The sequence below is a fragment of the Protopterus annectens genome, chromosome 2.part1, assembly GCF_019279795.1.
Source record: "Protopterus annectens isolate FY-2018-M chromosome 2.part1, PAN1.0, whole genome shotgun sequence".
In the NCBI taxonomy this organism is placed as follows: Eukaryota; Metazoa; Chordata; order Ceratodontiformes; family Protopteridae; genus Protopterus; species Protopterus annectens.
In genome coordinates, this window is record NC_056729.1 from 1,286,196,424 (window position 1) to 1,286,268,512 (window position 72,089).

The following is a 72,089-nucleotide window of genomic DNA, read 5'->3' on the forward strand; positions in this document are numbered from 1 at the left end:
CTCTTTCATTTCCCGCTTATAAAACCCGCATTTGCAAGGTTTTTGTGCTTGGATACAGCTCAGCAAGCTCATGCCTGGTGCCCTGCAGAGTTCTACAGCAGCAGAGAAACAAAAGAGAGACTTTGGAGTGATTATCATTTTTCTGCATTTTCTTGCTACCTCAAGCTAATTCCGCCTAAAACGCAGATTTTTTTTAGAGTGTCTGTGATGTAAAAAGCTTGTTTCAACTACATATTATACTTATTTTACTGCTTGCACTTTAACAAAGTAGTTTTTTTGTTTAAATTACCTGTTTAACTGTTGTAGGATACACACTCAAGTGATAGCCATTTCTGTGCATTTAAAGTGTTTTTTTACAGTATCTGCGTTAATTTCTAAAAAAAAAAAAAAAATAAAAATATACTTGTTTTCCCACCTTTCTAAGTAAGTATAGTCCAGTTCTCAGGTTAGTGCAGAATTCAGCTCCAAGTTACATGTTTCTGTGTTTGCCCATACCTTACTTGGAAAGAAGGAAGTTTCTCTGTTCACCTGTGAGAGAGGGAAGCTTTGAGCAGCCTATATGTCCCTGGAGGAGTGGTTTCGGCCCAGAAATCAGTAGTTTATTGTCCATTTGGTGCTAATTTCTATCTCTTTCATTTCCCCTGCTATAAAACCCGCATTTGCACATTTTCTTTTTCTTGTATACAGCTCAGAAAGCTCCTGCCTGGTGCCCCGAAGAGTTCTACGGCAGCAGAAAGACAAAAGAGAGACTTTGGAGTGATTAAGTATCATTTTTCTGCATTTTCTTGCTGCCTTTTGCTAATTTTGCCTAAATCACAGACTTTTTTAGAGTTTTGGTCATTTAAAAAGCTTTTTTCATCTACATATTGTACTTATTTACTGCCTGCACTTTAACAAAGTTGTTTTCATGTTTAAATTTCCTTTTTAACTGTTGTAAGCTACACACTCAAGTGTGATAGCCATTTCTGTGCATTTAAAGTGTTTTTTGATTGTATCTGCTTTATTTTCTGAAAAACACAAAAATATTTGTTTTCCCACCTTTCTAAGCTATTATAGTCCAGTTTTCAGGTTAGTGCTGAATTCAGGGCTGTGTTACAAATTTCTGTGTTTGCCCATACCTTACTTAGATAGACGGACGATTCTCTGTTCACCTGTGAGAGAGGGAAGCTTTGAGCAGCCAATCTGTCGCTGGTGGACTGGTTTCAGCCTAGAAATTAGTAGTTTATTGGCCATTTTGGGCTAATTTCTATCTCTTTCATTTCCCGCCTATAAAACCCGCATTTGCAAGGTTTTTGTGCTTGGATACAGCGCAGCAAGCTCATGACTGGTGCCCTGCAGAGTTCTACAGCAGCAGAGAAACAAAAGAGAGACTTTGGAGTGATTATCATTTTTCTGCATTTTCTTGCTACCTCAAGCTAATTCCGCCTAAAACGCAGATTTTTTTTAGAGTGTCTGTGATGTAAAAAGCTTGTTTCAACTACATATTATACTTATTTTACTGCTTGCACTTTAACAAAGTAGTTTTTTTGTTTAAATTACCTGTTTAACTGTTGTAGGATACACACTCATGTGATAGCCATTTCTGTGCATTTAAAGTGTTTTTTTACTGTATCTGCGTTAATTTCTAAAAAAAAAAAAAAAAATAAAAATATACTTGTTTTCCCACCTTTCTAAGTAAGTATAGTCCAGTTCTCAGGTTAGTGCAGAATTCAGGGCCAAGTTACATGTTTCTGTGTTTGCCCATACCTTACTTGGAAAGAAGGAAGTTTCTCTGTTCACCTGTGAGAGGGAAGCTTTGAGCAGCCTATATGTCCCTGGAGGAGTGGTTTCGGCCCAGAAATCAGTAGTTTATTGTCCATTTGGTGCTAATTTCTATCTCTTTCATTTCCCCTGCTATAAAACCCGCATTTGCACATTTTCTTTTTGCTTGTATACAGCTCAGAAAGCTCCTGCCTGGTGCCCTGAAGAGTTCTATGGCAGCAGAAAGACAAAAGAGATATTTTGGAGTGATTAACTATAATGGTTCTGCATTTTCCTGCTGCCTTTAGCTAATTCAGCCTAAAACACAGATTTTTAAGACTTTATGTGATTTAAAAAGCTTGTTTAAGCTACATATTATACTTATTTTACTGCTTGCACTTTAGCAAAGTTGTTTTTGTGTTTAAATTACCTGTTTAATTGTTGTAGGCTACACACTCAAGTGTGATAGCCATTTATGTGCATTTAAAGTGTTTTTGTGATTATATCTGCTTTATTTTCTGAAAATAATACTTGTTTTCCCAGCTTTCTAAGCTAGCATAGTCCAGTTTTCAGTTTAGTGCTGAATTCAGGCCTGTGTTACATGTTTCTGTGCTTGCCCATACCTTATTTGGATAGAAGGAAGATTCTCTGTTCACCTGTGAGAGAGAGAAGCTTTGAGCAGCCAATCTGTCTCGGGAGGAGTGGTTTCAGCCTAGAAATTAGTAGTTTATTGGCCATTTTGGGATAATTTCTACCTCTTTTATTTCCCGCCTATAAAACCCGCATTTGCAAGGTTTTTGTGCTTGGATACAGCTCAGCAAGCTCCTGCCTGGTGCCCTGCAGAGTTCTACAGCAGCAGAGAAAGAAAAGAGAGACCTCGGAGTGCATTTTTTTGCTACCTTAAGCTAATTCCGCCTAAAACGCAGATTTTTTAAGAGTGTCTGTGATTTAAAAAGCTGGTTTCAGCTACATATTATACTTATTTTACTGCTTGCACTTTAACAAAGTAGTTTTTTTGTTTAAATTACCTGTTTAACTGTTGTAGGATACCCACTCATGTGATAGCCATTTCTGTGCATTTAAAGTGTTTTTTTACTGTATCTGCATTAATTTCTAAAAAAAACAAAAAAAAAAAAAATATACTTGTTTTCCCACCTTTCTAAGTAAGTATAGTCCAGTTCTCAGGTTAGTGCAGAATTCAGGGCTGAGTTACATATTTCTGTGTTTGCCCATACCTTACTTGGAAAGAAGGAAGTTTCTCTGTTCACCTGTGAGAGATGGAAGCTTTGAGCAGCCTATATGTCCCTGGAGGAGTGGTTTCAGCCCAGAAATCAGTAGTTTATTGTCCATTTGGTGCTAATTTCTATCTCTTTCATTTCCCCTGCTATAAAACCCGCATTTGCACATTTTCTTTTTGCTTGTATACAGCTCAGAAAGCTCCTGCCTGGTGCCCCGAAGAGTTCTACGGCAGCAGAAAGACAAAAGAGAGACTTTGGATTGATTAAGTATATTTTTTATGCATTTTCCTGCTGCCTTTAGCTAATTCAGCCTAAAACACAGATTTTTTTAGAGTTTCTGTGATTTATAAAGCTTGTTTCATCTTCATATTATACTTATTCTACTGCTTGCACTTTAAAAAAGTTGTTTTTGTGTTTAAATTGCCTGTTTAATTGTTGTAGGCTACACACTCAAGTGTGATAGCCATTTCTGTGCATTTTAAGAATTTTTTGGTTATATCTGCTTTATTTTCTGAGAAAAAAATACTTGTTTTCCCAGCTTTCTAAGCTAGTATAGTCCAGTTTTCAGTTTAGTGCTGAATTCAGGCCTGTGTTACAAGTTTATGTGTTTGCCCATACCTTACTTGGATACAAGGAAGATTCTCTGTTCACGTGTGAGAGAGGGAAGCTTTGAGCAGCCAATTTGTCTCTGGAGGAGTGGTTTCAGCCCAGAAATTAGTAGGTTATTGGCCATTTGGGTCTAATTTCTACCTCTTTCATTTCCCTGCAATAAAACCTGCATTTGCAAGGTTTTTGTGCTTGTATACAGCTCAGAAAGCTCCTGCCTGGTGCCCCGAAGAGTTCTACAGCAGCAGAAAGACAAAAGAGAGACTTTGGAGTGATTAAGTATAATTTTTCTGCATTTTCTTGCTGCCTTTAGCTAATTCTGCCTAAAACACATATTCTTTAGAGTTTCTGTGATTTAAAAAGATTGTTTCAGCTACATATTAAACTTATTTTACTGCTTGCACTTTAACAAAGTCGTTTTTGTGTTTAAATTACCTGTTTAACTGTTGTAGGCTTCACACTCAAGTGTGATAGCCATTTCTGTGCATTTAAAGTGTTTTTTGATTGTATCTGCTTTATTTTCTAAAAAAAAAAAAAGAAACAAATATACTTGTTTTCCCACCTTTCTAAGCTAGTATAGTCTAGTTTTCAGGTTAGTGCTGAATTCAGGGCTGTGTTACAAGTTTCTGTGTTTGCCCATACCTTACTTGGATAGAAGGAAGATTCTCTGTTCACCTGTGAGAGAGAGGAGCTTTGAGCAGCCAATCTGCCTCTGGAAGAGTGGTGTCAACCCAGAAATTAGTAGTTTATTGGCCATTTGGGGCTAATGTCTATGTCTTTCATTTCCCTGCTATAAAACCCGCATTAGCAAGTTTTTTTTTTGCTTGTAAACAGCTCAGAAAGCTCCTGCCTGGTGCCCTGAAGAGTTCTATGGCAGCAGAAAGACAAAAGAGAGACTTTGGAGTGATTAAGTATAATCGTTCTACATTTTCCTGCTGCCTATAGCTAATTCAGCCTAAAACAGTTTTTTAGAGTTTCTGTGATTCAAAAAGCTTGTTTCAGCTACATATTACACGTATTTTACTGCTTGCACTTTAAAAAAAAATGTTTTTGTGTTTAAATTACCTGTTTAATTGTTGTAGGCTACACACTCAAGTGAGATGGCCATTTCTGTGTATTTAAAGTGTTTTTTTGATTATATCTGCTTTATGTTCTGAAAAAAATACTTGTTTTCTCACCTTTCTAAGCTATTATAGTCCAGTTTTCAGGTTAGTGCAGAATTCAGGGCCAAGTTACATGTTTCTGTGTTTGCCCATACCTTACTTGGAAAGAAGGAAGTTTCTCTGTTCACCTGTGAGAGAGGGAAGCTTTGAGCAGCCTATATGTCCCTGGAGGAGTGGTTTCGGCCCAGAAATCAGTAGTTTATTGTCCATTTGGTGCTAATTTCTATCTCTTTCATTTCCCCTGCTATAAAACCCGCATTTGCACATTTTCTTTTTGCTTGTATACAGCTCAGAAAGCTCCTGCCTGGTGCCCCGAAGAGTTCTACGGCAGCAGAAAGACAAAAGAGAGACTTTGGAGTGATTAAGTATAATTTTTCTGCATTTTCTTGCTGCCTTTTGCTAATTTTGCCTAAATCACAGACTTTTTTAGAGTTTTGGTCATTTAAAAAGCTTTTTTCATCTACATATTGTACTTATTTACTGCCTGCACTTTAACAAAGTTGTTTTCATGTTTAAATTTCCTTTTTAACTGTTGTAAGCTACACACTCAAGTGTGATAGCCATTTCTGTGCATTTAAAGTGTTTTTTGATTGTATCTGCTTTATTTTCTGAAAAACACAAAAATATTTGTTTTCCCACCTTTCTAAGCTATTATAGTCCAGTTTTCAGGTTAGTGCTGAATTCAGGGCTGTGTTACAAATTTCTGTGTTTGCCCATACCTTACTTAGATAGACGGACGATTCTCTGTTCACCTGTGAGAGAGGGAAGCTTTGAGCAGCCAATCTGTCGCTGGTGGACTGGTTTCAGCCTAGAAATTAGTAGTTTATTGGCCCTTTTGGGCTAATTTCTATCTCTTTCATTTCCCACCTATAAAACCCGCATTTGCAAGGTTTTTGTGCTTGGATACAGCTCAGCAAGCTCATGCCTGGTGCCCTGCAGAGTTCTACAGCAGCAGAGAAACAAAAGAGAGACTTTGGAGTGATTATCATTTTTCTGCATTTTCTTGCTACCTCAAGCTTATTCCTCCTAAAACGCAGATTTTTTTTAGAGTGTCTGTGATGTAAAAAGCTTGTTTCAACTACATATTATACTTATTTTACTGCTTGCACTTTAACAAAGTAGTTTTTTTGTTTAAATTACCTGTTTAACTGTTGTAGGATACACACTCATGTGATAGCCATTTCTGTGCATTTAAAGTGTTTTTTTACTGTATCTGCGTTAATTTCTAAAAAAAAAAAAAACAAAAAAAAAAAAAATATACTTGTTTTCCCACCTTTCTAAGTAAGTATAGTCCAGTTCTCAGGTTAGTGCAGAATTCAGGGCCAAGTTACATGTTTCTGTGTTTGCCCATACCTTACTTGGAAAGAAGGAAGTTTCTCTGTTCACCTGTGAGAGAGGGAAGCTTTGAGCAGCCTATATGTCCCTGGAGGAGTGGTTTCGGCCCAGAAATCAGTAGTTTATTGTCCATTTGGTGCTAATTTCTATCTCTTTCATTTCCCCTGCTATAAAACCCGCATTTGCACATTTTCTTTTTGCTTGTATACAGCTCAGAAAGCTCCTGCCTGGTGCCCTGAAGAGTTCTATGGCAGCAGAAAGACAAAAGAGATATTTTGGAGTGATTAACTATAATGGTTCTGCATTTTCCTGCTGCCTTTAGCTAATTCAGCCTAAAACACAGATTTTTAAGACTTTATGTGATTTAAAGAGCTTGTTTAAGCTACATATTATACTTATTTTACTGCTTGCAGTTTAACAAAGTTGTTTTTGTGTTTAAATTACCTGTTTAATTGTTGTAGGCTACACACTCAAGTGTGATAGCCATTTATGTGCATTTAAAGTGTTTTTGTGATTATATCTGCTTTATTTTCTGAAAATAATACTTGTTTTCCCAGCTTTCTAAGCTAGCATAGTCCAGTTTTCAGTTTAGTGCTGAATTCAGGCCTGTGTTACATGTTTCTGTGCTTGCCCATACCTTATTTGGATAGAAGGAAGATTCTCTGTTCACCTGTGAGAGAGAGAAGCTTTGAGCAGCCAATCTGTCTCGGGAGGAGTGGTTTCAGCCTAGAAATTAGTAGTTTATTGGCCATTTTGGGATAATTTCTACCTCTTTTATTTCCCGCCTATAAAACCCGCATTTGCAAGGTTTTTGTGCTTGGATACAGCTCAGCAAGCTCCTGCCTGGTGCCCTGCAGAGTTCTACAGCAGCAGAGAAAGAAAAGAGAGACCTCGGAGTGCATTTTTTGCTACCTTAAGCTAATTCCGCCTAAAACGCAGATTTTTTAAGAGTGTCTGTGATTTAAAAAGCTGGTTTCAGCTACATATTATACTTATTTTACTGCTTGCACTTTAACAAAGTAGTTTTTTTGTTTAAATTACCTGTTTAACTGTTGTAGGATACCCACTCATGTGATAGCCATTTCTGTGCATTTAAAGTGTTTTTTTGATTGTATCTGCTTTATTTTCTAAAAAAAAAAAAAAAAAAAAAAAGAAACAAATATACTTGTTTTCCCACCTTTCTAAGCTAGTATAGTCTAGTTTTCAGGTTAGTGCTGAATTCAGTGCTGTGTTACAAGTTTCTGTGTTGCCCATACCTTACTTGGATAGAAGGAAGATTCTCTGTTCACCTGTGAGAGAGGGAAGCTTTGAGCAGCCTATATGTCCCTGGAGGAGTGGTTTCATCCCAGAAATCAGTAGTTTATTGTCCATTTGTTGCTAATTTCTATCTCTTTCATTTCCCCTGCTATAAAACCCGCATTTGCACATTTTCTTTTTGCTTGTATACAGCTCAGAAAGCTCCTGCCTGGTGCCCCGAAGAGTTCTACGGCAGCAGAAAGACAAAAGAGAGACTTTGGATTGATTAAGTATATTTTTTATGCATTTTCCTGCTGCCTTTAGCTAATTCAGCCTAAAACACAGATTTTTTTAGAGTTTCTGTGATTTATAAAGCTTGTTTCATCTTCATATTATACTTATTCTACTGCTTGCACTTTAAAAAAGTTGTTTTTGTGTTTAAATTGCCTGTTTAATTGTTGTAGGCTACACACTCAAGTGTGATAGCCATTTCTGTGCATTTTAAGAATTTTTTGGTTATATCTGCTTTATTTTCTGAGAAAAAAATACTTGTTTTCCCAGCTTTCTAAGCTAGTATAGTCCAGTTTTCAGTTTAGTGCTGAATTCAGGCCTGTGTTACAAATTTCTGTGTTTGCCCATACCTTACTTAGATACAAGGAAGATTCTCTGTTCACGTGTGAGAGAGGGAAGCTTTGAGCAGCCAATTTGTCTCTGGAGGAGTGGTTTCAGCCCAGAAATTAGTAGGTTATTGGCCATTTGGGGCTAATTTCTACCTCTTTCATTTCCCTGCAATAAAACCTGCATTTGCAAGGTTTTTGAGCTTGTATACAGCTCAGTAAGCTCATGCCTGGTGCCCTGCAGAGTTGAACAGCAGCAGAAAGACAAAAGGGAGACTTTGGAGTAATTATCATTTTTCTGCATTTTCTTGCTACCTCAAGCTAATTCTGCCTAAAACACATATTCTTTAGAGTGTCTGTGATGTAAAAGCTTGTTTCAGCTACATATTGTACTTATTTTACTGCCTGCACTTTAACAAAGTAGTTTTTGTGTTTGAATTACCTGTTTAACTGGTGTAGGATACACACTCAAGTGTGATAGCCATTTATGTGCATTTAAAGTGTATTTTTAATTGTATCTGCTTTATTTTCTAAAAAAAAAACAAAAAAAATATACTTGTTTTCCCACCTTTCTAAGCTAGTATAGTCCAGTTTTCAGGTTAGTGCAGAATTCAGGGCTGTGTTACATGTTTCTGTGTTTGCCCATACCTTACTTGGATAGAAGGAAGTTTCTCTGTTCACTTGCGAGTGAGAGGAGCTTTGAGCAGCCTATATGTCCCTGGAGCAGTGGTTTCAGCCCAGAAATTAGTAGTTTATTGGCCATTTGGGGCTAATTTCTATGTCTTTCATTTCCCTGCTATTAAACCCGCATTTGCAAGTTTTTTTTTTTTGCTTGTAAACAGCTCAGAAAGCTCCTGCCTGGTGCCCTGAAGAGTTCTATGGCAGCAGAAAGACAAAAGAGAGACTTTGGAGTGATTAAGTATAATCGTTCTACGTTTTCCTGCTGCCTATAGCTAATTCAGCCTAAAACAGTTTTTTAGAGTTTCTGTGATTCAAAAAGCTTGTTTCAGCTACATATTACACATATTGTACTGCTTGCACTTAAAAAAAATTGTTTTTGTGTTTAAATTACCTGTTTAATTGTTGTAGGCTACACACTCAAGTGAGATGGCCATTTCTGTGTATTTAAAGTGGTTTTTTGATTATATCTGCTTTATGTTCTGAAAAAAATACTTGTTTTCCCACCTTTCTAAGCTATTATAGTCCAGTTTTCAGGTTAATGCTGAATTCAGGGCTGTGTTACAAATTTCTGTGTTTGCCCATACCTTACTTGGATAGAAGGAAGATTCTTTGTTCACCTGTGAGAGAGGGAAGCTTTGAGCAGCCAATCTGTCTCTGGAGGAGTGGTTTCAGCCCAGAAATTAGGAGTTTATTGGCCTTTTGGGGCTAATTTCTACCTCTTTTATTTCCCTGCTATAAAACCTGCATTTGCAAGGTTTTTGTGCTTGTATACAGCTCAGAAAGCTCCTGCCTGGTGCCCTGAAGAGTTCTACGGCAGCAAAAAGACAAAAGAGAGACTTTGGAGTGATTAAGTATAATTTTTCTGCATTTTCCTGCTGCCTTTTGCTAATTTTGCCTACAACACAGATTTGTTTAGAGTTTTGGTGATTTAAAAAGCTTTTTTCATCTACATATTGTACTTATTTTACTGCCTGCACTTTAACAAAGTTGTTTTGTGTTCAAATTTCCATTTTAGCTGTTGTAGGCTGCACACTCAAATGTGATAGCCATTTCTGCACATTTAAAGTGTTGTTTGATTGCATCTGCTTTATTTTCTGAAAAGAAACAAAAAAAAATACTTGTTTACCCACCTTTCTAAGCTAGTATAGTCCAGTTTTCAGGTTAGTGTGAATTTAGGGCTGTGTTACAAGTTTCTGTGTTTACCCATACCTTACTTGGATAGAATGAAGTTTCTCTCTTCACCTGTGAGAGAGGGAAGCTTTGAGCAGCATATCTGTCCCTAGAGGAGTGGTTTCAGCCCAGAAATTAGTAGTGTATTGGCCATCTTGGTATAATTTCTATCTCTTTCATTTCCCTGCTATAAAACCTGCATTTGCAAGGTTTTTGTGCTTGTATACAGCTTATCAAGCTCCTGCCTGGTGCCCTGCAGAGTTCTACAGCAGCAAAGAGGCAAAAGAGAGACTTTGGAGTGATTAAGTATCATTTTTCTGCATTTTCTTGCTGCCTTTTGCTAATTTTGCCCAAAACACCAATTTTCTAGTGTTTCTGTGATTTAAAAAGCTTGTTTCCGCTACATATTGTGCTTATTATACTGCCTGCCCTTTAACAAAGTCATTTTTGTGTTTAAATGTCCTTTTTAATTGTTATAGGCTACACACTCAATTGTGATAGCCATTTTGTGCATTTAAAGTGTTTTTTGATTGCATCTGCTTTATTGTCTGAAACATACAAAAAAATACTTGTTTTCCCACCTTTCTAAGCTATTATAGTCCAGTTTTCAGGTTAGTGCTGAATTCAGGGCTGTGTTACAGATTTCTGTGTTTGCCCATACCTTATTTGGATAGAAGGAAAATTCTCTGTTCACCTGTGAGAGAGGGAAGCTTTGAGCAGCCAATCTGTCTCTGGAGGAGTGGTTTCAGCCCAGAAATTAGGAGTTTATTGGCCTTTTGGGGCTAATTTCTACCTCTTTTATTTCCCTGCTATAAAACCTGCATTTGCAGGGTTTTTGTGCTTGTATACAGCTCAGAAAGCTCCTGCCTGGTGCCCTGAAGAGTTCTACGGCAGCAGAAAGACAAAAGAGAGGCTTTGGAGTGATTAAGTATAATTTTTCTGCATTTTCTTGCTGCCTTTTGCTAATTCTGCCTAAAACACAGATTTTTTAGAGTTTATGTGATTTAAAAAGCTTGTTTCATCTACATATTAAACTTATTTTACTGCTTGCACTTTAACAAAGTAATTTGTGTGTTTAAATTACTGTTTAACTGTTTTATGCTACACACTCAAGTGTAATAGCCATTTAGGTGCATTTAAAGTGTTTTTTGATTGCATCTGCTTTATTTTCTAAAAACAAAAACAAAAATGAAAAAATACTTGTTTTTCCAGCATTCTAAGCTAGTATAGTCCAGTTTTGAGTTTAGTGCTGAATTCAGGGCTGTGTTACAAGTTTATGTGTTTGCCCATACCTTACCTGGATAGAAGGAAATTGTTCTGTTCACCTGAACGATAGCGAAGCTTTGAGCAGCCTATATGTCTTTGGAGGAGTGGTTTCAGCCCAGAAGTTATTAGTGTATTGGCCATCTTGGTATAATTTCTATCTCTTTCATTTCCCTGCTATAAAACCCACATTTGCAAGGTTTTGTGCTTGTATACAGCTTATCAAGATCCTGTCTGGTGCACTGCAGAGTTCTACAGCAGCAGAGAACCAAAAGAGAGACCTTGGAGTGATTAAGTATAATTTTCTGCATTTTCTTGCTGCCTTTTGCTAATTTTGCCTAAAACACCACTTTTTTTAGTGTTTCTGTGATTTAAAACACTTTTTTCAGCTACATAGTATACTTATTCTACTGCCAGCACTTTAACAAAGTAGCCTTTTTGTTTAAATTACCTGTTTAACTGTTGTAGGCTACACACTCAAGTGTGATAGCCATTTCAGTGCATTTAAAGTGTTTTTTTGATTGCATCTGCTTTTTTTTCTGAAAAAAAAACAAAACAAAAAATTTGTTTACCCACCTTTCTAAGCTGGTATAGTCCAGTTTTCAGGATAGTGTGAATTCAGGGCTGTGTTACAAGTTTCTGTTTTTGCTCATACCTTACTTGGATAGAAGGAAGTTTCTCTGTTCACCTGTGAAAGAGGAGAGCTTTGAGCAGCCTATCTGTCCCTGGAGGAGTGGTTTCAGCCCAGAAATTAGTAGTTTATTGGCCATTTTGGGCTAATTTCAATGTCTTTCATTTCCCTGCTATAAAACCTGCATTGCAAGGTTTTTGTGCTTGTATATAGCTCAGCAAGCTCCTGCCTGGTGACCTGCAAAGTTCTACAGCAGCAGATAGACAAAAGATTGACTTTGGAGTGATTAAGTATCATTTTTCTGCATTTTCTTGCTGCCTTTAGCTAATTCTGCCTAAAACACCAATTTTTTTTTTTTTTAGAAATTATGTGATTTAAAAAGTTTGTTTCAGCTATATATTATACTTATTTTACTGCCTGTAATTTAACAAAATAATTTTTAGGTTTAAATTACCTGTTTAACTGTTGTAGGTTACACACTCAAGTGTGATAGCCATTTCATTTTATTTATTTATTTATTTTATTTTACATTTGTTGACCGGGCTTGTCTAGATGGATATATGTCCATTTTCAGTAGAGGCCTGGGGAGATAAGCTCCAAAGTTTAAAATGAATTTACAATAAGAAATACATGAAAATAACAGAGTAAAAGAAAGCATTATAACTGGAGACTTAGTTATAAAGTGGAAAAATACAGTAATTATAACATAAATGGTAAAAATATTGTGACAAAAATATTGTTACAAGTGACATTCTGAAAGAATACTAGCATAATGTATAGTAATAGAGGATAAAGGAAATTAAGAGGAACATAATATATAACGATAGTAGGAAGGAGAAATAGGTCAGTGGATGTAAATAAGAAGTAGATTTTGGGCTTTAAGGTATAACTTTTAGTCAGGTGTCAAGAGCTAGAGTTAGTCGGGATTAGTACAGGGGTACAGCCATTGTGATTTGAGGTAGAGCTTAAGTCTCTTTTTAAAGAGAGATTTTGAGGGAATAGTAGAAAGCTCAGAAGGAAGCAGGTTCCAGTGTTTTCCAGCAGTGTAAAAAAAAGGGAATTTCCAGCCTTGTTGTTTGCTTTGTCAATATTTGCAAAAAGTTTGTGTGCGGATCTAAGGGACATTAGGTTATGGTAGGGGTAAATAAGAGTAGATAGTATAGGTGTTTTTTCAGGTTGATAAATAATTTGATGGGCTATGGCTAGTTGATTAATTTTTAGTTGCTGCTGAAATTCAAGCCAGCCAAGTTGCTTTAGATTAGTACAGTGGTTGGTTCTGAAAGGGTTACCTGTAGCAAATCTGGCTATGGATGACTATGCCCTGAAGAGTTCTACGGCAGCAGAAAGACAAAAGAGAGACTTTGGAGTGATTAAGTATAATTTTTCTACATTGTCTTGTTGCCTTTAGCTAATTCTACCTAAAACACAGATTTTTTTAGAGTTTGTCCCCCGGATTCACGAATAATCCGTGTAAGACTTAATAAGTCTTACTCGGAAGCTGCAGTTGAATGGTATGACGTCAGCATGCCATGGATATTCATGAGGACATGCTGACTCAACCATAACTCTTACACGGACAGAGTATGAAAGCAGGAGGTGTGTCCACACCCCTGCAAGTGTAGTAAAAGCAAAATGTCAACACACAAGAGCGAGTTCGCTCAAATGTACTTGCACCCAACACCACACTCCCTGACACTGTAAACACCCATCACAGTTATAAAAAGTAAAATATTTATTTAATTTTTTTTAAATCCACAAAATAGCTGCCCATATTTCTGCATGTTTGCACGTGGGTGTGCCCATTGCTGAGCCATAGTTAGCAATTCCAACATGGAAAAGCATAAGAAAGAATGTTTATGCAAATTACATCAAATTGCAATAGCGTAATGGTAGAGTGTATGCACAAAGAGGAGGCATTCACGATTCGAATCCCACCACTCCCCTTCTTATTTATGTTTTAAATCAGTATTTGAAATAATACCAGACATATATGATTAAAATTTTATTAAAAGCAGTGAAATGGCCAATGTATCAGTGAAAAAAATATATATTTTTAAAGGACCCAGATATATAATAACCTGCTGTTAAGCAACGCTTTACCCAGCAAAACACAGGTGCCCATAGTTTAATAGCCTTTTACCCAGCTAAACAGAGGTGCCCATAGTTTAACAGCACTTTACCCAGCTAAACAGAGTTGCCCATAGTTTAACAGCGCTTTACCCAGCTAAACAGAGTAGCCCATAGTTTAATAGTGCTTTACCCAGCACAATAGAGTTGCCCAAAGTTTAAAAGCACTTTACTCAGCGCAAAGTGTTTGTGCGGACGTGTGCGCCGTGACAACCAGGGCACTGTAGGGCACCGGGGAGCAATGTAGAGCTAAGTTGCTTAAATGCAGCCACACCCCCTAGCCTGTCTAGACAGTATTAAAATAAAAGAATGACAAGGTTCGAATCCAGGTTCCTATGCATCATTATCAAAGTACAGAACCATTAAGCCATGACAGCAGAGGGGAAGCAGCCACTATTAACATTCATAAACTTACAAATGGTAGTTTAACCATTACTAAGCAGGTCTGCAGTCAGTCGAGAATTTTACAAAATGGCCAATCACAAAAAAGTGTGGGAAATGCGGCATATTTAAGCCCCATAGGTGGGAATACTCACCATAACTGATTGTAACTCACATTTGCAGTCAGAATGGCAGGTGCAGGAGATGGTTCACGCTTCCAAGTGCAACGTTTTGGCATTGAGGAATCCAAATACATGGTTTGGCTTCTTGTCCACCGTCACGAGTCAAGACTCCTGCAGGGCCAGTTCCAAGGGAAGGAGTACAAGGAAGAGGCTTGGAACCGGTTAGCTCGTGACCTCACCAGTGTCACAGGCATTCCTCGGACTGGTGAGCAGGTCCGTCACCACAATGCAGACCTGAAGAGATGAAAGCAGGACCACCTGAACCAGTGGATACAGGAGGCCCATGGGATGCAGAATGACCCACAACTGAGTATGTAGCCATGGAATGCAGTATGTAAGAATTGATAATGGAGTATGTATAATGAATAGGTATGTCTCAATATCCCTTCATTTACTTTACAGCTGCAGGTGACCGTGCTATGAATCAGCAAGCCTATGCTGATAGGCTGCTAAGGCTGCACCACCAGGCAGGTTAGTGATTATTCTGCATGTATTGTTATATAAAATATGGGAGAGAGCATGAAAGAAAGTGTTGTAGTCCAATAAAACAGCCATAGAATTGCCTGAATAAGTCCTCTGCATGTACTGTCAGATAAAAACGTCAGAGAGGCAGAAAAAGCATGTAGTAACCCATTAAGAAAGGTAACATATGTCTGGAATAATATCTCTGCAGCCACTGTCATATAAGTGAGTGAGCCTGAAAAAAGATTGTTCTAACCTATTAATAAAGGTATAATATGTCTTGACCATCTGTCATAAACACCGTTAAAACAAATAAAGGAGTGAACCTGTGGAAAAGTGTGCAATGTCATTAATAAATGTCTAAAACCCAGAGTGTGCCTGTGTCACAGAGTCTGAAATGTTGATGTACCCTTGAATTATACAAACAGTACTGTTTGAAAATATGCTGGCAACCCAGAGTTATGCAGTCCCATATAAAGTGGGTGATGGAAGTGCTAGTAGCTGTGAAACATATATACAGTCCCCAATAGTCAGTTACTGGCTGGCATGAATAAGTAAACCTGGCACATATGTAGCATGTAATTATTCACCAGAAATGTGAGTGTGTGTCAAGAAATGCAGGGTTCTGTACAAATCAAAGTGAAAATGTCATGTGAAAACATCCCAGATATGTAGATAAAGAAATATAAATGCAAACAAAAAATATGTAGCAGTAACATCTGCATCCTGGACAGTTAGTATGTCAGATATAGGTCAGGCATATATTGAACTAGCCAAACCCATGACACAACCTAATGTATGGTGGCAAGTGTAATAATACAGGTAGGGGATATACACTTGCAGTCACTGGGAATGTTGTGTAGACTTAGAATACACAGACTCAGTTGAGTAAAAGACAATCAACCTTTATCAAAAACACAGAGCTTTCGGGCAATCACCCTTCATCAATGGTTAACATAAGGTACATTTAAAAATCAGTTTAAATACACCTACGACACATCACATGACCTGCAGCCAAAGTCATGTGGCCATATACATCATCAATTAATATTAAGCTAAAACTCATTTGTTTACACAAAACACTTCACATACATAAAGGTACATACATCTGTGTAAATATACAAACTATTATTTGACCTTAATGTTATAAACATTTTTCAAGAAATTTAAAAAGATTTAAAAAAAAAAAAAAAAAAATTTTCTAAACAATTTCCTTAAAAAAGGTCCTACACATCTTACAATGGTTATTTCAATTTATTATGTTGTATTCTGACTAATATCAGTTTTAGTGACACTGCTGCATTCAAACCTGGACTAGGGTCTGCTGACAAACGAACTATCCATTCCTACTCCCTAACTTCCAATAAGTTACATAAATCTCCCCCTCTCAAGGATTTAGTTAACATATCTATCACTCTGAACTTAAACATATGTTCTTCCCCTTGTTCTTTTACATGTTTATATAGGGCGTTTTTATCACATTGTTTCCTGATATTAGATTTATGCTCAATTATATGATCCTTGAGCTTCCTTGTTGTCTTCCCAACGTAAAACGAAGAACATGCAATGCAAGTTGCTATGTAGACAACATAGGTAGATGTGCATGTGGCTACACCATAGAAATTATATAATTTATTAGTAACTGGATGCTTGAAAGCACTGTTCGAACTCAATCCTTCTCCAGAATCAAATGCAATATCACCACAGCAACTACAATTGTAACAGCATATCGTACCCTTACATCTCCCCTCAGGTGAACTACTAACATTATTGACAAAATCCTTATAACACAGCAAATATTTTAGTGACTTCTTGTTCCTATAGGTAAATGATGGTTTATTGCCTACCAATGCCTTAATATCATCCTGTGCTAAAAGGACTCTCCAATACTTATTAATCACATGCCTAACTATATAAGAATTGCTATTATATGAAATAATAAATCTTATTTTTACATCGTTGATCTGGAAGGTCAACATTAATCTGATTACTAGGAGAGAGTATAGGTCTATACAATATATGCCTATTATCTTCTACCACTTTCCTTATATTACTTATTAACATTTGAGGATACCCACTTACTCTGAACTCATCACATGTTTCATCCATTTGTTTAGAAAAAGCTACCTCAGTATTATTTAACCTACTTACTCGTATGAGTTGTGCTTTCACTATACCCCTAAATACATGAGGTGCATGCATACTAGATGCTTCTAAATATCTTCCAGATGACACTTCCTTTTCATAAATGGTGGTAATGAACTTATTGTCTTGTATTTTCAAATTCACATCTAAAACGTTTATGCTGTTATTTGAATACTCCATTTTAAACTTCAGAAAGGAAGTTGTGTTATTTATATAACTAACAAATTCTGAGAGTTCAGTCAGGGAACCCCCCCCAAACAAGAAAACAATCATCCACGAATCATTGATAGAAGTGCATCTTATTATTCACAAACCTATCACTATCAAATATATACGTCTTCTCCCATTGATACAGTACTATATTGGCATATGTGTTGGCCACCGGGGTGCCCATTGCCACCCCCGTTAACTGCAAATAGTGTTCTTCATTAAATATAAAATCATTATTCCGTAGAACTACATCCAACAACGTACATCATTGTTAGCCATTCTGCCCCTAGAGACAGACCTAGACGATAACTGCCGCTCTTTGACTCTCTCTGCTTGCTGGAGTTGAAAGGGTTTGTTGAAAGAAATTAAAAGTAGATTGATGATGTTTTTTCCTTGTTCCCACTTGTTCATTTCCAGTCGTTAGTTCAGACGCTGAGGAATTAGTGGGAGAAGACGTATATATTTGATAGTGATAGGTTTGTGAATAATAAGATGCACTTCTATCAAAGATTCGTGGATGATTGTTTTCTTGTTTGGGGGGGTTCTAAGTACATTGAGTCAGTTTTAAATTTGCTTATAGATGAGACAGCATTCAAATCAATATCATGTTTAGAAGTAAAGAAATGCATTACTTATATTAATATGTGTATATATGAGATTCAGTTGTCTGGTGACATTTCATTGGATTTATTTCATTTTTTCACAGTAACTAGTCCAATAACACCACAATTATATGGTATCCCTAAAGTCCATAAGTGTAAAGATAATCCTCCTATGCGGCCTATTGTCCCTGGTAATGGGTGGGCTACTGAGCCCATCTCATTGTATTTACAGAGACAGTTACAACCGCTATTAGTTCACTGTACTACAGTCCTTAAGGATACGACGGATTTCTTGACAAAATTTAAAATGTGGCAGTTAAACATGAATGAGTTGAGTTTGGGACAATGTGATTTTTATATGGTAGTGTTAGATATCACTTCATTGTTTACTGTAATTCCAATAGATTTTGGTATAGATTCTATACGTGATTTCTTAGTACAAAATTCAAAATTTACTTATAGACACATTGAGAACGTATGTACGTTGTTGGATGTAGTTCTACGGAATAATGTTTTTATATTTAATGAAGAACACTATTTACAGTTAACGGGGGTGGCAATGGGCACCCCGGTGGCCAACACATACGCCAATATAGTACTGTATCAATGGGAGAAGACGTATATATTTGATAGTGATAGGTTTGTGAATAATAAGATGCACTTCTATCAAACATTTGTGGATGATTGTTTTCTTGTTTGGGGGGGTTCCCTGACTGAACTCTCAGAATTTGTTAGTTATATAAATAACACAACTTCCTTTCTGAAGTTTAAAATGGAGTATTCAAATAACAGCATAAACTTTTTAGATGTGAATTTGAAAATACAAGACAATAAGTTCATTACCACTATTTATAAAAAAAGGAAGTGTCATCTGGAAGATATTTAGAAGCATCTAGTATGCATGCACCTCATGTATTTAGGGGTATAGTGAAAGCACAACTCATACGAGTAAGTAGGTTAAATAATACTGAGGTAGCTTTTTCTAAACAAATGGATGAAACATGTGATGAGTTCAGAGTAAGTGGGTATCCTCAAATGTTAATAAGTAACATAAGGAAAGTGGTAGAAGATAATAGGCATATATTGTATAGACCTATACTCTCTCCTAGCAATCAGATTAATGTTGACCTTCCAGATGGTACATTCAACGATGTAAAAATAAGATTTATTATTTCATATAATAGCAAGTCTTATATAGTTAGGCATGTGATTAATAAGTATTGGAGAGTCCTTTTAGCACAGGATGATATTAAGGCATTGGTAGGCAATAAACCATCATTTACCTATAGGAACAAGAAGTCACTAAAATATTTGCTGTGTTATAAGGATTTTGTCAATAATGTTAGTAGTTCACCCGAGGGGAGATGTAAGGGTACGATATGCTGTTACAATTGTAGTTGCTGTGGTGATATTTTATCTAATTCTGGAGAAGGGTTGAATTCGAACAGTGCCTTCATGCATCCAGTTACTAATAAATTATATAATTTCCATGGTGTAGCTACATGCACGTCTACCTTTGTTGTCTACATAGCAACTTGTGTTGCATGTCGTTCGTTTTACATTGGGAAGACAACAAGGAAGCTCAAGGACCGTATAATTGAGCATAAATCTAATATCAGGAAACAATGTGATAATAACGCCCTATATAAACATATAAAAGAACAAGGGGAAGAACATATGTTTAAGTTCAGAGTGATAGATATGTTAACTAAATCCTTGAGAGGGGGAGATTTATGTAACTTATTGTAAGTTAGGGAGTACGAATGGATAGTTTGTTTGTCAGCAGACACTAGTCCAGGTTTGAATGCAGCAGTGTCACTAAAACCGATATTAGTCAGAATACAACATAATAAATTGAAATAACCATCGTAAGATGTGTAGGACCTTTTTTAAGGAAATTGTTTAGAAAAATTTTATTTTTTTTATTTATTTATTTTTTTTTTAAATCTTTTTAAATTTCTTGAAAAATGTTTATAACATTAAGGTCAAATAATAGTTTGTATATTTACACAGATGTATGTACCTTTATGTATGTGAAGTGTTTTGTGTAAACAAATGAGTTTTAGCTTAATATTAAATGATGATGTATATGGCCTCATGACTTTGGCTGCAGGTCATGTGATGTGTCGTAGGTGTATTTAAACTGATTTTTAAATGTACCTTATGTTAATCATTGATGAAGGGTGTTTGCCCGAAAGCTCTGTGTTTTTGATAAAGGTTGATTGTCTTTTACTCAACTGAGTCTGTGTATTCTACATATTGACATTGTTGGCAGCTGCAATTTTGAAATGTAGTGTAGACTAAAAGGTCATTATAAGATGTTAACTGAGGTTTTTTCTACGCCCTACCGTATGCGCATAAACCATGCAATTCCCCACCTCAATGGGTATGTGTAATCTTAAATATTTGTTGGGACATATGTCCTATTATTTTATAAATATTTGCATTGATGTTGATGCATGTGCCCTGTTCAAGCACCACGTTCATGGTGGCCTGTTGCTACCAAACATCTCTGCATGTTGTTGGAATATCCACTGTCATTCAATATATGCATGTGTTATGCTTGCTGTTCAACTGTTGGAACCTTGGTGTGTTGGGTTAATGGGAATATTACTGCATGCTGTTACAACTAATCTGGAATGCTGTTGTTTATGTTGTAATTAAACACACCTAATCACAGAACGTATGGGAAGGCCGGTCCCAGCAGACCCACCTGTCTCTCCTCAGTTGGCGAGTGCACCTGGCACCAGCAGCTCCGGTGCCCAGCCCAGGCTCCCCTCCTCAGTTGGTCCTGTGCCATCTTCAGGTGGAAGCACTGCAGGGGATGGGGCTCACCCCCCCCGTGCAAGCGTGGGTGGAGAAGGGCCACCTGTCACCCTTCTAATGGTCCGGGCTGTGGTGCATAGGGAGATCCAGCATTCAGTCGCTGATCCCCTATGCCAGCTTGAGGCGAGAGTGGCGCGTCTCTCGGGTGAGCCTGCCCATCCTACTCAGCCCCCAGCACAGCCATCCTCGGGGCTGTGAAAGTGCAGTGGTGACTGCCCATGGGTGGGGATCTCAATTCCACTGTTACCATCTGTGGGCTCATGGGGCTTGCGATTTCCAAACAACCTTCCCCGTCAATTGTGTTCACCCACCCCATGTGTCAAATTCTGCCCTGGTATGCGTCTTGTTTGTCTTGTCTGTTTACCTCCCCAACCTACCTCCCCAAATATACCTACTTCCTCTACCTCACATTCCACTCTCACCTAAAAAAAAAAAATTAAAAAAAAAGGGCAATCTGTTTCCACAAAAAAAGTACACCCCATACATAGCTGCCCATTTCAAACATGTCTGCTGGACATGTAAACTTATAATTATAATTGGCAGTACAACAGACTTTGTTGTTCTCACCCCTCTCTCAGGGGTGGAAGGTTGCAAATTTCACACCAAATTACGAACATATGCACAGCTGTTGCTGGTAAAGAAATGGGCAGCTATGGGCCTTCCCTACACCTTTCCTGCACATCCCAGCTGGTTTCCCTACTGTCTTTCCCTCTTTGTGCCTCCTTTTTCACCACTTTCCTGTCTCCCCGTTTTCTTTTCCTTCAAAGAAATTAGCACGGGGTTAGCGGGAGTAAGCACTTTTAAGCAGTAGTTAGCGGGGGTGCGCAAGTGTGAGCTTGTGTGCGCTTAGCTAAGCATCGCTAAGCGTCATGCAAACCCACGCAAATCTGCTTACAACTGCTTAAAAGTGCCTTAGTCACTCTGTATGACAGGACCCTTGTATTGCTCAGCAGCAAAATAAAATACACCTGTCAGTCTCGAACCAGAGACCTTGGGCTCACCAGTCTGCATGAAGTACCACTACACCACAGCAGATATATAATAACTGGGTGCTGAAAGAAATATATCATGCATTACAATGAGTGAATGAAAAGGGAGAATAGGAATGGCATAACACAAATCATGTTCTGTGGCCCTTAACCAGCAAGTGTTGAGGAATTGCATGACATGACTGTGAAAAGAGAACCAGCCATGCAAGTAGGGAATAATGTTACTGTAGCACCTTACAGACCCCACACAGTATCAGAGCAGGATAAACACTGCCATATTTGAATAGGTCAGAGGCCAGACCTCCCAACTGTGACTGGTTTACAGGGATGTCCCTGATTTGCAAACAAATGTTAGCTGTGCCCCTCAGACTCCCTGTGAAATGTAGTAACAATAGACAGAAAGGTGGGGAATCCCATTTAATGATAAATGTCAATAAGTGAGAATAGACACTGCTTGCACGTCAGAAAAGGTGTAGTAATGCATATGCTTAGAATCCCCCAAAGTCGCAACTGCAAAATATCTGAAATACATCACAGGTGTATCCCTCTGATATGTACCTTTCCCTGAGGCTGTTCAAATATATACCTGAGAGTATCCAAGGCCTGGAAGAGTCAGAAACACACAGGCGTATCAGCCTGTCTGCTGTTACATACTCTGCGAATAGCTGTAGAAAGAATTCCACAAGCATGCCCTTATGTAGGAGTACAACACAGAAATATCAAAGGATGTAGCCATGTACTGCTAGCAACCACCTGTGACAATGCCATTGTTCAGGTGCTGAAAAGACTGGTGTGGTGCACAGTCAATGAATACTAGGCTAACCTCTGTCAACCATCTGGATATGTCCACAGGTGGGAGCAACTCAGACAGATTATTATCCTTCATAGACTTACAGGTACACAGCAACTCTGCATGTTCAGCAAGATAAACATCACACGATAATAAATAATGCACGCTGCAATTCTGCACCCCTACCCAAAGGTACTATATACCCATGTAGTCAGGCACAACCAAGGGTGTAGGTAGGCATACACAGTAGTGAAATAGGTCCAGTTGTCCTGAGCAGACTGTGCTAATGTCAACACAAACAAACCACAAACTGTTCAGAAGTGAGTAACGTACAAATGACAGTATAGCAGTTCACAAACAGTGCATGTGCCTGACATTCATAATTGGTAGTACAACATACTTAGTTGTCCTCACCCCTGTCTCAGGGGTGGAAGGTTTCAAATATCCCTCCTAATGTATTGCATATGCACAGCTGTTGCTGGTAAAGAAATGGGCAGCTAGCCACCTTCTCCACACCCATCCTGTAAATCCTGAGCTGGTTTCTCTACTGTCTTCCCATCTTTGTGCACTCTTTATCACTACATTTCTATCTCCCCATTTACTTTTCTGTCAAAGAAATGAGAGCAGGGGTTAGCTGGAGTATGCACTTGTAAACAGTAGGAAGCGGGTTTGCAACAGTGTGCGCATGTGTGCGCTTAGCTTAGAATTGCTAAGATATGATAAGCTAAGCCAAGCTTAGCTTAGTATTGCTAAAATAAAATAAGCGAAGCTAAGCTTAGCTTAGCATCACTAAGCATCTCGCAAACCCACGCCAACCCACTTACAACTGCTTAAAAGTGCCTTAGTCACTCTGTATGACAGGGCCCTTGTACTGCTCAGCAACAAAATAAAATACCCTTGTCAGTCTCAAACACTACAACTTGGACTCCTCAGTCTGCATGACGTACCACTAAGCCACAGCAGATATACAATAACTTGGTGCTGAAAGAAATATAACATGCTTTGCAATGAGTGAATGTAAAGGGAGAATAGGAAAGCCATAGGAATACATTGCAATAACTACTGTTTTATGCAAGTTAATTCTCTAATTCGAAAAGAAAGTACATACTCCCATGTATCCAGTGTTAGCATTAGGAGGTGTGAGTAAACCTACACACTGAGAAGAGTGTACTGGAAGAAGCAACAGTCAGGTTTCAGTACAACATGCATTTCACTGGCTACAACCCAGCTTCAGATATGAGACATATACCAACCTTCTGACTGAGACAACAGTGTCCACAGCAAACAAGCATGGTCCCCACCTTGCAAAACTGAAAGGGCTACGCCTACCTAACCTATCCTTTTATAGCAGTGTCCTGAAATCACAGTGAAAACTGCAATTACCACACAGCAGGCTGCATGCGATTACTAAATGGTGGGCACCAATTGGTGCAGAGGCCATCACATGCACATGTGCGGATAACTAGAAAAGTAGCCTGTATCTGCTGTCCACACATGCAATAATATCATTGCAACAACTGGGAGAGAGAGAGAGAGCACGAGTGAGAGAGACAGAGACATACAGACACAAACAGGCAGTAGGAGACAGACACTGAAAACAAACAGTAACACACAGAGGAAACAAAACCAAAAAAAAAAAAAAGAAAAAAAAAAAAAAAAAGACAACACCTACAACAGATGGAGGTGAGGAATACAAAGGTAAGGTATGTAACAGATATGAAGTGTACTCTACATACTGTGAATCATCCATATGTGGCAGCAGTCCGTATCTATATGTACATGCATATTTGCATAGGGCAAGGGACATGCTGCAACTGTTAGCGAAGGCTAGACATATGTATGTTGTTGAAGGCTGCTATGTGCACATATGTATGTAGGTTGTAGAGTGTGGCATTGCAGAAAGCAAGCAGTGCCGGTATATGCCATGTGGTGTTAAAGGCTGTGGGACTGAGCTACAACCAGTGAGGCCTGCAACAGCTATACGGCCTGAGGACAGCAGAATGCATTCTGCACAACATTGTGCAATAGTATTACATAACCGTATGTCTCACAACTGTTGCATAATTGACATCCCCACCATGAAATGTAGGCAGTATATGTGCCTATATGTGCAGCTATATGTACAGCAATGGATGTTTACATGTATGTGTAGATATATATATGTGTGTGTGTGTGTGTGTGTGTGTGTGTGTGTGTGTGTGTGCATATATATATATATATATATATATATATATATATATATATATATATATATATATATTTAGATATGTATGGATATATATGGATACATATAGATATATATTGATATATATATGGATATATGTAGATATATATAGATATATATAGATATGTATGGATATGCATAGATATGTATAGATATGTATAGATATGGATAGAGAGAGGGAGACACTGGCTCATATGTACTGCAACAGGTGCCTGTTGTCCAAGGCATGGACTGAACACCAGTGTTGATACTGCAGTGTCATTCCCCATTCCAAAACACCTTACGCAGTAACTGCCACATAGGTGGTAGCCTGCCTAACACTGATGGTGTCAGAAGGGTACACTGGACACAGGTGGACAGTAGGCTCCTCTTTGATAATCACAGTGCCACAGTAGTCATGTAATCTGTCTACGTGGTACGTGTCATCACAAAAGGTGTGTCATCTAGGGAAATATAGGTCGGTATTCCCCTCTACTCATCACAATGCCCCATGTGGTATGTACCTCACATGAAAACTACAGCAAGTGGAAAGGCCACAGACATACCTAACAAAGAGTAATATTGCCCTCTAACACATACCCTATGCAGACTGACTCACAAAACCACAGCTAGAGTGTGTTGCATACCGCCCACCCAGAGGTTACCACTGCTGGACATACAGAGGTATGTCACACCCATAGCAGTCAGCCAACCACCATGACAACACCTCACAATCCCTCTGGGCTACATGACCTAGGGCCCTAATCCTTGTCACCTCACTAAACAGCACATGCTGGAGGTACAGGTTCCTATCTACAAATATGGCATACTCTGGACTAAGCCACCCAGCATGAACAAACAAGGCTGCTCATTAGCAGATGTCATACATACCCCTGATGACTGTTATGGAGATATGTAATATGCCCTGGGAGTCACCTCTGTGTATCCGGCTGACAGGAGCAAGTGAAATCACATTACATGTGTGTCAAAGGCCAGGGTAGCATATGGCTAGGCTGCACTAGGCCCTAGGGCCAATAGCATATTATCTACCTATGACACAATGCACACACATATGTACTCAGTGCAATACCTGCTATGTGAGGTGGAATGAGTGTGACAGTGACTGTGTGCAAGGTTTGTAAAGGTGTGATAGCTTAGTGTGAGGTTGTGTCTGTCATGGTAGTTTGTGTCCTAGGTGTGAGGCCAGAGAAAGATGTGTCAGTTATTGGGATGCAGACATAGTAGGATGGCATATGTTGTGATGTAGTTCCTTGTGTATGACTGTGGTGTCCCAATGTAGGCTGAAGCAATACATGTATGCTCAGTAAGTGGTACTGCTGGTGACTCCAGCTCACATATGAACTGTTGTACTACCTGAAGCTGCAGGCCTAAACAGCACAGTATGGTGTATGTTCACAGTCCCTGGTAACACTGTCTTGTGTGTTTCCTGTAGTCTGCACAGATTACATACCACAGGCATAGGTATCTGTAAGTAGGGGCACATAGTACTATAAGGTACACAGGTAATGCTCATCTGTGTTGGCATACATCTGTGTGCTGTATGTATGTCTGATGTGTGTTTAATGATGCCTGTACCATGCCCGCAATCACATGTGTGTTACAGGGTATGTGTGAGTACCTAGCAACATGTATACTCTGTTACAGCAGTATGCCAACTATATTAACAACCATGCACATATGTTAGGTAGGGGTATGGCATCAAAGACTAGGGTGGTTTACTGGTAATACTTCAAAAGAGATCAGTTGTTAAAGGACAACTTGTGAGAGCAGCCCGAATTGTAAGTCTGGATTCTGACTTTAAGGATGAATGTGAACATTTGAAATCAATGTTCACACTTAGGGGTTATCTCCCTCCCCTTTTGGAAACACTTATAAGAGAAGTTACTCTTAAAAGACACACAGGTGTATTTAAACCTATATTGAGTATACGTATTGAAACACCAGTGATTAGTGAAGAATCAAATTTGAGTGTTTTTTCCAATGCACCTAATGATCTTTCAACCAATTCTGCTAATGGTAATAAAGAAAACTACCCTAGACTTATTTTAACCTTTAACATTAATAGTTATGTTACAGTCGATATTATTAAAAAGAACTGGGACATTTTCAAAACTAATTCATTATTGTATAACAAGTTGGGGACCGGCCTGAAATTACATTCAGGAGAGGAAGAAATTTGAAAAACTTATTAGAAAAACCACCAGCTCGTTTTGTTAAAACTCCTGGTACCTTTAAATGCCAGAGCTGTAATAGGTGTAGTAGTATTTCTGAAACGAATAAATTTAATATTAATGGAAAAACATATAATTTGAAACATAGGACAAATTGTAACTCCCGTATGGTAGTTTATTTGGCTATGTGCCAACAATGTCCGGGGTTTTACGTTGGTAAGACCGAACGTAGACTCCAGGACTGAATTTATGAACACCTTTACGCTATAAAGAGAAATAAATTAGAGAATGCGTTAGCAAAACACATTTCTCTATTTAAGGACCATCAGTTTAAGTTCATAATAATAGACCAAATTATTGATAATCACCAAGGTGCCCCTCTTCACTTGTTACTCGAAGAGAAAGAATTGATATGGCAGATAAAACTGAATTCATATGCATTTCCAGGTCTCAATGACCTGTGTTCAATTAGCTGTTTATTAAAGTTGAAAAGCTTAAGACGTTAAAGTTTTTACCTAAGTAGTGTTAGGCTATTGAAGTTAAGGGAGTGTGTAAGCATTATTGTTATTTTAGAGTTTTTGAACTATGTTAAAAGAATGTTTTTAATATTTTAATAACATTCAAAGTATTTAAATAGTATGGGATTGATTAAGGGTTCGTTGTGAAGTATTTGTACTTTTACTTGTATTTGTAGAATGTGACTTTAAGAGTTGATTAGAAGTACTTGAGTTTTATTACTGTCAGCTGTTGTCTCTTATACGGCGTTATTTAAACTGATTGTATATTTTCTTTTTTGAAGTTCTGAAGAAGTCTACTGACTTAGTAGACGAAAAGCGCTTAAACTTACTGCTTAATAAAAGCATTTGTGGCTTTTATCTATTTGGATTTACTTGGTGACTTCTGCAAGAGTTCGTTTTGGTGCCTGGTTTATGTATTTACCGGTAATACTGTAAATGTACATAACATTCATTGCATTGGATGACATATTTCTTCATGCATTAGCTTGATATATACCCCCGGGTCAAGGTTGCGCATTGTATCCCAAACAGTGTGCCAACTACTGATGTATACTGGTTTGTTATATGGAGTGTTGCAGGCACTGTCAGCTAGTTGTGGGCTGAGCACTGATATGTGGTATTACGTGTGTATCCTCTGATAGACAGATAGATGCTATATATGGCAGTTAAGTGATATCTGTACTTCATAATGTTAAGTGTGCCACATGACATGCTCACACATATCATTTAATTGTCTTCCAGGGTTATGGCTCATCAACGTAATCCATTGTATTCAGTTGCGGAGGAGCAGGAAATTCTGAGCAGCCTGGTGCAGCAATATATCCTGCTTTTTTCCAGGGCCAGCCAGCACCAGCATGACCGTACTGCACTGTGGCAAGACCTTGTTCGTTGGGTAAATGACATAGGCATGCATAACCAGACATATGAGCAGGTACGCCATCACTGCAGTGATTTAATTAGACATGTCCGGCAGCGTGCATCTGATATCCATAGGCAACAGTGTGCCACAGGTGGTGGGGTGGCCATACATCCCCCCCTTCACCAGAATGGAGGAGCTGCTCCTAAGCGTGATGGCTCCTGGCCTACAGCATCAACAGTGTCACACATGTCATCATGGAGGCCAGAGCCACTCAGCAGGATGACATAGAGCATGCAGGTAATACGCCCTAGCTGTAGACTACCATTACCTGTATTCTTAGAATATGCATATGTGAGTTGTGTACTGTGTGTTTAGCAGTTGTGCTGCCTAAGGTGTGCAATACTAATATTTGGAATAGTATCCATACACCTGTGACTGTTGACTGTTGTTCCACTGTCGTTTAGCACACTCACAGTAGCAATGCCATAGTTGTGGCCACTGACAAACTGTGTCATATTCTTCTAGGTCCCTATGGTGTGACAGCACGGCAGACAATACATGCTGGTGAGTGTGTTAACACGTTAATATTGGTAATGAAATGTGCATGTCATAGGTGAGGTGTAGGCCATGTACACTTAACACAACTACGCATAATGCATGCTGTGCATGTTTGCTGTGAGACATCAATCATCTCAGTAAAGTCAGTAGTTGCCTCAATCACATGCAATGCATAGTGCAGCAGACACAATTGTGGCAACACTGTGCTGCACATTGGATATGCATAGTTGCTACAGCTGTACAAAACAGAACATGTTTATCATACTCAGTATCCGGTCCCATAGAGGCTGTGTTTTTGGCCTTGGAGAGAACATTAATGACTTGCTCTTTGGAGATGCAAGGTGGGGGATATATAGAGGAATGCTTTGTTGAATGTTTGACTGGGACAGAGGGAGTGAAATTTTCACCAAACCTGTCAGCTAATAGATTAACTATTTTTTGCAGGATCAGTGTGTATGATGCCATCTACAGCTAGTTCAGCACACTTCCAGATTCTACCTTTTAGGTTACAGATATAGTTGTAGAATGCCTTATGGTTATCCTTAGCTAAGGATGCTAAATTTTTTTTTTTAAGTTGTCCTTAGAGGATTTTGCAAGTTGTCTTATTTGTTTGTTCAAGCAGAGGAAGGGATTCTTCCAGTGCTGAGACCTCTCTTTTTTATACTTAGACCGCAACATCTTCCTCTTGTTGTATAACTTATTAATGCTAGATGTCCAACGGGGGACTTGGTTTTTCTTGTGGATCTTGCTTTGATCCTGTCATGTACAGCTGTGTCAATACATTTGTATGAGTGTTTAATTAGGGCATTTGTGCATACGTTAGTATAGTTGTTAATGCCATCTGTGGAAACAGGATCATGGAAATTATTTATGCCATCCCTTAAGAGGATATAATTAGCTGTCGTGAATTTTATTTACTGCACAAACCAAAAAGAAAAGATAAAACTGAAGACACCAGTTTATTTCACCTCTAGCGCTTTGGCAACCACCTTCAAGGAGTATAAAATATCACATAACTTACACAGTTTATATACCCTAATACGTCTAACAATTAAACAAGCAGCCTAAACCAATTAATCAATAAACATTAAAAAAATACTTAATACTACTTTCTCATCAGATAAGAAGCCTCTAGTTACATTCCACATTCAGACCCTGAGGAAATAAAGTGTCATATTTCAAAATGAAAATACTTTCTTTATATAACAACTTCTTTTTATACAAATCATTAGAAAATACACCCTTCATAATATGTTCTAAGATAGTGGCTTGTAGCCCATTTGGATTAGAATTGTGAACCAGCATAAAATGTTTGGCAACAGGGCTATCTTCTTTATTATTTATAATATTCCTGACATGCTCCTGCAGTCTTGTTTTAAACTTCCTTTTACTTTCTCCTATATATACAAGGTTACACGGACATTTCAACGCATAAATAATACCTTCAGTTTTACAGCTATATATATTTTTAACCTCAAATACATGGCCATTTATATACTTAAAAATTGGAACAATATAATGACATACCTTGCAATGACCACAGGGTGAAGTTCCTAGTCTCTGCACAGTCCTATATTGCAATGTCTCAGTGGGATATTTAAATTTATTATGTACCAAAATATCTTTTAAATTCCTACTGCTACGAAATGAAATGCCTAAAGACCTAGACAATACATTTTTTAGGTCCATTGATCTAAACAAAAAATTCCAGTAGTGTTTAACAATATCGATTAAAACATCACTGAAAACACTATATGTAGAGACAAAATAAACTAGTCTTTTATCTTGAGTTCGAAAATCTAACTTATACCCCTTACTTCCATACTTATAAGTACCAACTTTGTTGTTCATTAATAACCTTATCTATAGCTGTTTGAATACTAGCTTCACTATAGCCCCTCAATCTAATCATCTCACTAGTCACACTAAATTCTTTAAAGAAGTCCATGTCAGTATTACATAGCCGTCTAAGTCTCATACAGTCCCCATAGGGCAAGGAGACCAAAGTATGAACTGGATGACAGCTAGTCCCCATCAAATACTGATTACTATCAGCGAATTGTCTATGCACAGGCATACGTAAGATATCGTTGTCCTCCAAAATCAGATGTATGTCTAAAAAAGTTATATCTTTGCCCACCTGTATGCTGTCAAGGGAAAGTCCAAATCTATTATGTTGCATAACTTCTATAAACTAACCAACATAAGATATCCCACCTTTACAAATAAAAACAAGATCTATAAAATGAAAATAACTAACTACATAATTAAAAAAAAAATCTATATGATATAACCATTCTAACTCATACAAACCCATCATCAGGTTGGCATACATGGGGGGCAAAAGATGCCCCCATGGCAGTGCCCTTGATTTGTCTGTATATTTGTTCATTAAACATAAAAAAAATTATTATTCAAACAAAATTCCAATCTTTCAATAATATAATACGTTACTGGACTATCACCCAAAAAATATTTTAATGCTTCTAGTCCAAACTGACACTTTATGTTAATATACAAACTAACAACATCAACACTTATAAAAAAACATATCTGCACTCCATTGTATTTTAGATAATTTTTCCAAAAAATCAAAACTATCCCTAATATAACTAGGTAACTTTATTACATAAGGGAATAAATATTCATGCAAAAATGTCCCAATATTAGATAAAAAATATTTTTGAGCAGATACAATAGGCCTACCAGGTGGGTCAACCCCACTTTTTTGAATTTTTGGAAGACAATAAAATAAAGCCAACTCACTGTCATCAGTATTAAACTTTTTATCTTTGTCATTTTGTGAAAAATATTTTAACCTCACTCCTTTAGATATAAGGGTGTCAAAATCATTCATAGCCTTAATATATTCATTTGTATTACTCTTAACATAGGTATTGGTATCATCCAGATGTGTCATACACATTTTATAATATTCAGCAACATTCATCACCACTATCTTACCAACTTTATCAGATGGTTTAATAATAAGATGTTTTTTAGGCAAGGCTCAAAAGACAAACCCACCTCCATAGGTATCACAAGGGATAAGAAACGAAGAGTAATGCTACTCAATGACAGAAGTCTAAACCTCAAGATGCACGTACTCAAAACTCTCTTTAGCATGGAGAACATCGATATCTGTGCAGTAACAGAAACCTGGTTCAGGGCTCCCGAGAGTACTCCAGCACTACCAGGTTATACCTCATACCATGCTTTTCGGCCCCAAAACTTGGACCGAACCACAAAAGGAGGGGGAGTATCAATATTCAAAGATACCTACACCTCCAGGTTGGTGGCAAAGCACAAAACATCAGAGACTATCCATGTGCAACTAACAGTGGGTAAAACTGCCTTCCAGTTTATAGCCTGCTACAGACCACCCTCCCAAACCCAGGAACCCCACTTGGCCTTCCTGAGAACACTGGAAAATATGAAGGTCTCTCCAAACACCATTATATTGGGGGACTTCAACTACCCAAACATAGACTGGGAGCATTACTCTAGCTCCAACACCCTAGCCCAAAGGTTCCTAGAATTTATAAACTCAAATGCTATGGAACAACTTGTTACCACTCCTACAAGAGGGAAAACATACTGGACCTGATCATCACCAACATGGGGACTCTATGCTCCAGACCAGAAGTGTATCCCTCACTGGTAAGATCAGACCATAAACTAATCTCACTGGATATTCACATCCCGACCCCACCCCCTGCCCAGAAAACCACAGTGAAAAACTTCTCTAAAGCAAATTTCACACTCCTCAAAACCGAGGTGGAATCCTTCAAAGCCCCCGGGCCTGTGGAAAATATGGCCCAGACCGCAGAATCCTTTATAAATGCATTCTATGAACACCTTCAGGAATGCATGGATCATGCGATCCCAAATAAAACCAAGACCCAATCCTCCAAAGGCAGACGTCCTGTCTGGTGGACCCCAGCCATAAACAAACTATACAATAGAACCAGGAAGCTACTAAATGATAGAGCAAAATCACAAAAAGGGAAGGCATCACTGATCAGTATTAGCAAAAAACTACGGGCACTCATAAAATTGTCTAAGGCCAGCTTCGAGAGAAAAATTGCACAGGACACTAAGGATAATCACAAGGCTTTCTTTAGTTATGTTAGGAACCTGGGTGGTAATTCCCAGATATGCTCAGAATTAGTCCAAAATGACAAAAAATACACTGAACCCACAGACATTGCCAACATCCTAGCTGACAGGTTCAGCGCAAACTTCTCCCCCCCTCCCCACCAAAAGGGCAAATATCTATCCCAGCAGAGTGCTGCCCCCCTGACATCTCAGATGCACAGGTAAGAGCCGCCCTCTCCAAAGAAAAAAACACACCATCAATGGGACCAGACGGTGTCCCGGGCTGCGTCCTACATGAACTCCAAGAAGAGCTAAGCCCAAACATAAAACTACTGTTCAATCTCAGCCTTACTACATGATATGTGCCCAAAGAGTGGCGTACAGCAACAGTGGTCCCTCTCCATAAAGGTGGTGCCTCAACAGATCCTGGAAACTATTGCCCCATAAGCCTGACTAGCTTGGTCTGCAAAGCTATGGAAAGGATCATCATGGACCTCATAAATAAAGATATTGGGGACCTACAGACACTGGATCCTACCCAGTTCGGCTTTGTTAAGGGCAGATCCTGCCTCTTAAACCTGGTTGATTTCTTTGAAACAGTCACCAAGGCCATTGACGAGGGGAAGGTGGTCCACACAGCCTACCTGGACCTCGCAAAAGCCTTCGATACAATACCCCACTCGGGCATTATAGATAAGCTCACCAGCTTAAATATAAACCCCAATGTCACTAGATGGATTGCAAACTGGCTCAAGGACAGAACCCACATGGTTAGAATTGCTGGAGCCATGTCAGACTCCAAACCAGTTACAAGTGGTGTCTCACAAGGCTCAGTCCTGGGACCTCTCTTGTTCGGTATATATTTCTCGGAGGTACAGGCCAGCACGGAAGGACTGTGGCTGACCAAGTTCGCAGATGATTGCAAACTGGGCGCCATAATCGACTATCCAGCCGACACAAGCATCCTCCAAAAGGGCCTCATAGAAACAGACAACTAGTGCCAGAGCCATGGCCTCAAGCTAAATGCCAAAAAGTGTATAGTCATCCCCTTTGGCAAAAACAAAGTGCCCACAAACTACCACATAGGTGGTAATCCATTAAGTACAGAAGAAGTAATTAGGGACCTGGGGACCCAAGTTGATAGCGATCTCTCATTTGACAACCACGTGGCCAAAGTGGTTAGAAAAACATTTTATATAGCCCACCTAATCATGAAGGGATTCACATCTAGATCAGGGGAGGTCATCGTGCCTCTTTACTCATCCCTCATCAGGCCCATAATTGAGTACAATGCCCCTTTTGGGATGTACCTTACCAGACACCTGCAGCAACTGGAAAGACCCCAAAAGTACCTCAGCAAGAGGATCAAAGGGCTCAAACAGATGCCATATGCTGCCCGGTTAAGGAAACTCCAGCTCTACTCAATGGCATACCGCCTGTTCAGAGGCGATCTGTGCCTGACGTATAAAGCCATGTCCAACCCGGAATTAATGGACATGCTGCACCTCAGAAAATCCAAATCCCATCGAGCTACGCGCTCAAGAGACTTGAACCTCAGCACTGAAATAAATAGGACATGCTGGAGGGACAGATTCATAACTCAGAGGCTCCCTTCACTCTGGAATAAAATCCCATTCCAGGTTAGGCAAAGTCCCTCATTGACTCTCTTCAAGAGGAATCTTGATGAGTGGATGGGAGATCGTAGGTTTACCCCGGGTATCACTTCTGTGTCACTGTTAGACAGAGGTACAGTATACTAACCTCGAAAAAGGGCATAGCAAAATAAATTTAAAATGGGTGGTGAAAGCCAAACACATTCTGGCTAGGCTTATAAATGCCCTAGGGCAGATAGCCTAGTATGAACCTATGAACGTATTATTCGCTAATGCCTGTAGTTCCTTCCATTCCTTTTTATTCAAGTTATATACCAAGTTATGCTTATACTGCATAAAATCACAAAAAAAAAAATTTCTACAGGAAAATTCAACATTTGAGAAAAACACTTTATATGTTCATGTTGGTATGGAGGAATAAAATCACTTTTGCTCATTATTTTATCAGTTTTTAACAAACTATAGGCATTATAGTCACTTGCATAGTCAAAGCATTCCTCAGGGTCAGATACACAAGAATAAAAACTGTTCTCTAAACTATCAGATTCTAACCAACTACCATCACCTTCTTTATACTGGTTATTGGCAAAAAATATATTAAATATATCTTCCTACACAGTCTAAAAATATCACACTTTAATTCATGTAACCAAGGCAGCACTGTGGGTATATATTTAAGACCATAATTCAAAACATTCATCTGATCTACAGATAAAGACACACCAGAAATGTTATGCACAATAGAAATTTTCTTACACTCAGATGCAGCAGTTACATGGATTGTTTCACCCACATCTTTGTAAACAAAAGACAAAGAACTGTCAAGAATATCTTGCACAACATTATTTACAGTCACACTAATACCATTTGCTTCTCTTGTTATCATTGAAACTGTGTCCTTCTCAATTGTTCAAGTTCCCAGACTGAAATCTTCCTCTCTTCCGCTCACTCTGCTCTCTCTGCTCTTCCTGAAACTGCTGGTTCCCTCTCCGAAAATCGGAGGTTAATCTAGATGGATTTTGAGCTGCTGGTAATGCTGGAAAATGCTCTACTTCACCTCCACCATTAGAGGAAACACACAAAACATCTGAAGCAAAAGACACACTCCTAGAAGGAGCGGGTGATTTCTTAAAGGGACCAGAGCCTTTATTACGATGAAAATGTTTTTGCCATAAAAAGGCACGATTACTTTGATAGTCTTTTAGATCTCTTTTCAGGTTTGTGCATTTCCAATCAATAAGTTCTTTTTCATATTTATCTAAACCAATATTTACTTCTGTTAAAAACTTGTCAAACTGCATAGATGTAAGTCTTTTAGATAAGTTATTATAGGCAGCTCTAATGTCTTCCTTAAGCTTGTTTTGTTTCACACGATCTCTTTCTAATAGAATGGAAATCCATTCTAAAGTAAAACGATGAGCTGCCAATAACCATTTCTTAGAAAATTGCACATCCCTTTCATCAGACATATCAAAATGAGTAGAGGGACTTTTAAAGGCTCTTAGTCCCCTAGGTGTAATATCTAAGTCAACATATCTTTGCAAGCAGAACAGATTATAAAGTATACAGCAGTTTCTTTATGCAGTAACTGTTCCAACTTACTCATCAAAGCACTCGATTCACCAGGACTGGAAGAAGGGCCAAATTGTCCCACAGAGGCAAATGGATCATTCACTCTAGAATTTCTTGCTTGTTTAAGCCTTTCAAAAAAAATGTGAAGTAGAGGAAACACCCACTGAAGCAGAAGTATTGGCAACTTTGGAACCAGCCATACCTGTAGCATTCTGATGCATTACAAAACTGTCCATAGTTTTTTGACTACCTTCCAGTGTGTCATCCCTTAAAAGCCTAGGGATCCCAAATGAAGATTCATTCACCATAAAAACAGACCAAACACTGCATGAACCAAAAAGAAAAGATAAAACTGAAGACCACAGATGAAGAATCCACTTAAAACACCAGTTTATTTCACCTCTAGTGCTTCTGCAACCACCTTCAAGGAGTATAAAACAGCACATAACTTATAGAGTTTATATACCCTAATACATCTAACAATTAAACAAGCAGCCTAAACCAATTAATCAATAAACATTAAAAAATACTTAATACTACTTTCTCATCAGATAAGAGGCCTCCAGTTACATTCCACATTCAGACCCTGTCATATTTCAAAATGAAAATACTTTCTTTATATAACAACTTCTTTTTATACAAATCATCAGAAAATACACCCTTCATAATATGTTCTAAGATAGTGGCTTGTAACCCATTTGGATTAGAATTGTGAGCCAGCATAAAATGTTTAGCTACGGGGCTATCTTCTTTATTATTTATAATATTCCTGACATGCTCCTGCAGCCTAGTTTTAAACTTCCTTTTACTTTCTCCTATAGTGTTTAATTAGGGCATTTGTGCATATGTTAGTATAGTTGTTAATGCCATCTGTGGAAACAGGATCATGGAAATTATTTATGCTATCCCTTAAGAGGATATAATTAGCTGTGGTGAATTTTATTTAGCCTGATTTCACCTAACAGGGGTTCAAGTGTTAAAGCTACTTCAAATATGACTGATTTGTGATCAGATATATCTAGTGAAGGTCCTATACTTGTGGTGGTATAACAGTCACCCATGTTGGTGAGGACCAGGTTGAGAATATTTGAGCCCATTGTGGGGTTGCATACTATCTGTTACATCATCTGTTATTGCATACATCAGTGTTAACAAAGTCCAGGAACCTATCTGAGAGCATGTTTGTACCTGTATATGTTTCCCAGTCAATGGAGGGATAGTGAAAATTGCCCATGGCTAGAGTGTTTGGTTGTAATGTGATTGACTCAGGTAGGTCCAAATAAACAGTGTGGGCATGTTGGTTCATTGAAAGGGGCCTATAGCTAATGATAACTTGAAGGGGGGGGGGTCTTACCCACAGTTGTTGAACTTGGAGTAACTCCATGGAGTTTTTCTGTCTAACCAGTCTAGAGGTGTATTTATCTCTGATGAAAGTAAATACTCATCCTTTGGTTCTCACACTTTCATTTTGTGGTCTGAAAGTCTGGAAGGCATTGTGGCCTTGAAGGCTGGGGTACTCTTTGCGGCCCTGAACCAAGTTTCTGTGACTGCATAGATGTCAACATCCTCCAGGGAGAGAAGTGCTTCCAGAGAGTGTAGTTTCTCATTTAAACTCCTAGCGTTTAGCAGCATAGCCTTTAATTTATTTGTAAGTGACATTTTCATATTGGAAATTCTGTTCTTGAGACCTTGCCTAAAAATGCACTATGGGGGTAGCAAGTGCCTTAGTCAGTAACCGAAAGCCTAGAGATGACAGGTGAAGACCATCTCTGGCAAAGCAGTGTGGTCTGCTAACCATGTCATCCCAGGATGACAGAAACTGGATCTCCTTAGAATGACACCAGAAACTAAGCCATTTGTTGAAGTCAATAATTTTTTGTTTATATTGTGGTATTATCCTAGGTGAAGGTAGAATGCTGCTCAGGGCTAGGGACATACCTGCCTGTGACACATATTCATAGAGCTCAATCATGTCTCTCTTCATATAGTCCAGAGAGGTACGTCTCAAGTCATCAACATGAATGATGAGAGATTCATAATGGTAATTACTGTTGAGAGACTTGAGTACCTGTATGATCTGATGGATCCTGGCACCTGATAGACAGCTGACTGTAACTTTCTCCTTGTCCATCCTGGTGAGTGGGACATCTGTGTGCCTCACAGTGGAGTCACCTATGACTAAAATTTTGGTTTAGATGTGCTTTGCCTTAGGGGCTTGTTTGGTGAGACATTGGTGCTTATGTTTTTATGTGTATTGAGTGCTGTAGGTGCTGTATTAGGTATTCATATATATGTATGTCATTGACTTATTTTCATGTATCCCAAAATATCTAGGATTACAAGACTTTAGTTATAGTTTGAGGAAGTTTTCGGACATGAACTGGGACCAAATAAGTTTGATCACAGACATGATGAGTATGGTGTTGGACCATAACTACATTTATTTTGAAGGAGAATATTTCAGACAGACCATGGGGGTGGCAATGGGAGCATCTTGTGCCCCCATTTTCGCAAATCTGGTTATACTGGAATGGGAGACAAACCATCTATTTGGTAGTGAATATTACAAATATGTCTCTTATTATTCTATGTTCTTGGATGATATGTTTTTATTGTGGAATGGGCCAATGGAGACGATTACATTGTTCATTGAATATATCAATAACACAAGTGAATTTTTAAAATTCACTCATAAAGTAAATAGGGATGGTATAGCATATTTGGATACATTTATTAGTCATACCAAAGATGGTTTACAATCAGAAATTTATAGGAAGGATACTTTTTCCAATGACTATCTGGAATTTACCAGCGACCACAATAGACATGTGTTAAAAAATGTATTCAAGGGACAATGTATAAGAGCAGCGCATATGTCATCCACCTCAGCTATAATGGAAAAAGAAATAGGTTATATTAGGTCCATGTTTGCAAATAGGGGATATCCATCTTCCATACTGAATGACGTTGCAGCTTATGTAATTAGAGAATGGGGTAAAAAATACCCACCCCTACTGGGCAAAGAAATGATAAATATGAAAAACAATATGAAAGTGTGGGAAGACACAATGATTAACAGGGTATGTGATTTAATGTTTTCACCCTATGTCAAATATATTAAAAACATTATTAGAAGTCATTGGAATATATTAGTAGTGGATGAAGAAGTTAGAAAAATTATAGGAGAAAGTCCCAGTTTTGTTAATAAAACAGGTATGAACATAAAGAGACAGTTGGAACAAATGACCAAGGCCACAGAGGTATATAATACATGTAAAACAACAAAGAAGTGTGGGTCTTGTAAACAATGCCATGCAATGTTAGAAAAAGAAGGATGTAAGTTGAATGATGTGAACAGGACATATGTCAAATTCAGAGCGGGTAATTGCAATAGTAAAAATGTTATCCGCATTTTATATAGGAAAAACCAAAAGGCATCTTAGGAAACAAATTTATGACCATTTATACACAATTAGGGTTAAAGACATGAATAGTGCCCTATACCGTCATATTAATAAATGCAGAGATACTCATGCATTCAAGTTTGCCATTATTGACCAAGTAAATATTTCAACTCGTGGGGTAACTACAAAGCGTTATTAGGGAAAAGAGAAAGTATATGGCAAATTTTGACAGATGCCACTAGGGAGCCAGGGATTAATGATTATGTTACTATAAACCCTTTTTTGCAACTATTGTAAAGGGATGTTTTTCATTACACAATAATGGTTTACAACAAATACTCACACAAAGAATTTTTTATACTCAAATCATTTTTTATACACAAATCAGCTGTAACATGTATATTGAATGTGGTTATTTATGCAATATTTGTCAAATGTTTATGTAAATTTTTATAAGTATTTATTAAAATAATAAGTAATCTGAATTATTTCGTTTAAGAATCAAAAACACTGTAGTTTAAAATATAAATATCTTCAATCAAAATGCTGTTATATTATGCTATCATTACACTGTGAAGAGATATATGTAATGGTATGCAAACATTATCAGATCAGTTGTATTTTTTATGCATTTATATTTCATTGTTATTATACTATTGTACATTGAACTTATGCTTTTGTTTAATATAACATATATTTTAAATAATATATGTTTAAATAATATATTTTTAAATAACACATTTTTAAAGAAGGAGAGCATTTTTAAAAAGATGCACTATCACTTTAAATGTGGAATCAATTGGTGCCTTGGTGCCAAAAAGTTAATAAATTAGGTTATGTTACAAGATTAAATTGTTCTGAAGAAGTCTGCATGGGCAGATGAATGCGCTTAACCAGATTGTTTGTATGTTTTCAGAGTAGTTCTTTTAAACAATAAATTATTTGTTACCCTGTTCGAGTCGTGTTCACTTGCTATACTTTTCAACATTACTTACAGTTTCCGTCTAGTGGATTGTGTTTACGGTGTTGCCTTTGCTCTCTTTTTTACATTATAAATCAATAAACAAGACTTCATAGGTTCATAGGTTCATAGGGTGGTACTAGGCTATCGGCCCTAGGGCCTATACAAGCCTAGCCATAGCCTAGCCATAACAATTCCCTGGCTATTTCTTCCCACACTATTTACTTCCTTGGACCCCTGTCTAGCAGGGCAACTGGCATGATCCCCAGGGTGAGTTTCCTTTCTCCCATCCAATCATCAAGGTTTCTTTTGAAGAGAGCCAAAGAGGCACTCTGCTTGACATGTATGGGCATTCTATTCCAGAGTCTGAGGAGTCTCTGGGTCAGGAAACTATCCCTCCAGCATGTTTTGTTTATTGTGATGACAAGATTTAGATCCCTGGAGCATGTGGCTCTGAGGGATTGGGATTTATTTATGTGTAGCATGTCCAACAGCTCTGGGTTTGACATGGCCTTTTATGTTAAGCAGAGATTGCCTCAGAGTAGATGATATGCGACTGAGTTAAGCTGGAGTTTTTTAAGGTGGTCAGCATAGCGCATCTGTTTTAGGCCTGTGATTCTTTTAGTGAGGTATTTCTGCGGCCTTTCCAGTTGTTGCAGATGTCTTGAGAGGGTCATACCAAATGGGGCATTGTATTCTATAATGGGTCTAATGAGGAATGAGTACAGTGGGACAATGACCTCCTTTTTTCAGGATGAAAAGCCCTTAGTGATGAGGTGTGCCACATAGAAGGATTTCCTGACTGTTGTGGCAATGTGGTTATTGAAGGTGAGACCACTGTCCACCTGTGTCCCCAAGTCTCTTATCACACTTTCAGTGTTTAGTGTACTGTCACCTATGTGATAATTCATGGGTACATGTTTTTTTCCCAAAGTGGATAACTATACATTTCTTGGCATTGAGCTTGAGCCCATGGTTCTGGCACCAAGCATTGTTTCTGTAAGGCCCTTTTGTAGAGTATCCACATCATTTGGGGATTCAATAATGTCCCAGTTTGCAGTCATCTGCAAACTTTATTAGCCAGAGTCCCTTAGTGTTGGCCTGTACTTCAGAGAAGTAGATGTCAAACAAGAAAGGTCCGAGGACTGAAGCCTGAGGTACTCCACTTGTCACTTTTCTGGAGCTGGATTTGGAGTCAGCTACTTTTACAGTGTGGGTTCTGTCAGTAAGCCAGTTGGCAACCCATCGAGTGACGTAGGGATTAATGCCCAGCTTAGTAATTTTATCTATGATTCCAGAGTGATGGGTGGTGTTAAAGGCCTTGGTGAGGTCCAGATAGGCTGTGTGGACTGCCTTACACTCATCCACGGGTCTGGAGACTGATTCAAAGAAATCAGTAAGGTTCAGGAGACAAACTCGACCCTTCACAAACCCAAACTGGGTGGGGTCCAGTATTTTAAGGTTGCCAATGTCTTTGTTTATAAGTTCCATGATAATACGCTCCATGGCCTTGCAGATCAGGCTCGTCAGACTGATGGGGCAGTATTTCCCGGGATCCAAGGTGGATCCCCCCTTGTGGAGTGGGATAACTGTAGCTGTGCACCACTCAGTGGGCATGAAGCCTGAGGTGAGGGTATGATTAAACATGACACTTAGGTGAGGTGCCAGTTCATTTTGTAGTTCATGTAGTACACAGCCCAGGATGTCATCTGGTCCCATGGATGGTGTATTCTTAGCTTTGGAGAGTGCGTTTTTTACCTGTGTGGCCGTTATTACTGGAATTTGGCAATCTTCCCATATTGAGATGGGCCATTTAGGGGGCGAGAGGGGCGGGTGAAGTTGGCACTGAATCGATCTGCCAGGATATTGGCAATATCCTTGGAATCAGTATATTTAATGCCTTTCTGTTGTAGCAGATCTGAGCATTGCCATTTAGATTCTTGACATAGTTATGGAATGCCTTGTGGTTGCCTTTGGAATCTTTGGCAATTTTATTTTCATTACTAGCTTTGGAGGATTTTATGAGGGATCTCAGCTTCTTACTGAGGCTGATAAGGGAGTTTATTGCATCCTGGGATTTTCCTCTTTTTTGCAACAGTTTTTTCCTTTTGTTGTAAAGCTTGTTTATGGCAGGGGACCACCAGATTGTCTTCCTTTTTTGGTGGAGAGCATCTTTGTTCTATTTGGGATGGCACGATTCATGCATGAGTTGATGTGCTCGTACAGTGCCTTAGTGTAGGATTCAGCAGTCGAACCTTCAGTTCCCGTCTGCATGGGTGTCATGAAGTTTGTAACATCTGACTTGAGTAGCATGAAGTTGGCCTTGGAGAAGTTTTTTATGGAGGTTTCCTTACTGGGGGGGGGGTGTGGATGTTAAGGGTGATTAGCTTATGGTCTGACCTGACCAATGAGGGGGTGACCATAGGTGTGGAGCATCGATTTCCCATGTTGGTAATGACCAGGTCTAGGATATTGGAGCCCCTGTTGGGACTATGGATTAGTTGATCCAGGGCATTGGAATTTATGAATTCCAAGAACTGTTGGGCAAAGGTGTTGGTGCATGAGTAGTTTTCCCAGTTAATGGCAGGGTAGTTGAAATCACCCAGTATTAGGGTGTTTGGTTGTATATTAATATTTTCCATTATGTTTAGAAAGGTGTAGTGAGAATCTTGGGGCATGGTAATTTGGATTACAGTCTTCCCTAGTGTTACTTGCACCTGGAGAATTTCAGACACATTGTGTTGGGCAACTAAACTGGTGGTGTGAAGATCCTTGGTGAATATGGACACTCCTCCACCTTTAGTGTTTCAGATGTTTACATTTCCAGAGCAAAGCACTGCTGGGACTATATGTCTGGGTTGTGCAGTTTCCAAGATGTGAAAATTAAGCAAAAATATTATTCTGTACCTTTCTGGATTATATTGTGTTACAGTACTGAAGTAAAGGCTATGAATGAACTGACATCTCATTGTAAAGAAAATGAACATGTTACTGTTGACACCATTTAATAGCATTTACTATTCACAAGCTATTTATACATTCATTTGGCTTATGTATTTTAACTTGATTTTTTTTTAGAAAATGCTCAGGAATATAAGAATGTGTACAAGCTGCTAAAGGTATGGCATTCTATGGCCTCTAAGTATAAATAAGATAAGCATGCAGTAATGTGCCAGTCAAGTTTGCATATTTATAAATGCCATGTGATCTCAGGAATGGTTGCTGTAAATGCTCATCTGCAGTTTAACTCATCCCTGTGTTTTTTTTCATTCCTCACTGTAGTGTTCCAGTTTTTTTTTTGCCTTATACCAAAAGAAGGGGACCCCCCCCCCATCTTCTTTTGAGCTTGACCCCTTCATACTTTGGCAGAGGAATTTGTCTATGACTGCATAATGTACTATAGACACAGGGAAATCTGTATTTTTTTTATCAGGTACTATCCACAGTCTTACTTAGGCAGTCCTTAGTTTTGATTATGTCAGTGTCTGTTATAATAACAACAACAGCAAAAAAATGAATGCACAGTGCGGCATAACTTTTTTTACTGCCTTTGTTGCTGAGAGGAAAAGAAATAATGCCAGCGCACATGGTTTACCACATCCTTTTGGAGAGTCATACACAATTGACATCATTCTTTTCTGTAAGTGTAGTAGTATTTTACACTTGTATACAGTTTTGATGATGTGAGCACAATATGCTGAAACAAAGGATAAAATATTATAATTCTCCAGACGATGTGAAAATGCAGATACTTAAACAAAGGAGTAAGGATTATTTTTGATGAAGTAAACACCTGATACTGAAACAAAGGATTAGAAAGATATGCACACAGTCCAAACTCAGATTGTAAAATCTGAAGGGGGTGTAATTTACCATCAAATTGCTGATGACTATAACAAGCAGGAATGTGGTTTCACTGTAAAAATAGAGACAGCAATATTTTAGTATTGGGCACAGCACAGAGAACAAGTTCAGAATACAAAGATACTTTAAAAAAGGTACATTTTTTTGTGTTCCAAGATGGAATTTTCCTTTAACTTCTTCCATAAAAACAATGTATAATCTGGGTTAGTTTTCACACACTCTCTTCCTAAAACCAATTGTGAAACAAATCATTCTTATTATCTTGTACCAGTCATGAGAAAAAGTGCAAATCTCAATGATTCCCAGTGCAAATAGATCTTCAGAAAGTAATTAGTGCTGGCATTCCGGCTCATGAAACGTGTTTTCTAACTGATAATATCTTCAGGTTTTAAGCACAATTTCTCTGAATTTGAAAACAACTCACAGTGTCTCAGGACAGCAATGTATGCATTGTATGTTATCTCCAAATTAAAACTCCAGCATTTTGCAATGCTCACATGCTGACATATTTACACAAATAGGAGGACAATAAAACTTCTCATAATCTGTCATCTAAAATAACTGTTATAACTGTGCATTAAGTAGAGGTTGTGTATCAAGAAATGAAATGGCATCAGAAATACTTTACCTATGGATCTAAACCTTTTCTGCAACATCAACAGAACAGTTCGGAGGGACAGCTATTTTTCACAGAGGATACCACTGCTGTGGAATAACCTACCCATCTGCATAAAACAAAGTTCATCCCTGTCCATTTTCTTAGATCTATGAATGGGAAGCAGAACATTTACCCCAGGACTGTCTCTGTACTGCTAATGAACATATTTAGCTCCTAAATGCTTTATCCCTTGCATGGGTCCCCTCAAACTATCATTGGTATAATCCCAGTTACTCTCATTAGGGGTATTGCATAATTATTGGCCATGGGATGGTTAAGGCCAATCTATAATCAAATGGAACAGGTTATTTTGAGCACAAAAAGGAAAACTGACTAGGCTTAAAATGGTCTGCAAGGGCAGCTAGCCTATTACTTAAATATGAACATAGGAACCTATTGGTGGCTAATTTGCAAGCAAGGATGTTATCATTCTGCTGGTACCTTGATATATAGAATGTAGTGCTCAGTTATTGCTGTAATATGACTACATGTCCTATTTCATAAACTATATTTATGAAAAGGCTACATTTTCAGTTCGAATCATCTAAGACACTGCCCACTGATGTAGTTTTTTTTTTGCTTTCTCCCACATACTGTTCACTTTGATTGTGAGTCATGTGCAGCAAACTCATTTAATGTGCTACGATCAAGAATATTAAAAATTTGCAGATTTTGTAACTATTGCTATTGAGAAAACTTAAGATCTTCATTTCTATCTGCTGCAAAATCATATATGTCCTGTGCATCTTTTTTCACTTACCTTTATTTGTAGTATGCTGCTTGCAGAATATTAATGTAAATGAAAAAAAATGCAAAAAAAATAAGCAATATGCTTTGCATTGTTGTACCAAACTATTACAACTTCATTTCTGCCTTTCATTCAGTGCTCATGTCAGACTGTAAATGTTAGCACTTGCTTAGAACCCCAGAAGAAACACACTTGCCGCACTCCAAAGGGAGTGTGGCAAGTGTAATTACTAGACAAATATGCCTGTCATAACCATTCCTATACACAGATATATATGTCTTCATTTCTATATACCGCTAATATATGTTTCACTTGCAAACTTTCTTTTATTTGCCGTCATCTGTAAAATGGTGTCTGACAGTCATATCAATATGTTTCAGTCAATGAAGAAATAGGCCAAATGTTATAAATATGTAATTTTTCTTACAAAGCTGTGACAAAAAGGTGTTGCACATGCACACATTCATTTTGTTAATGTGTTTCAATCCATGCTCATTTCAGATTATATGTTTTAGCCACCTTTTCCAGTCCCAAAACTCATTCTGACTTTTTGCTAAGCTCACATGCCCAGGGAAAGTTATGCACAATACAAATATAGCACAAAATCATTATATATTTATAACAGGAAGTAAAACAGACTGCCATTAGTAACACACAGCTGTAATGTTATTATAAAAAATAAAATAGTTGCAAAAAGGGAAATGCAAAGATTTGTGTTACTATGAAATACCAAATGGCTCTGAGGATAGTGTGACATATACTGAGGTCGTAGCAACATCTGTTACATATATGTTAAAATAGAAATGTATATGGATCACTAGTATGTGTCCAGCATGGACTGCCTCGATACGATTATATCAGCAAATACTGAATGCTTCGCAGAGGAAACAAAAAAAAGAACAATAATTTCAGACCAAATCTAAAATTATCAAATTGTAAAAAAAATGTATATATTTTTTTGCAGGGTATTAAGTCACCTGACCCCCCCCCCCCCATCCCAAACTCCCTGCTAATTATATATACTAACTCCAAGATCACACAAAAATGGGGTAAGGGCAAATTCCCATACCCCACTGTAATGAGATCTCACAGAGAAGGCAGCCATTAGGCTGACAAGCAAGTAAGAAAGAGGATTCACTTTTATCAGATGCAACGATCTATACATACTGTTTTGCATACAAATGCAGCTCCTGTGGGTTACAGGTGAATACTGATGGAATTAATTGTGTCCTAGCCTGGTAAAGAAAGGCTTAATTTTTAATAATATTTACAGTCTTACAGTGGCACACAAATGAGAATATGTCAGTAACACACTAAATGAAGTGCCTTAAATAAGAAGTGAAGTTGGTTTACAGATCACAATTACAGAATTATTTTCTGTAATCACAAATCTATTAGTTACAGTGTTGTTTTTTACCTTAAAGTAAATTGCAAATGTTTTCTGTCATGCTTATATAGGCTTCTTGGAACAGATGGGTAAAATACAGTTGTATAAGAAGTTACAATAAGAGTATATGTCCAACAGATCACTAATGCAGTCCTGCTGACAAATAGGATATACCACTAAAGCTAGCTAGTACATAGGGAACATATGGGCATAAAGTACGTCAGGACATCCTTGCCCCCGACCAAAAAAACAGCTAGGTAGCAAAAAAGGAGGTCACCAAAAAGAGTATGTATCAACCAGAAGATGAAAGAAGGAATGGATACCACTCAGTCTTAAAAACAAAAAAAAGAAAAACAAAGGGGGTGGGTGCAGTTTGGGATGTAATAATACAAGAATGATCAGTCAGCTATCTACTGTTATGGGTACGTTGTTACACAACTGTATCATGTCCTTCCTATTATCAGTGCTGCAGTATTACTGACAAGTGGGAGGAGTCCCTTAGCCTTCTAACTGTCTAGGGAGAGGAATTTGGATTTGAGCTGGAATCTAAGATTCCTTGTAAGATGGACCTGGAAAAATCCAGCTTTAGCCTTAGAAAAAGCATCAATCTTATAATGCTTGGTAAACATACTGTATGTACAAAAGATGAAGTACCAGCTACTAAATTAGGTCTGAAGTTCTGGTCTTTGAAAAAGGCTCAAGACAAATTTACACCTCTGGTAGAATGTGTTTCAAACAACCTGGGAGCTGCTTACTATGGAAGGTATAGCAAAAGTAAATTGCTGAAGAGATCCATTTGAATATTGTTCGTTTGAAAAAGAGGAGACCCAAATTCTAGTACTAAAAGGAAATAAAAAGTTGATATGACTTTCTAATAGAATTGGTCTTATCAAGATAAAATATCAGCTGTCTGTGAACACCTAAAGAGTGATGAACTGTAAAACCAATGAAGAGTGCTAGATTCTCTCCCATCTGTTTTGATGGGAGGAGAAAAAAGGTAGAGAGATTGATTGTATGATTCAAGAACAGCTCATTAACTGCCTTAAGCATGAAGGATGGAGAGCTTACAGTTCAGAAATCCTCTTTGCAGAAAAATAAGACACTAGCAGGTTTGTCTTCCAAGTGGAAAACTTCAAGGAAGCAGAGGAATCGGGATAAGACGGAAGAAGAGTTAAAACTTCTAAAACATAAGTCAGATCATAAGGAGGGAGCATGGATATTCCTAAGGGGCCTGAGATGAAGGATGCTTTTAAAAATGGTTTCACCTCAATATGTGAAGATAAAGGCAGATCAAATGGAGGGAAGGCAGAAATGGCTGACACATGCACTTTAATGGAAGAATATGCTAGCCCTGAGTCTTCTTATAGCACCATTAAAAAACTATTTTATATTTAGAAAATGAAAGTTATGTGCTTACCATAATGCTAGATCCATTTTGCCTTCTTCTGTCCATCTCATTCTGTGAGTATATCTGATCTGAAACCAACCTCTTGCAATCCTCAACTCCAAACTCCGTTTCTTCCCCCATAATGCCCACACCCCTAAGTCTCCTCAGATCAAGTTTGCTTAATATTAACAGAGGTATAACAACAAGATCCCCCCATAGAAACTCAAAATGGATGAGGTGATCTCATAAAATACTTTGAGATGGTCCACAAGGTCCACCAGCAGCCCTGATGAACAATGACAACTTTAATACTGGGATGGAGGGAAGCAGAGAGGGTTGGTTGAAATAGACAGAAAAAGACGATATAAATCTAAGCATTATGGTAAATACATAACTTCCCTATAAAATGTTGTCTTTTCCATCCATCTCAACCTGTGGGACAGAGTCCTCAGCCCAATGTTAGGTGGCATTCAGAGAGAACATTCATCAAAACTTGCAGCGAAAAAAAAGAAAATCTGGATCTTAAAGAAGGTCTGTTTTTTAATTGAAGACAAAAGAATGACAGCTAGACTACATAGCTGATGCACAAATGCCATCCAAGGAAGTTTGGCTAAAAAAGGCTGTTGAGGTAGCAACCTCCCTAGTAGAATGAGCACTAGACTTGAAGGGCAAATAACAACACATCATGGAAAAAGCAAAGTAGCATCAGTCAGAAAACAATCTGCTTAGGGTCCCTTTGCAAACTTGTTTTCCAAGTTTAGCTTTAGAAAAGGTCAGAAACAACTGATCTGAGTTCATGATGTGGTTGCTTCTGTCCAAATAGAATCTCATCAGGTAATTAAACTGTAAACAATGAAGTATGTTATTACCTTTGTTTCGGAGGTTGGGAAATAAAACTGGTAACCAAACTGACTGATTCAAATTAGACTCTGAGGCTACTTTAGGCAGAATGCAAGGGGTGGTCTACAGAGACTCTATCTTTGTAAAAAAGACAACTTACGGGGGTATGCTTGACAAAGCTTGCAGTTCTGAAACTCTCATGACTGTGGTCATTTCAGCAAGAAAGAATATCTTCCATTAGAGAAATGTTAAGTCAACAGTGACATAGGGTTTAAAGGGAGCCCTAGTCAATGCTTACAGCAGAAGGGGCAAGCCAATGGAAGAATGGAATACTAGAGCACAGGTCTGAGTAAAAACATACCCTTTAAAATGGCTTTGGACAGTCTCAGAGAGGTAATCAGAAGTTGGTCCTGACCGACGTGTATGTTTGATATGAACACTACTTGAACCTTAACAGTGAAATAGCTAGAGCTTGACTGGAGCAGATCAGCTAGAAAGCCTGGGAAGGAGCAAAAAAAATCCCCCTCCTGAATTAAGTACACTCTTGAAGTTACTGTAAAAAGCAAGTCATTCAGGTATGCAAAGACCCAGAATCCATGTAGCCTGAGACAAGCTGCAACCAGTCTCATGCATTTGATGAACATCTGGGGAGCTATGGTGAGGCCAATGGGCAATGCTCAAAATCGGCCTCATTAATACATTGGCAATCAAAAGCAAGGTGGACAATTTAGTTTTCAAACTTTTGCAGGTCTCCAGAGACTGTTGACATAACACTGACATTTCAGTAACCAGGTCCCTTTGAAGTCTTATCAGGTATATTATATAATTCAGTGCATAGAGGGCAAATGTAACTGATGCATAATTATGCATTCCAAAATCAGTCCAATAACAGTGCCTCCCTATTCAGTTAATGGACCAATGCATTCTCCTCAGACATTGCCTTTCTCATGGCTGCAGCAACAATGTCATTGACCATATGACCCTTGCTCCAAAACTATCTATCCTTAATGGAAACCAATACATTACTAGGCTTATGGAGAATGGGCTCCACCACATCGGAGTCTCTTCAAGTGCTCCATGACACCAGGTTGAAGAAGGTTTACAGGGAGAGCACCATTGCAGATGTGGATGGGCTGTACTGAATGCTTAAAAAAAAAAAAAAAACAGCTTCTCCAGAGAAGGGGCTTTGGACATTCATCCACTAATTGTTGCATCAATCCTAGTAAGTCACCAAAGGAGGCATCATCACTGCGGGACTTTGGCAGCTCCTCTCCTTCATTGATGTCAAAATCATTGATGACATTTATTCAGGGGGAATCTCAGTGTTTCCTCTTGCACTGATTCTTCCTGTGAACCTACCAGAGGGTTGCCAGGGGGATAAGGAAGCCATAGGGGAGAACCTAGCTTGGGGCTGCTTGAACCCTCTCATATCATGTTGTCCTAAAGACCACTCATGAAACACAGAGACCCTAGATGGATGTAAAGATCAGGACAGATACAACCCAGAGCACAAATCTCAGTCTCAGAATATCTGATGATCCTTTCTATATCATCAAATGCCAATGCTGAAGCTGAACAGCTGGGGAGGGGTTCTCTTCAATCCACACATCTAGATGGGACACCTGTTCCAGATACCAAACTGGCTGGGTCCAAATTCAAGACTGGATCTGAGCTGTCCAGAGCTAAACTTGCAAGGGTAGATATGCATCCGATAATCTTACAGTCAAACCCGACCTAGTGACCTTGGCTCCAACCCAACAGCTCTGACACATTCAGCTCCAAGAAAATTAGAATGGAGCACATTAAGGAAAATAACAATGCCAGAAGTAGACAAGCTGATAGTGAGTGATCCCCAATTCCATGTGGGCCTTCATAAAATTTGCATATGTTGGTCCAAATCAAACTCCTTGATAATCCTGGAAGACCTCACAGAACTTGAGGAAGCCATGGATGCCTGCTTAACAGATTAAGGCATGGGCTGAAATGTCCTGGGTCTGGAAGGGGGAAGGCAAAACCCAATGAGGGGTTGGCTTTGGTGAAAACTCTGGATTGGGTGCAATAGGAGTAAAGAGTGAACAGTGCGGCCCAAACACCAAAGCTGCCCATAGCCATGGGCTGGGAATATTCTGATTTGGGGATACAGTCAGACCAAGGGCTGGAAGCATAATGGAAGGCAATTGCTGCCAGTGGGAAATGACTCTGGAGAAAAAGTTAAAGCCAGAGAAGCTATGGGCCTTGTGCCCTTTGGATCCAGCACATTTTCCTGCCCTTGTCAGAATCCCTGTCCTTGTCCTTCTTCTTATCTAGCGTTTTCTTGGAGACAGGAGGAGATGCAGTCAACTGGGTACCAGCCATAAAGCAGGTAGCATGCCCCTTAACACAAGTTTGGCTCTCCAGTCAGCAAGACCCTGGAACCAAAAGCCACACAAGCCTGACAATCGGAATAATGGTGGACCACAACTAAGCAATAAACTCAATGCTTGTAAATGTCTTGCAAGGCAACTTGTATCCACACCCCTGACATTTTTTGAAACCCCAAGCTTTGTCCATTACTACTGTACAGACCATCAACAATAGCAATCACAAAAGACATGATATAAAACTGTCTTCAACACCCAGAACAATTAACACTAAGTTATAAAGCTAGTAATTAAAGTTTTTTTTTTTTTTTGCAAACCAAGAAATAAGCAGAAGCTCAACAATAGAAAATAGTGAGAGAAAGGAATTCATACATACACACAATCTCACACAATTCAATATAGAGTTGAAAACTGACTCCTAAACTATAGAAAAACAACTTCCTACACTCACAAATACTAATTAATATCACACTAACAGAGAGAGGAGTAAGATATAAAGACTATTGAAAAATGACTTATCTGTAGGCCTTTGTATGATCCAACTGACACTGGAAGCTGTAAATGAGATATGAGAAGACCTGGGTATTCAGGACTTTATGGGAGAGGTGCGGCTTCAGTTCTGAAGATTCTGAAAGACCAGCTTTAGATATGATTGGATCCAATATACCCACCAGTTGAGATAAATGGAAAATATAACATCTGCTCATAAAATATCCTTGTAGCAGGTTTTCGAGACTCTTGTGATGCCTCATCAGAGAGTACCTGCATGAAAGGAATTAAATTCTAATCACCCAGTTGATTTGATGCAGAGTCTGGAGGTTTAGGTGAATTAGAGATCAAATTTGCTGTGTAAGCAAGTCCATCCTGGGGCATATGAAATAGAAGGGGGGAACCATTGCTGACTGGTCCAGAAGGGAGTCACCAGAAATATCTTAGGCTTGTCCTTGATTCTCTGAAGAACCTTGTGATGGAGGGAGGGTAGGAGAAGGAATGCATAGAATAATATCTTATTCCAAGAAAAGGACATGATGTCCATTTTCCAAGCTTCTGGACATGGAATTCTGGAACAAAACAGCCTCTGTCGCCTGCTTAGATTGGAGGTAAAGAGATCTATCTTTGGAAGAAACTACTGACTGACAATCTGCATGGAGACCTCTCTGTTTAACATTCCTTTGTGAGGATCTGCCTGGTATCTGCTCAAGTATTTTGCCACCTAATTGCTTACTGATGGAATGTAAATTGCTTGCAAGTACAAGTTACACAGTATGGCTATGTCCAAAGCAGTCATAACTGGCCTAAACGCCAGTGAGATATTGTTCCACCTTGCTAGTTTATGTACCGCATAACTGAGGAATTAGGTATAAAGATTTGGAGAAGATATGATGCAGGGGTTGTAAGCCTAGAATCACTGCCTTCATTTCTTTAATATTTATGTAGTCACTCTGGTCCTTTTTTGACTGTGCACTGTGGAGTTTCACATTTATAAAGCAAGCCACTCAAGCTAGGTCTGAAGCATCTCCATAAAGGTCTTGGCAATGGGGAGGAACATCAAGAGGAAGAAGAAACTTGAACTATTCCTTAATGAACAAAATTTTGTCCTGAAACAGAAAGGCCGTCATTGACATAGAGTTGAGCATGCAACCTAATAACACCAGATCCTGGGAGGGAACTAGATTGGATTTTTTGACGTTTAAACTAAACCCCAGACAGTAAAGCACTTTCTTTATAAAGCTGAGTTCCAGCAAAAGCTTTTTACTCATAGGGGCCTGAATGAGCAGATCATCTAAGTAGGAAAAAATCTATATTCCCTAGTCCTACAGAAGAACTAGGCACTTTATGAAAACTCTTGCTGCAGAAGAAAGCCAGAAGGGCAAATTACAAAACTGAAAGTGATATTCCAAACCAAAAAACTTAAAAATGTCCTGTAATTTTAATGGACTGGAAAACGAAGATATGCACCCTTTATATCCAAGGTTAGCAAAAACGCATGAGCCACAATCATGGGAAGCATTTTGAATTTTTGGTACTCTCAGATTTAAGTTGAGAAAGGACTAATCCAGAATGGGTTTCCATTTTTCCAATTTCCTGGAAACCTGAATAAAAAAGCCTTGAATAGAATCCAATGTACTTTGGTGGTAGATTCTCAACCTGGAAAAGATAGAGAAACACTCTGGCAGAGGTTTTGGGGTAGACCAAGTAAGTAAAAACCTGTGGCAAAGTAGGATATTCACAAGTGGGTTGGTTTGTATTGAAATTGAGGTTTAGTCCATTTAAATTTCTATTTGAGTTTGTCTTCAGGTGTCTTTTTTGAATATTTTTATACTTTTGTGGGTCCTTTTGTTCTTTATTAAAAGTTAGTTTCTTTGAAACTTCAGAAAAGTTGAGAGAAAAATCTATTTACAGTGTTGCATAACCTTGTGTCTTTCCTAAAGGCTTTTGAAAATCCCTGCAGCAGCAGGTCCAAGGAGAGATTGCATTTAATAGAATCGTTAGCTACCTGTGAAAAAGAATCAGCAGAATAATTAATTTCAGAATCAGGCATATTAGACCAAAGTTTTCAAAGGTCGTACAACAAAGACAAGATAAAATTGGCCATCTGTCTCATTATAAAGAGCATGAAAGGTGAAGGTAGATGGGGTGTAAACCTTTTTACTATATCTGTCAATTGCCCTACTATTGTTATCATTAGGGAGGGCATTGGAACAATGCATGAGGTTAGCAGGCTTATCAGAGTCCATTGAGATGACAGCAGTATCAGACAAGGGAGTCAAGAACATTATAAAATCTGTTAAGCTTCTTGAGGGCCTGAAAGGTGAGATTCAGGGTACATAGATGCAGTAAAAAAAGTATCTAGCAAGACCTCAGGGAATTGAGAGATGGCAGAAGGTTTTGGATCCCTTGTGTGTATAAGTTCATAATATTGTTTTTGCATGCTTGACACCAGTTTGCCTTTCCATTGAAAAAGTAGCATCATCTTTAGTATTGCATCAAGGAAGGAAAGTTCCTCCAGGGGAGAATCTGGAGACACAGTGTCCTCTACTTTAAACTCATACCCCACAGAGGAGTGAATATGAGAAGAATAAGCCAAGGATGCCCATTTGATTCTGAATCTTCCTCTGAAGAAGTATCTCTATACCCCTTCTGGGGGGAGGAATGGAAGGAGAAGAGACAAAAGCAACAAACTGGGAAGGCTTAAAAGTGACTAAGGCTTTAAACAGCCCTTGAGAAATTTTATGCCACTCTTTCTGAGGGTCCTTGGCAGAAGAGGGAGGACAAGTATGCTTATTCTTCTGTTTTTATTTTCTTGAAGGGTAGAGGAGCTTGCACAAACTGAGGAGGTTCTGACTGCTGATGAGGATCTAGTACACATGACTTGAGTTTTCAAAATGTTGAAATTCATGTGGTCAAGACCATATGACTGATATTTTGAAAACTCAAAGCATGTATTAATACACAAAAAAATTGTTCTCACAAGGGGGCAACACCCCGCACTCTTCACACTCACTGCTAATTATATATACCAACTCAAGAGACCGCACTACAGTGGGAAAAAGGACAAATTCCTAACCCCCTACTGTGGCATGATCTCAGTACAAGCAGTCTGACTTTTCAAAATGTCAGTCATATGGTCTCAATCATATGAAATTTGACATTTTGAAAATTTGATCATCTGAAGTACACCTGCTGATGTACCTCAGTGTGGGAAACCAGTACTTCCTCTCTAACAAGAATCTGAAGAATGTTATTATCTCCCATAAACATTTGTTTCCCCTTTTGCAGCAGAGGCAGCTGTTTGATATGTAGGAATGGACATTCTATGGGGCAGAGCCATTTTGGCCTCCGACAGGGTCATGACACATTGAGCAGCCAACGTATCTGAACAGTCCAAAGACTCATCGGGAGACAAAGAAGAGAAATCCAAGTCTGACTGTGTAGCTGAAGCATCAGATTTGGCTTTCTTAAACTTCTTTTTATGCTGATATGAGACCTCTGGGTGGGAAGCACCGGCATCCATTTTTCAAGATAAATCTTAATAGATGACAACAATCTTCTATGGGTCATAGGGACAAAGGAGTAGAAAATGGATTAATTTCCATAATCATGACTGGCTCCTGCGCAAAAAAAAAAAAAAACATGTAATATGATTGCTGCTATAAGGTAAAATTAGTGCAGGTTATATACAGGGACCCAGAGGGGTAGAATTAATGCAGACTATGTACAGAGACCCAATGTCTTAAGCACAAACAGTGTTCGGTTTCACAGATTCAGCTCAGACCCCACTTCTGTTCACATTGGTGATGGACTACATTAAATATGTAGTGCAAATCCTCATAAAATGAAACTATATGTTGATTAAAATAAAGTATTTATCTCTACCTCATAAAAATATTATTTTCTAGACTGAACTGATATTCCATTTTTTGGGAAAATACTGTAACATAGTAAAATAACAATTGTCAGAGAACCAGAAAAACTTGAAATTCCACAGACTTTGTCATTTTATAACAGAACCTTGACCCTACATAATTTACATTTCTTCTTATATTTACTGAACGCAGCAGTATAAGTCTGCTTTATTCAGTGCCAAACCCAAAATCTGTTTTAATTTGACTTATGATAGATGCACCAAACAATTATAATACAATCACTGTAACAGCTGAAAACTATATTTAATAATAATAATAATAATAATAATAATAATATTCAATCATTTTAATAAATAAATATGCCTCAAGGCTGGTCAAACAGGACAATGCAGCTGAGTACTCCATGTTCAAATCACTATAGACAAAATCCAATACCACTTCTTTGTAAGCTCTAGGTCCCTCTCTATGACCCAGAAAACCCATACCATGTATTTAAATGTAGTGGAAACACTCACCACCCAACCCAATACCATATTTATTGGTGACTTTAATTACTCTGCTATTAACTGGGAATCATATGTGACACCAAATGTACAGGCACAGAGATTCCTGTATTTTGGAAACACAAAATCCCTGGGCCAGATTATCAATACACCAACCAGGGGTAAAAGCATACTGGATCTAGTCCTCACTAATATGAAAGAGTGCTGCACACCTCCTAGTGTAATGTCTTCTCTAGTAAGGTCTGACCACAAACACGTCTCTTTTGAAGTAAATATAAAATCTGGACCCCCAGCTAACCATGGAATATTCAGAAACTACGCTAAGGCCTACTTCCTGCTATTAATTGATAATCTGGCAAAATTTGAACCCCCATAAACACTAAGAGCACTGCGGCCTATGCACAACTGTTCACAGATGCCCTACACAAGCATTTTAATAGCTGCATAGAGGCAGCTGTACCTACCAGGAAGAAGAACAGAGCTAACTCAAAAAACAAGCCACCCTAGTGGAATCACAAAATCAATAGGCTGTGTAACAGATGGAAGAAAATCATGACAAAAATTAGGAGGTGCAGCACCCAGCAGGATAATAGCACTGTCATCAAACTAAACAAGCAACTCAGAGTAAAAATAAAATTTACCAAAGGCAGATTTGAGATAAATTTGGCTCCTAGGCCAAGAACAACTACAAGGCATTCTTTATCTATTTCCTCAACCTCAAAGGCAATACTCAGTTGTGTGCAAAGCTCATTGTAAATGGAGCCACCTATACTGAGCCAGACGATATATCAAACGTACTGGCTGATAAATTCTGCTCCAACTTTAGCCCTCGTTCCACCTCAACTTGGGAACAGGTCCTCAATGCTCTCTCTAAGGCCAGGAACACTGCATTAATTGGCCCAGACAATATCCGAGGATGCCTTCTAAATAGCATGAAACATGACCTATCAGGGCCTCTGAAATTCCTATTTAACTGTAACCGCCAAGCAAGCTTCATGTCTCAGGATTGAAGAACAGTAACAGTCATCCCTCTGCACAAAGGTGGGCCATCTACAGTCCCTAGAAACTATAGATCCGTAAGTCTCACTAGTCGTATTTGCAAAGCCCTGAAAGAATTATCATGGATATGATCAATAAAGATATAGTAAACCTCCAAACACTGGACCCATTTCACTTTGGTTTCATCAATGGCAGGTCATGCCTACTCAGCCTGATGGACTTCTTTGAGAAGGTCACCAAAGCAATGGTTGAGGGCAAAATGCTTCACACTACCTACCTTGACATGGTCAAATCATTTAACACAATACCCCACTCAGGCATTGTTGACAAACTCAAAAGGTTAAGTACAAACCCATATGTCACCCAGTAGATAGCCAACTGGCTCACAGACAGGACCCAGGAAGTTAGAAATCGGAAGTTCACCTCTAAAAAGAGGCCAGTCACAAGTGGAGTCCCACAGGGATCAGTCCTTAGGCTGCTTCTTTTAGACACTTACTTTTTTGAAGTCAAGGCCAATGTCAATGGTCTCTAGCTGACTAAATCTGCAGATGATTGTAAATTAGGAGCTGTCATTGAATCCCGCATCAACACAAATGTTCTTCAGGAAGGGCTGACACAGACAAACAACTGTGTCAGAGCCGTGGACTAAAATTAAATCACAAAAAAATGCATAATAGTATCCTTTGGGGAATCATCCACCCTTGGTAACTATCATATTGACAACACACTGCTTAGAGTTGACCCAGTAGTCATAGGTTCATAGGTTCTTAGGAGATTAATAGGCTAGTGGCCCTAGAACACTTACAAGACTAGTCATGTTAATCCTGATTTGCCTCAATTGTCTTTGGTTAGATGGATGCAATTTGCATAGTGCATCTATGATAAACACCTATTACCCCTGTCCATGAGGGACATGGGTGCCACTTCCAGGGTGAATTTGTGGTCTCCCATCCATTTGTCCAGTTTGAGCTTGAATAGGGTCAGTGAGGAGCTTAGCTTCACATGAATTGGAAATTTATTCCAGAATAGCAGCACTCTCAGAAAGATATCTGTCTCTCCAGCATGTTCTGTTAATGTCACAGGCTAGGTTAAGGTCCCTAGAGCTAGTGACTCTTGTGCCATTTGACTTGCACATACAGCATGTCCATCAGGGCAGGGTCAGAGGCTGTTCTGTAGGCACAAGTCATAAATATTATTTAAATTTCTACAAACTCAAGTTGCTGCTGTCAGATTAGAACCATAAATATCTAGTTACAAAAGCTGGAGAAAACAGTACTGAACATTACTTCCACAGCACAAGTTTGATTTGAATAATGTCAAACTGCACTACAGTATGACATCATCAGTGTATATTACAAGAAGATGTTTTGAGGAGTGTCTGACATAGCTGTGGACTAACACACCTTTATAGATTTCTGAAGAAACACAAACACATACACACACACACACACACACACACACACACACACACACACACACACACACACACACACACACACACACACACACACACACACACACACACACACACACACACACACACACACACACACACACACACACACACACACATACACACACACACACACACACACGCATACCAACTGACTGCTGTGAGACTAGAATCCCTAGCCATATACAGAACACAGTACTTAATGCAAATGCCATAGCAGAAGTCTGCGACTTAGGGACACACATAAACAGTAATCTAGCCTTTGATGATCACTTGTCTACAATAGTGAGGAAGTCATTCTATGTTTCTCAGCTTATAAACAAAGGTATGGCACCTAGGTGCAAGGAAGTCATTGTTCCACTGTATTCTGCATTCATCAGACCTGTCATTGAGTAAAATGCCCACTTTGGTATGTACCTAACTAGGCATATCCAACAATTGGAAAGTCCACAAAGGTCCCTCACTAAAAGAATACAGGGCATAAGTAAAATGTTCTTTGCAGACCACCTCAAGGCCCTATTCTTGTATTCTGTCTCTTACAGGCTGTTGAAGGGAGATCTATGCTTGGCATACAGGGTATTGTCAGACACCACTCTGATGAACCTCCTGCATATCCACAAAACAAACAGCACCATAATTTACCCATTATAAAGACTTAAAATTTACCTATAACATAAATAGAACCTGCTGGAGAGACAGGCATGTATTCCAGGGACTACCTCATCTCTGGAACAGGCTCCCCATTCTTGTGAAGCAGAGTTCCTCCCTAGCCAAATTCAAGTGTAGCTTGGACAATTGGATGGAGAACAGGAAATTTATCCCTGGCTTGGCACCTATGTCTCCAATGGACACAGGAAACCTGTAAATGGTTCATCCCCAGATGCCTGCTTTTTAAATGTTTCATCTCCCAAGCCCCTGCTTACACTTCTCAAAGGTACCACAACTTGTCAGAAATTTGAAATACGTGGCTAGACTTAAAAAGGCCCTTGCGATCGTTAGCGTAGTAAACACCTATGGACATATATTTATTTATTTATTTATTTATATAATAAATGTAATATATAATATATAGGTATAATAATACTGGGTATAATTCCCAAAAATTCAGCTCATGAAAATAGCATTTCATTTTTGTAATTGCCATAAATTGATGTCTTAGCTTACATTAAATGAAGTGGAGGAGTTCCAATATTTTAATGGTAAACAAATAAATTGGAAAATTAAAGAAAAGTATGTATGGTTGACTCATCAGTGATGCATTCAGTAAATCCATGTGATTACATTGTATAGCACCTTATTAAAGTAGTGCCATGTTCACTGCAATCCCCAGTGGTACCAGCAGCAGACCTCCAAACAGGTTCAAATATATGTGAGAGATGCAACTATTTAGCCAAACTGGAGGCTGAGCTCTCTCATCTCAAAACTGGTATAACCAGTCAGGAGAAGGTAACCTCACACAACACAATTCCAGTATCACATAGTCCCACCACATCAGCGAACCAAACACATAAATACCCAAAAGCATACTCGGAGGCTCTAAATAAAAATCTACCTAAGCAACAGAGACCTCAAAAGCAGACATCCAAGCAAACGCTACCTCAAAACAAAACACGCACAACACATAGCCCACAAAGTCAGTGTGCCAAGCAGCCACAGCCCTTAAGGCTGAATAACACACCTGATACTCTTGTAATAGGTGACTCTTTTGTCAGACACACTGACGTCCCGCTCACCAGGCTGAATAAAGAGAAGGTCACGGCGAGCTGCCTGTCGGGTGCTAGGATCCGCCACATAACGCAAGCACTCAGGTCACTCCAAAGCAAATACAAATATGACTCAGTCATTGTACATGCTGGTGTGAATGACCTGAGATGTACCTCCCTGGACTACATGAAAAGAGCTCTCTGATCATGTAGCCCAGGCTGGTATGACCCTGACCTTGAGCAGCATCTTACCCTCACCTAGAATGATGCCACAGTACAAAGACAAAATGATCTATTTTAACAATTGGCTAAAATGTTGGTGTCATTCAAAGGGGATCCAGTGTCTGTCAGCCTGGGATGGCATGCTCGACAAGCCACGTTGCTTCGCTAGGGACGGCTTGCACCTGTCACCACTGGGCTTTCAGATATTGGCAAAGGCTCTTGCCACCCCCATAGTGCCTTTTTTAGGCAAGGCTCAAAAGTCAAACCCACCTCCATAGACAGCACAAGGAACAAGAAACTAAGGGTAATGCTGCTAAATGCCAGAACTCTTAACCTCAAGATGCACGCACTCGAAGCTCTCCTCAGTATGGAGAACATTGATATCTGTGCAGTGAAAGAAACCTGGTTCAAGGCTCCAGAGAGCACCCCAGCACTACCAGGCTATACCTCATATCATGCTTTTCGGCCCCAAAACCCGGACTGAACCACAAAAGGAGGGTGAGTTTCCATATTTATCAAGGATATCCACACCTCCAAGTTAGTGGCATAGCACGAAGTATCGGAGACCATCCATGTGCAACTAACAGTGGGCAAGACTGCTTTTCAGTTTATAGCATCCTACAGACCACCCTCTCAAAGTCAGGAATCCCACTCGGCTTTCCTGAAAACATTGGAGAACATGAAGATCTCTCCGAACACCATTATATTGGGCGACTTCAACTACCCAAACATTGACTGGGAGCACTACGCAATCCCCAGCACCTTAGCCCAAAGGTTCCTGGAAATTATAAACTCAAATGCTATGGAACAACTAGTCACCACTCCCACAAGAGGGGACAACATACTAGACATGATCATTACCAACATGGGGACTCTATGCTCCACACCAGAGGTATATCCCTCATTGGTAAGATCAGACCATAAATTAATTTCACTGGATGTCCACATCCCAACCCCACCCCCAGCCCAGAAAACCACAGTGAAAAACTTCTCAAAAGCGAACTTCTCACTTCTCAAAACTGAAGTGGAATCCTTCAAGGCCCCAGGGCCAGTGGAAACTACGGCCCAAACTGCAGAATCCTATATAAACGCATTCTACGGACATCTCCAGGAATGCATGGATCATGCTATCCCAAACAAAACCAAGACCCAGTCATCCAAAGGCAGGCGTCCAGTCTGGTGGACCCCTGCCATAAATAAACTGTACAACAGAAGGAGGAAGCTACTACATGATAGAGCAAAATCCCTAATAGGGAAGGCATCTTTGATCAGTACTAGCAAAAAATTATGATCCCTCATAAAATCCTCCAAGGCCAGCTTCGAGAGAAAAATTGCACAGGACACCAAAGACAATCATAAGACTTTTTTCAGTTATGTTACAAACCTGGGATGCAACTCCCAGACTTGTTCTGAGTTGATTCTAAATGACAAAAAATACACTGAACCCACAGACATCGCCAATATCCTAGCAGACAGGTTCAGTGCAAACTTCTCCACCCCCCCCTCAAAAGAGCAAGTATCTATCCCGGCAGAGGGCTGCATCCCAAACATCTCTGATGCTCAGGTGAAGGCTGCCCTCTCCAAAGCAAAAAACACTGCTTCCATGGGACCAGATGGCGTCCCAGGTTGCGTCCTACATGAACTCCAAGAGGAACTAATCCCTCAAATAAAACAGCTATACAATCTCAGCCTCACTACAGGATATGTGCCCACAGAATGGTGTACAGCAACACTGGTCCCACTCCACAAAGGTGGAGCCTCTACGGACCCTGGAAACTATCACCCCATAAGCCTGACTAGCTTAGTCTGCAAGGCTATGGAGAGGATCATCATGGAGCTCATAAACAAAGACATTGGGGACCTACAGACACTAGATCCTACCCAGTTCGGCTTTGTCAAGGGCAGATCCTGCCTTTTGAACCTGGTTGACTTCTTTGAAACAGTCACCAAAGCCATAGATGAAGGGAAGGTAGTCCACACAGCCTATCTGGACCTTGCAAAGGCATTTGACACAATACCCCACTCGGGCATCATAGATAAGCTATCCAGCTTAAATATAAACCCCTATGTCACAAGATGGGTCACAGACTGGCTCAAAGACAGAACCCACAGAGTGAGAGTTGCTGGAGCCATGTCCAACTCGAAACCGGTCACAAGTGGTGTCCCACAGGGTTCTGTCCTGGGATCACTCTTGTTCGGTATATACTTTTCCGAGATACAGGCAAAAGTGGAGGACTATGGCTCACCAAGTTCGCAGACGACTGCAAATTGGGTGCCATAATCAACTCTCCAGCTGACATAAACATCCTTCAAAAAAAGTCTCACAGAGACAGATAACTGGTGCCAGTGCCATGGTTTAAAGCTAAATGCCAAAAAATGGATAGTCATACCCTTTGGCAAAAACAATGTGCCCACAAATTACCACATAGGCAGAAACCCATTAAGTACAGAGAAAGTTATTAGGGACCTGGGGACCCAAGTTGATAGCAATCTCTCCTTTGAAAACCACATTGCCAAAGTGGTTTGAAAGACCTTCTACATAGCCCACCTCATCACGAAGGGTTTCACATCTAGATCAAGAGAGGTAATCGTGCCCCTTTATTCATCCCTCATCAGGCCCATCATAGAATACAATGCCCCTTTTGGGATGTACCTTACCCGACACCTGCAGCAATTAGAAAGACCCCAAAAGTATCTCACCAAGAGGATCAAGGGTCTCAAACAGATGCCATATGCTGCTCGGTTAAAAAAACTCCAGCTCTACTCAGTTGCATACCGCCTACTTTGAGGCGATCTATGCCTGACATACAAAGCTATGTCAAATCCAGAATTAATGGACATGCTCCACCTCAGTAAATCTAAATCCCTTAGAGCCACATGTTCAAGGGACTTGAACCTCAGCACAGAAATACATAGAACTTGCTGGAGGGACAGGTTCATAACCCAGAGGCTCCCTTTGCTCTGGAATAGAATTCCAGTTCATGTGAGACAGAGCACCTCACTGAATCTCTTCAAGAAGAATCTCGATAGGTGGATGGGGGATCATAGGTTTGTCCCAGGGATTACTCCCGTGTCACTATTAGACAGAGGCACAGTAAACTAAACCTTAAAAAGGGCACAGTATACTCAAATCAAGGGGTGGCATAAGCCATACAGAATCGGGCTAGGCTTATAATTGCCCCAGGGCAGATAGCCTAGTATGAACCTATGAACCTATGAACCTATAAGAGCTGCAAGAGTAATGGATGTGCAATCCATAGACAGAATCATACAAGCAACATTTCTTGCCATTCTGAAGTGGATCAGTAGCTTATAGTGCCACAGCTGGCCTGTAATGCAGTTACTTTTACATGTCTTGTATTCTGGTCACTAGGAACCTTTGGGGTGAAACATCATCCCCAGATTTCAATAAAATCTGTGTAGGCTTCATGTAGAGCCTACATGACATGTACCCATGTACATGGCCATCATTCCCCCTCAGTAGCGTGCCACGCATACTAATCATGACATGCTGCCAAGTGAGAGCATAGAAACAGCAATATTGAATCCATGTAGGCAGAAGTGAGGCTGGTCAGATGTTATGTACATGTTGAAGCTCCCTGTAATGTTCCCTGCTGCTGTTGAAATGTGCTGTGAATTAAAAGTTTGTTTTAAATGTCTAATATCTGTTGATTTTTTTTTAATTTAATGTCCATTTGTATGGCATGGTGTGGAGCACAGCAATGGCAAGCAGTACTTAAACATAGACAGGTGACACTTGCCAGACATCTAAAAATAGAAACCAGATGTAATTAATTATCATATCTGTTTTTATGGGTTTTTTTTAATGTCTGTTTGCATGGCGCAACACATACCACACCAATGCCAAGCAGAGCTTACATATAGAGAGCAGACACTGCCAGCCATTTAAAAGTAGAAAATGGATATAAATAATTATTTATTTCTGTTTTTGTTTAAGTCAGTTTAAGCCCATTTGCAGGGAGCGCTGTGGTAGCTTAGTAGCATATATGAAGGTACAGTAGCTTGTTTAGTATCTAAGTACCTAAATGGGTACAGTGACGCCTTCAAGCTTCATAGGTCCTGGGTTCGAATCCCTAGCAAACATGCTTTTTGTTTAATGTAATGAATATTTTTGTTTTTTTTTTAAAACATAACTTTTATATTTGGAAGAGCTGCACAGTTGTAAGCACTGCTTAAATGGGATTAACGGCTACTATTATTTGCATTGCTAAGCTTCACTTAAACCCCGTTTGTGCGAGTTTTTGAGATGCTCAGCTTTGCTGCGCTGGTTTGCATGATGCTAAGCACTGTAGCACTTTTTTGAATGTTGCTGAATGATGTGTAAGGGCAGGAAAAGAGCCTATATTAAGGGCAATAGGCAGGAATTCTGCAGCATTCATTGGAGTCTATCTAACTGATAGTATGCCAGGCAGTGCTGTAGAGGGTGTAAGCTTTCCGGTGCAGAGATGGGGTATGCAGGAGTTCAGGGGTTTTGTTGGGCTTTTGATACACAGTTATGAACCTAGGCTGCTGTAAGGTGATTATCAGAGCTCGGAATGTAAGGCTGAGCCCTGGGATCAGTTGGCCAGGGACCTTACCAGTGCTACTGGTCACCCCCACACTAGTGAGCAGTGGCATCACCACTATGATGACATGAAGAAAGAGGGAAACTTTGGACACCTGGGTCAATGAGATGAGGGCTGGGCATGCCCCAGATATATGTAAGTATTTCTTCCAATATTTTAATAAAATGCAAGCTGAATCTGTGCAAAACTGGTATGCATAATGGTGTGCTTCTCTTCCAATAGCTGCAGCTGAGCAGGCTCACAATTTCCAGTCCACTGCTAAGTGTCTGGCCAGGATGCACAGTGAGTGTGGTAAGTATGGATATATTACACTGACTGTAGTGCAATAAATGATAAAGAATAAAAACTGTACGGTAATAAAGAATAAACAATACAGACTGTAGTGCAATAAATGGGCAATTAGAAGTGTAGTGCAATAAATGAACAATAACAATTGTATTGCAATAAACACTAAACAATACCAATAACAGCAAGCAAAAAGCTGTACAGTAGGATTGTGGTGTCATAACCAAATTGCACTAGAGCTTTATGCAATGTGTGTGTACAGTATGGTTGCTGCAGTCAAGTGTAAAACTATTATAACTGTAGAATGCAAAAGTAATGGACTGATAAATGTATTGCTCAACTCATAGTACCATTCAAAGCTGTCTCCAGGCCTATTTCAGTCACATAACACTCTCTTTTGCTCCCACTCCAGGAACAAAAGGTATAAGGGTGAGGTAGCCCACTTTATGAGCAGATATTGTGTGGCATCATCAGCTCAGCCTAAGTGGAATGTTTGGCTACCATTTGGCAACACAGGGTTGTAGTACCTGGCTGATATCCATAAGAAGGCAGAAACATGCATGTCCATAGCTAGTGGGGTTTGACTTTATTGCCTTGAAATTGTCCATAAATAGATTTAAAAGAAAAAAGTCATGGACATTCAGAATTGCCATTTAGCTGAAACACCTGATGTCCTTAAAGGACAATTTGCATATATCCCATGTCACCACTAATACAAGAGGTTTAAGGAATCACACATTGGAAAGTCTAGCCTGGCTAGATTTTTCTTTTTGATTTTTAACCAATTGTTTTTTCTGTGTGACCTTTTACTCATTGTTTTAGTTTGTTAGTTGGGATATTTTTTTTGCAGACACCCTAATATTTATGGATATCAGCTGGGCACAGCAACGCTGTGTTTTTAAATAGTAGCCAAACATTCCACTTGTGCTGTGCTGATAATGCCATAAGAAGGCAGAAACATGGATGTCCACAGCATGTGGGGGTTAGCTTTATTGGCGTGAAATTGCTCATAAATAGACTTAAAAACAAAAAGTCATGGATATTCAGAATTGCCATTTAGCTGAAACACCTGATGTCCTTAAAGGGCAATTTGTATATATCCCATGTCACCTCTAATACCTCTCAGATTTACTTGGCAAACTAGCTAATAAAATTAGAACAAGAAGGGCTACTGATTTTCCACAGATTTTGAAAAATGGTTTTACTAAGACGTTGTCCTGTTTGATTCTCAGCTAGAGCGTCTTCTGTGTGGAGACATGTGTGAATGGGCGGACCTTTGTTGAAGGTTGTGCATCAGGGCTGGCAACTCGGCATGTAAAAATCTACTGCCAATCATTAGCGGACCAGAGTTCCACTGTGGCGACCCCTAACTGGGAAAATCTGAAAGGCACAACAACATAAATAAGCCACAGGGAGTCACAGGTGTTAACAATTTAAGTTCTAACAACACTAACACAAATACTTTTGGTACTTCTTGTATTTTGGATTGTCTGTTGATGCATTTAACATCAGGTCTATTATTACTAGAAACTGGAACATCTTATGTGGAAATAGTGAATTAATACAAGTTGTAGTTAATAGACTCAATTTTGTATATAAAAAAATCTTTACAATTTGACTCCATATATAAAAGTACCCCTGACAACAGCAGACGCTGTAAGGGGATGTATAAATGTGGTTTTTGTTCTTCATGTCGTTTTATTTTAGAGGGACCCTATATTGATCTACCCTGTTTGAACAGGACACTTTCCATTGATGGTTTATGCAATTGCAATACTACTGGCATAGTCTATCATGCTATTTGTTCTGTGTGCAATGAATTTTATGTAGGTATATCCACACGACCACTTAGTAAAAGAATTAAAGAGCACTATTATTGTATTAGAACTAAGAACATCAACAATGCTTTATTTAAACATTCCATTACATGTAGTGGTTTTAAAAAGTTTCTGTTTGCTGTTTTGGAACATGTAGTTAGAAACATGGGGGTGGACCTATAAGGACCAATTGGAACAAAGAGAAACTATGTGACAGCTCAGGTTAGGGGCTGAAAAACCTGGTATTAATGACTCAGTGAATATTAAATGTTTTATGAAGAATAAAATACTGAAGATTTTAAAATGAACTGTCTATGTTATGCTATTAGATGTGTGCCTTTAAATGACTGTATTCCTTTTGCTAGTGTACTTTAAGTAACTGATGGTTTTATTAGGTAATTATTTTATTTGATGTATAGGGGGATGCAGCTGTGTGCATTTTATTTCATTCTGAAGAAGTCTTTTGAGATGAAAGTGATATTAAACTGTTTTTTGGTATTACTGGTGGTTTCCTTCATTGTTCGATCAGACTGGTGGTTTGGTTTTTAATACAAAAGGTTTAAGGAATCACACAGTGAAAAGTCTAGCCATGCTAGATTTTTCTTTTAAATAAATGATTACCTGGAATGCAATATATTTTCATATCTGTTTACAGAACACCTTGGTAGCAATGTAAGTCCACGGTATGTACAATTGTTCTGTGTAGTTGTGTACCTGCATTTCTTAGTGCTTGGCCCATACTATCCCATGTTAACAGCTTGAGAGGTGTGTAAGTGCTACATCAGCTAAAGAAGAATTATAGTCACTGTACTCACAACTGACACTGCACACCTGTAGAAGTATGTAGTAGTACTCTGTGTAGTAATATTACCTGTGAGGTAACTAATGGTATGTTTTTCTGTCTCTCCCCACCACTTATCATCTTTAATTTATTATTGTTATTTATTATTATGATTTAATATTAACTTATTTTGTTAAACTAGCTGTTTTATTGGCCTTATGGTCTAATTCATACTGGCTTGATGTTAACATACTTACTGTTATGTTACTTAATATTGTATTACATATCATTTACCTTAATATGTATTTGAATTAATAAATATTATGTTTCATTCTGTTAATACTAACATTGATTTGGTTATTGCTAACCTTAACTTATTGTTATAACTACTTTACTACAGAGCGTCAAGGTCGGATGGTTCCTAGTGATCCACCTACCTTGCTTCCTCCAACAGTGGCACCAGGTCCCAGCACATCTGGAACCCAGCCTGGTGGTGACCCTCTGCTAACTCTGCACTGTCTGCAGAGTTGGGTAGTACTGTTCCATGGTACAGGGATGGGTGCCCTCTGGGAGTGGTGGCGGATGGACAGTTGTCACCCATGATGAACTGCCGGGCTTGGTGCACAGGATTGTCCACCATAGGTTTGGACAACACCTGCATCAGATGGAGAGCATGCTGGCCACCCTGGTGGGACAAGCTTACTCCGGAGCCCAACCTCCACCAATGCCACCCTCGAGGCAGTGACGGAGGAGTTCCGATAGTCCCAAGGGTGGGGATGTGAGTCATGCTGTTACCTTGTGGAGGCACATTGGACTGAGATTCCACAATGCCCTCCCTATCCAAGGTGTTTACCACCCTCTTATCACACACCTCTACTGTCTGCTGTCTTGTCTGTCTTGTCTGTCTGAAAAAGCTTCCTCACCTACCCAACTTACCTTCCCATACATACCTTTGTCCCTTCCCCAACATTCCACTCTCACCTTACAAAAAAAAAAAAAAAAAAAAAAAAAATGGGCACCTGTCCTCAAAAAAAAATATCATCCCATGCATAGTTCTCCACTTCACATGTGTTCACTAGACACACATCATTTGGTCCAATTGGCTTAACAATGCAATTATGTTGTCCTCACTCCTGTCTCTAGGGGTGAGAGTCCAAAGTCATCTACACTTTTTGTCCAAGTGCACAGTTGTTGCTGTACAAGAAATGGATAGCTATGATTCTTTCCTACACCCTTCCTGCACATACCTACCTGCCTTTCACTATGTTTTTCCCCCTGCTTGCACCCCATTTCACCACTTTCCTATCTCCCAATTTTTCTTTTCATTATATATTTTAAGAGTGATCCTGTGTGACGTCTGTGTCATGCAGCTTCGTTAAGCTCAGCTAAATGGAGCTATGTTGATATATGTGTTTTAAATAATAAACATGTACAAAATAAACACCTGTCCTCTATTTCAAATCCAAGACCAGCGCACTGGTAGACCACTGCATTAACCTGCCACACCACACAGCTGTTAATTAAAACAGGTGGTTTAAGCAAAACATAGTAATTGCAAGTTACACTCATTAAGCCTGTTCAAGTGGAGCAGCACGTAGCACAGTTTCACACAAACTTGCTTAAAGACTAATGGAAAATATTGGGAGTGCACCCTGGAGTATGGTACAAGAGTGCACTACTAGAAAGACAAACACAAAATAATGGATGTAAGTTAGGATTCTAATAGCAGGTAAATGTCCCCTTTTATCAGCAATATTTACAACTACACCTGCTAAGGCATTACTGCCACAATACATGTTCAACTGGAACCCTGGTGTAGAAATAAACCCATATAAAGCCATGCACATAATGATGGCTGTAAAAAAAGTGCCACAGCTTGTATGTGTGTACTTGTATATTGCAAATACACCTGCTATAAATATGACTTATTAGCTCAGTCTGTTAAATGCCTTGCAAGAAGTACATTTTGCCACACACAGTCTTGTGTTCAAATTCAGTGGTATATAGCATTTAAATTACATTATTGTGAATCCAGCAATTAATTTCAAATGAAATGTCTGCTGTTCATTCATGGAAGTCACAGGCCTGCAGACAGGAACACACTTCATCATCTCTGTAGCAAAACTGTAAGTGCATAAAGTGTCATGTCATGCATTAATATGCATTCAGAGGATTTTAATTCAGGTAATGAAAATGAGGCCCACTAATATTAAAGTGCAGTACACAATACTTTCAAACTCACAGTGCAGATTAGCACAGCTGCACAACTAACATAAACATATGAAACCCCTGCTTGTAACAAGGACTGCCAAGATACACATTCCATATGAGTACCAGACTGTAACACATGACCTGAGAGCTGCTCAAATGGTGGACATAATGTTATATTTATCACCTATGTTGCTCAAGGACAAAACAAACATGTTGCCTAGTACTCTGTTAATGATACGGTTGCCTAACAAACTTATCTTGATCACATGCCTTAAATGGAGTGGAATGGGTACCCTCACTCGAGCTCTGCCTCTACAACAAGGCTGAGACAGTTCCCACAGTTACTCCTACAGCTTGTTGTCCTCCAAAGTGTTCACACTCTCTGCCTAGGCCTATTACTTGCAGCAGTAGCTGCAGCCTGTAACACATACATCTCTATGTAAAAGTGGCTGCTACAGGCCTGCCCTCTGTGATGACATAGTTTCCTCACCCCAGTAATTTTCAGCACAACATATCACAAAGGGCTTCTAATCTGCATGAAGCCCTTATATCTTGTACAGTGTTTGCATGTCATTGGCTGATGATACTGCAAATCAGCTGTGTTGGCTGCAATTCGCATGTCAGAACCACATGTTGTTTAAGAAGCAATGACCTGCTGATGAGAAGCATGGTAAAAGGCAAACTTGCTGGCTATGGGGAACCATTCTGTATGAGACTTTCTGCACATAGAACATGCATTTGCAAAAACATAAATATGACCACATATCAACAGAGGAGTTTTGCACTTCAGCAAATATGTAGCCTCTTTGTTTACAACAAGATGCAGATATGTGAATATACTTACAGGGATTAGGGATTATTACATTAAGCCTTTCTTAAAACTGAGATAATTACATGTCATTGATACCCAGATTTGTTACACATACAGAGGACGTACAATACATCAAGGGTGGAATGTTTTTTGTCAATGTGGCACACTGGTTTCGTGGAAGTGTCCATTTATAGTGGCTGTAATAGCACACTGCTATTTGTTTGGTACTGTTGTTTCGACATATTATCAGGGGGATTGCCCCTAGGGAACACACTACAATAAGACTTCAGTGCTGAGTGTATGATCATGCAGCACTATCCATCATGGTACACATGGGAACAGCTGCCTATCACCAGTATCATAGTTGTATCCACATACTTAGAACATTTGCAGACTGTGGAATATGACATGTGTGATCAAGCAGTGGATACTATCAGCCATTCCATTCTTGCTGTATCTCTACATAATGTACTTCCAGGTATGTGATCCTGATACATGTTTCCATTCTGTTATGTTTCAGGAAACATGTACCCAAGATGCTGTGCACCTTTCACTGATGTGTCGAATGATAATATACTTGAAGGGCTCCAGCAACTCCATAAGCTTCTACTGTCCAGGGGAAGGCAAAACATGAAACAGCAGGCAACACTGTGGGATAACCTTGTCTGTGATGTGAATGCCACAGGTCATAAGAGCAGGACATATCAGCAGGTTTGACACCGGGCAATGGACATG